The following is a 72,089-nucleotide window of genomic DNA, read 5'->3' as shown; positions in this document are numbered from 1 at the left end:
AACAAATGGCCAGTTTACACTTCCTTCTTTGAAATCCATGCTTAAATAACTTATCTTGAGTTTGCAGTTGATTTTAAATAACCTCTTTGAAAGTGTCACCCAACCTTGTTATGTCTCCTTTCTTTTTTTTTAATAGAGTTCTTTTTTTATTAAAGTTTATTTATTTATTTTGAGAGAGAGAGCAGGGGAAGGGCAGAGATAAAGGGAGAGGGAGAATCCCAAGCAGGCTCCACACTGCCAGCACTGAGTCCGATGCAAGGCTCGATCTCATGAACCATCAGATCATGACCTGAGGCGAAATCAAGAGTCTGACGTTTAACTGACTGAGCCATCAGGCGCCCTTGTTATGTGTCTTTTCTAAGACCTCATCCATTAGGCTATTTCTCTAAAGAATTACAGTAGTTCAAAAAGAAAGGAATTTCAAAATACTATCAATATTTGCTAGTGGATTTATCAAGTCTTTACCTAAGCTCACTGAATTTTATAAGCACCCAAAAGTCATAGGAAAATTAGAACCACAAATGTTGGAGAAAAATTCTGTTGGTAACAGAGCCTATATGACACTGATTTCAGAAGATAAAAGGTGTGTTTCATTCTTTGTTGTTGTTTGCTTCCAAAATTATTTTCTTATATGTTGTCTAGATACTTGAATGCTATCAAACTAACCCTTCCTGAAAATGAGTAATGTATAAGCTGCATTTATTTTATTTCATGTAATTAGTCTAGCTACAAACTGAAACCTGAAGTATATCTGTATGTGTATGTGTATATATTTCTACCTCTGAAAAGAGTAATAATCCTGTATTTTCAATTTATAAGCCACTAGTAATTCATTCTATCACATCATCTGTATAGTTATCTCTTAATTTCTCAGCATGCTGATATGCAGCACAGGGTTGCAAGTATTGTTAAAAGGTAGATAAATGTTATCTGCCCAGTTCCTTTTACCCATTTTCTGTTATCTCAAAAAAGCTATTGTATTAGTATAGCAAGATCTTTGCATTGCAAATACATTCTGACTATTATGCAGTCCTTTCCTTTGGGTATTTTTTATTTATGTTTGCAAATGTTGTAGTCTAGATAAAGTCGGGCTACTCACCAGCCCTGGTCCAGGGTAACTACTTTGCCTTGTACCCTTTAAACAGTGAGAGCCTGGAGAGCTCTTCATGGCCCTTGCACAGGTCTGTTGAGTTTCCACTTATCAGACATCACTAGTACATTGGTATGAATCCTCTTTCTTGAACCATTTACCCTTTAACTTTTCATTTGAGTTGAATTATATAAAGGTTACATTATTTAGCAAAACTCAACTGAATATTTAAGGTTTAGGTTTATAGTGTCCTTCTTTATTTTAAAAAAAATTTTTTTTAACGTTTATTTATTTTTGAGACAGAGAGAGACAGAGCATGAATGGGGGAGGGTCAGAGAGAGAGGGAGACACAGAATCCGAAACAGGCTCCAGGCTCTGAGCCGTCAGCACAGAGCCCCACGCAGGGCTCGAACTCACGGACTGCGAGATCATGACCTGAGCCGAAGTCGGCCGCTTAACCGACTGAGCCACCCAGGCGCCCCTATAGTGTCCTTCTTTAAAAATAAGTGCTTTTTTCCCTAATTCTAGATTGTGTTTTAGGAAAAATGAATAGTATTAAATCTTTCAGTTCTGTTTTCTTCCATATTCTTTCTTAGATACAATAAATGCTTGACTTCACCTCCTCTTTTTCTTTGTATGTGTTTGAAAATGTTCTGACTGTATGTAATTAAAAGTCATTTCAACTTTGTTCCTTTTGATTTTTTGGTATCATTGAATGCTTTAACAAAATTGCTTAGGTCTTCTATATTTTATTTTTATATTTAATATAGTATTTATTTAAGGGATTTAATTATGTTCTAAATCCATCTATAAGCATAATAGCCTTCTGTTGTATTATGATTTCTAATACAAATTTATTTGTGCCATATTAGCAGCTTTTGAATTCTTTTTCCCCTTGTGTTTATTCAAAACAGCTCTACCCATCTGTTAGTTTTCTACTTCAAATATTTTTTTTCAAAAATGTTGGGCAACCCAGTCTCAATTATTTATGGAAATGGTAGACAGTGATAATAATATGAACACAATATGAGGTAGTCAAGTGAAGATTTAGAGCAATCCTCAAGTCTTATTTAGTTGAAATTCATCAAACCTTTTGCCACATGTGAATGATAAGAAGTAAAATAAATTAGCCCTAATTTCATCTTTTTTGTTGCAGTCAGTCCTTTAGCAAAGCTGGGGATAAAAAATGCAAGTAAGTGAAAGGAAAAAGGAATGCCAGGCAATGTTCTAAATACTTTCCATATTTTAACTTTCTTAATCATGATGAACTCTGTGAGGTTCGTGCTGTTACTATCCCTGTACTATAGGGAGGATAGGAAACGAAGGCTTCATAATTTGCTCCATGGCTCGTAAATGGTAAAGCCAGTACACAGACCCAGGCAGTATGACTCCAGTGCACATTCCCCTTCTTTAAACATAAATCACAACCCTTATGATCAAATATAATACTATTTAATTCCTTCTTCCTCTATCCTTTGCCCTCCTCTCTCAATCTCACCCTTAAGCACTTCCTTACTGTATTTCTTTGTGTCCTCAGATAGATCTGTACTCATATTAAGTTTCATCACAGGGGTTTCTGGGACATCCATCAGGTGAGATACTCTAGTCAGAAGCACATTTTGTGGAGGTGTCCATGTCCTTTTCCTAATAATCTTGATGCTTTCCTCCCTAGTGAATGACTGGTCTATGTAACACACGCACTTGTCAACAAGTTCACAGCCGCCTTCAAAGTCTGGACTAGAGACAGACCTAGGCATCTAATTTCTCAGGTCCCTTTCTCAGAGGTACTGGCTGTCCCAGTGCTTTTAGGTCCCTAGCATAAAGCACACTTAACACCAAGTCTTACCACACTCAGGGAGAGAAGTGTTTACAATCCCTTCTTTCTTTCCACTGTGGTTCCTTGCCTAAGACCAGAGAAGAGGAGTGTTGGGAACTCTGAGGGATCCCTTATCCCTTCTAGAGATCCTTTATAAGAATGTCAGAGTGAAGTTAGGAGGGTAAAGTGCAGGTGCAGAAGTATCACTTAGGAGTCATTGTTTATTAGGTCCATATGTTGATGTAAATAGGTTAGATGGAAATAGGGATTGTCCTTTCTAGCCTTCATCCTAATTGGCTACCTACTATAATATGCAATATTATTTCCTTCTTAGATTTAAACATTTGAGACCTCCTCCCCTTTGTCTTACTTTATTAGATAGTTCCATTCCAAGATTTAAAATCTCCTTTTTAAGGAAATTTGTATTCCCATGTATCAGATTTAACATTTCTACATCTTTCATAAGGTAGTGCTTTGTAAAAATATCTGTATAGTCTTTTAACACATTAGCTCTAATGTTAGAAAGCTGTTTTCTTTAAAAAGAAAATTAATCTGAACGCATTGCTTTATTCTATATTTTCTCCTCAAGTTCTTTATTTAGTCAAAATCACTCAAGAACAAATACCCAGTTATTTAGCCTTGCCATCTTGTCCTATTTCCCTCAGCAGTGATTTCTCCTTTATAGTCCTCTTGATTCTGTGTCTACAAGATCTTGATTTTAAACATTTTTAACCTTTCTTTTGTATAGAGTTATCTGTCATATTACATAACATCAGCTATTTAATCCTCAGTTTTGATGCTTCCAGTAAATGTGTGCTAATTCATTTTTAACTAACTTTTTAACAAAGGAAACGATTCCTCCTTATTTTTCTAATAGCTCACTAATAATGTTTTTGCTTCATATGCATTCAGCTGTGCTCTGTATGGACTTAGAAGCCAGTTTAGATCACATTTTACTTATTTTCAGTAAGGTGTTCATGTACATGGAATGCAAATACTCTGATCTCTACTTAACCATTGTTAGGCCTCCAGTGACAACCATCATGTATTTCCTCACTAATTTAAATATTTTCTTTGCTCTACACACACAAATTTCAAGACCAACTAAAGGCTATAGCTTTCTTTTCAATCAGAATCTCCATTATAAATTAAACATTAGGAAGCTGACATACATTTTGAATGCCCACAGGTGTACAATCCTGTGAATAACCAAGGGAAGTCATTGCAATATAAGGAGTCAATGGTACCTAGTGGAAATAGCCCTAGCCTATTCTAGCTGAAGTAAGAGAATGAGATTCAGAGTGCCAGCTCTGCCATTTACTGGCTCTGTGACTGAATAAGTCCCTTAACTTCACTGTGAGTCTGAAGTGAGGAAGATTATAAAATCTACCTAGAATTATTATAAATAGGAATGGCTTGTAGAATTTAAAAATTACTGTAAACTACATAGTACTATATAAATGTAAAATTTTATTCCTCAGAATTGTAACACAAAAAAGTATAATGCTCACCCTATTATCCTTCATTCTTTTTGTAACTTTTATCAATTCAATAAATTAACTGACCATCCAGCACATGCTGGGTACTGTTCTAAGCCATATGAATAGACCAGTAAAAGAGGAAATCAAGGCCCCTGTACTGAAAGAACTTATATTCTAGAGGTTGAAGACAGAAAGTAAACATGAAGACAAATAATAAAATACAATTAAATTATATAGAGGTTAGGGTTTTCTCACCCTCTGTGTGACCATAAGAGGCCCTTTTAAGCCCAGTTTCCCCATCTGTTAGTAAATAAGGATGATAATAAGTCATCTACCATCTAAGAGTATGGTTGTGATATAGTAGATATGGAACTATTTTATAGACTTTACAAAATGTTGTTGCTATTTTATTGATTTAAAAAATGCTTTAGCACTCAGTGATGAGGTAAAAAGGGAAATCACTTATCAGTAGAAAAGGAAATCACAGTTGAAAATATAAAGATCACGTATCAAAACTTATGGGATGAAGATAATATGGTGGGATTAGCTTATTTGAACTCACCCACCTCTGAGAACAGATAGAAAAGCTGGTCAAAATATTAAGATATATTTTTGAAGGCATCAGAGAGTTACTCAGGCAATGGAGAAGAATGGGTCTCAGTTCCAAGAAGAAATGGTGAGTTCAACATTTGGAGCCAGTTTTCCCCTAGAAATGATTCCAGTAGTATTATCTGTCTGCCAATTCTTAAAAAGGTCACTGAAAGGCTAAGAATCTGGGCAGAGCTCTTGAGAGACTCATGGAGCTATTAGGATAAAATCTAGAATTTGGGGCCAGTCAAGGAAAGGAAGATTCTGATAAAACCAGCAGGCATTAGGTTGGGATCTTAACAGATTACTCCCTAAAAGTGAGGATGAACCAGAAATAGGCACCCCTAGGGACTGAAGCCCAGATTTGAATCATCTCAATTCCTGATTGAATTAAAATGATTTCAAGATTGCTAGTGCCTCTAGCCAATTACCAAAGCAGATATAAATCCTTTCTGGAAGGAGATAACATTATCCTAAGCCCCCAAATTATCTTTACAGCTCTTTCTATATGACATCCATTAAAAATAACCAAGCATATGAGAAAATAAGACAAGATGAAGAAACATGAGAAACAAGAGGACAAGAGAAACAACAGTCAGCAGGAACAGATTCACAAAGGATCAAGATAATGAAGTTGTTAGATGCAAATCTTAACATTACTCTGCTTAATTTGTTCATGAAAATAAAAGACAATACTGATCATTTCTGGTCGTAATTGGAAACTCTTAAAGAATTTAAAGAGTAAATTGAACTGAAAAGTACATTAACTGAAATCAAGAACTTAAGGCTTAAGTTCCAGCTCTGCAGAGCAGAAAAAAGAATTAGAGAACTGAAAGATTAGAAGAAAACATCTTGAATGAAGCAGTGAAAAACAACAGGATGTAAAATACAGGTAAAAGACATAAGGAATAGGATGAAAAGATTCACAGTGACTATACTTGCAGTCCCAGAAAAAGAAAGAGATTTAGGATAAGTAGTATGTGACAGGAAATGGCTGCGAAGTTTCCAAAACTATCAAAAGACTCCAAGCTACAAACTAATGAAATGCTACAAACTCCAAACCAGGTACATACAGTAGAACCTCACCTAGGCACATTACATTAAAAGTTATATAGCAGCACTGTCAACAATAGCCAAAGTATGGAAAGAGCCCAAATGTCCATCGATGGATGAAGGATGAATGGATAAAGAAGATGTGGTGTGTACACACACACACACACACACACACACACACACACACACAAAATGGAGTGTTACTCGGCAATCAAAAAGAATGAAATCTTACCATTTGCAACTACATGGATGGAACTGGAGGGTATTATGCTAAGTGAAATCAGTCAGAGAAAGACAAAAATCATATAACTTCACTCATATGAGGACTTCAAGAGACAAAACAGATGAACATAAGGGAAGGGAAACAAAAATTATATAAAAACAGGGAGGGGGACAAAACAGAAGAGACTCATAAATATGGAGAACAAACTGAGGGTTACTGGAGGGGTTGTGGGAGGGGGGATGGGCTAAACGGGTAAGGGGCACTAAGGAATCTACTTCTGGAATCATTGTTGCATTATATGCTAACTAATTTGGATGTAAATTTAAAAACATAAAAAATTAAATTATAAAAAAACACACACACAAAAAAAGTTATAAAAACCGGGGCTCCTGGATTGCTCAGTCAGTTAAGCATCTAACTCTTGATTTTCACTCAGGTCATGATCGCAGGGTCGTGGGAGCAAGCCTTGTGTTAGGCGTGCTGAGCATGGAGCCTGCTTAAGATTCTCTCTCTCCTTCTCTCTCTGCCCCTCCCCTGCTCGCACACGTGCATGTGCTCACTCTGTCTCAAAAAAATACAAATAAATAAAAATAAAGTTATAAAAATGAAAGACAAAAGCATCTTAAAACAGCTGAGAAAATAAATTATATTCAGAGTAGCAAATACTAGACCAGAGCTGATTTCTAAACAGAAACATTTAAGAAGGCATACTTAGACCAACACCTGGTAGAATGACACCTCTCAAATTTTTGAAAGAAAAATCTGCCAATTTACACTTCTAAACCTAGGAAAATATCCTTCGAGAATGAAGGTGCAAAGTTGAATCACTAGGTTGTATACTTGAAGTTAATGTAACATTGTGTGTCAGCTATACTTTAAGAAAAACAACTCATTAACTAAATAGATATTTTTGTTTTTATAAAAAAAAAAAAGAGTGAAGGTGCAGTAAAGACATAGGCAAAAACTGAGTGAAACTGTCACTAGTAGACCCTTCACTAAAGGAAATATTAATGAAAAAAAAATGAAAGCTAGCTGTCCTCCCACTTGCTAGAGATATAAACAATATAAACATTTTGTTAGATATTGTGGCTGTTTGACAGTAGAGACATGTGAAATAGTAAATGGTGTTAGGGGAATCTGATATAAAGTAAGCATTACACATTATTCATAGGTATGAAAGGAAGCGTATACTTCTATACCCTAAATATTTTGAATCACAGACTTTCTGGTAATAGAAAGATTTCCTTCTTTCTCGTGGCTGAATAACATTCCATTAATATTCCCGAACATTCCATTAATATTCCTGTGTGTGCGTGAGTGTGTGTGCGCGCGCTCGCACGCCCATCTTTAGCTATTCATCTGCTGATGGGTATTTTGTTGTTTCCCATATCTTGGTTATTGGAAATAATGCTGCAGTGAACAAGGGGGTGCAGATATTTTTTTGAATTAGTTTAGTTATTTTTTTTTCATATAAATGCCCAGAAGTAGAATTGCTGGATTATATGGTAGTTCTATTTTTAAGTTTTTGAGCCACTTTTATATACTGTTTTCCATAGTGGTTGTACCAATTTACATTCTGACCAACAGTACACAAGGGTTCCCTTTTCTCTATAGCTTCATCAACATTTGTTATCTCATCTTTTTGATGATAGCCATACTAACAGGTATGAAGTGAAAACTCATAGTGGTTTTGATTTGCATTTCCCTAATAATCAGTGACGTTGAGCCTGTTGACCATTTGGATGTCTTCTTTGGGAAAAAATGTCAGTTGAGTTCCTCTGCCCATTTTTAAATCAGATTGTTTTTCTCTTATTGAGTTGTAAGAGTTCTTTATTTATATGTTTTATGTATTAACCACTTATCCAGTATATGGTCTGCAAATATTTTCTCTCATTCTGTAGGTTGCCTTTTCATTTTGTTGATTATTTATTCTGGGCAGAAGCTTTTGAATTTGACACAGTCCCACTAACTGATTTTAGTTTTTGTTTATACTTTGGATGTCCTATCCAAAATTATTGCCAACACCATATATATATATATATGTCATATATTTATGATTATTATATCTTCTTGATGAATTGACCTATTTATCTTTATATAATGGCCTTCTTTTTTTCTTAATACCATTTTTGGCTTAAAGTCTATTTTTTTCTGATATAAGTATAGCTACTCCTGCTTTCTTTTGGTTTTCACTTGCGTGGAATATCATTTTCTGCCCCTTCACTTTGAGCCTGTATATGTCCTTGAATCTGAAGTGAGTCTCTTATAGGTACTATATAGTTGGATCTTTTCTTTTTTTTTTTAATCTGTCCACTCTGTGGTTTTTGATTGGTGAGTTCAGTACATTTGCATTTAGAGTAATTACAGATTTCCCCTGCTATCTGAAAGCAGAGCATTCCTATGAAATCTTTCATAAGCCAAAATGGTGTAAAGCAAATCAGTTACCTAATATATATGGGACATTTTTGGAGTATTCCCAGACCTCTTTTCTGATACTTTAGGACATCTTGCTAAGAGATACACAGAATCAATTGAGATAAAGCACAGATGCTCACAGACATAGTTCAAAGCTGTGGCTGCTTGATGCTTAAATGCTGAGTATAGTTCCTGGGGCAGGATCTTGGCAGTGCCGTTCTTGCTGCTTGGGGTATGTGCTGCCTCTACAGTAGCTCACTGTAAAACAAACATAGAGTGCTATTTTTGCTTTCTGCCTTTTTTCGTAAAAGTGAAAATCCTCTTAGGATTTCTTATGGTTACTGAAAATAGGTACTAACATAGGTCTTTTGTAAAAGTGAAGTGGCATAATACAAACTTCAACTTTTGAAAAGGAAGAGATATCTAGATTGCTATGTAAGGACTTACTAATGCCATTGTATTAGTTGCTTTCTGGCTGTTTTATAGTTACATTGTTTCTTTTTCCTCTGTGATTTTCCATGGTGGTTTGCTCTGTTGCTCCTTTCTTTATCTTTTGTGAATCTACCGTAGCTTTTTGCTTTGTGGTTACCACGAGGCTTACATAAAACATCTTATAGATAAAATAGTCCATTTTAAGATGATAGCAACTTAACTTTGATCACATACAAAAGCTCAACCCTTTTAATATTCCCTTTTGTATTTTTTATGTCACCCTGTTACTTCCCTAATTTGTATTTTTGATGTCCCAGTTTATCACTTTTCATATTGTGTATTTGTCAAAAAAATATAGTAGCTAGTTATTTTTAATACTCTCTTCCTTTAACGTTTATACTGTAGTTAAGTGGTTGATACACTATCCTTTCTCAGAATTATAGTTTCCTAAATCTGTGTATTTACCTTTAACAGTGTGCTGTATACTTTCATATGTTTCATGCCACTAACATCTTTTTTTCAACTTGAAGAAGTTTTTAGCATTACTTTCAAGGCAAGGCTAATGGTGATGAACTCTCTTAGCTTTTGTTTGTCTAGGCAAGTCTTTATTTCTCCTTCATAGCTGAAGTACAACTTGATGTATAGAGTATTCTTGGCTGACCATTTTTTTCTTTTAAGACTTTGAATACGTCATTCTACTCTCTCCTAGCCTATAGGGTTTCTGCTGAGAAATCCACTGATAGCCTGATGGGTGTTCCTTTGTAGGTTACAATTTTTTCTTTTCTGGTTGCTTTTAGGATTCTCTCTTTCTCTTTGGTTTTTGACAGTTTCATTGCAATGTGTCTTTGAGATAATAAGCTGATCTATTAGCTTCATGAACATGAATGTCTAAGTCTCTCCCCAGGTTTGGGAAGTTCTCAGCTATTGTCTCTTTAAATAAACTTTCTGTCTCCATCTCTTCTTCTTCTGAAATCCCACTCTTCTAATAGTTGTATGTTTGATGAGGTCTGATTGATCATGTGGACTTTCTTCACTCTCTTTATTTTTATTTTTTTGTTCTTCTATTTAAGTTATTTCAAAGTTCCTAACCTCTCACTCCTTCTGTCCTACCATTCTATTCTGATATAGATGCTCTCTATTGCATTTTCTTTTTCATGTCATTCATTGATTTCCTCAACTCCAGAGTTTGTTTGGTTCTTTTTTGTGATTTCTGTCTCTTTCGTAAATTTCTTATTTTCCTGTATTCATTGAATTGTCTTTCTGTTTTCTTGTAGCTTGTTGAATTCCTCAGAATAGCTATTTTGAATTGATCGGCTAGACCACAAAATTTCATGCCTTTGAATTCAGTTATTGGAGGATTATTGGTATCTTCTGGTGATAAGATGTTTCATTGGTTTTTCATCTCCCTTATTGTTTTGTGCTACTGCTTTTGCATTGAAGTAGTAGATACCTGCTGAAATCTTAACTATGTACCTTCAGGTGGAAAATACTGTTTGTTGGTCCTGATATATGTGGGATTTTCTCTTACCTTGCATGAATACACCAGCTCTACACTTCTTGCTGTCTCTTGTGGCCCCTTGATTTTCTTCTGTCCTGATTTCCTCCTATCCTCCCCCCTAGTCATAGAGTTCCTGCCTCAGTACTCTGGGTGCTGCTGAAATGAAACAAGTTTCTCCAGCAGCATCCCACACAGATGGAGAAGCTGAGCACTCACTCACTGTTCTCCTTTTCCCCCACATGAAAGTCCCCTGCCATCAGTTCAGCTCCATGCTGTGTCACCTTTGGGGACCCCACAATGGCAGAGTGATACCACAAAAAAATAAGTGATTTTATCCACCTATTCATTCTGACACTTATTATTCAACAAGTTCTACTTCTTCTTAAGGCCAGTTCTTGATCATGGTAGTGACATGCCATCTACACAAAAGATATTTGTCTATTTATGGAGCCAAGAAGACCTACATCCAGTAGATCTAAAAAGTGTGTTTTGTAGGTATTAGCATGAAAAAAAAAAAGCCAAGAATTCTGATTTTATGATATTTACACTTCAAAATCAGTCTTTCGAAGCTCCACACCTACATCTTCTAATTTTAGAAGTAGTACTACAAGAGTGACTTTAAAGGACACTGTGCTGCAAAAATGATTCCTATGGTGCATATATGATTTCTGTCTATGGAATCAGAAGCTGAAGATGAATCAGTTAATACCATGCAAAGTCTTACACTACACTTCACTATGTTCTCAGAGAAATAAAACGGTATGACAAAGATCAATAGAACAGTTATAGCTAAAGCCTGCTTTTACACTATGTTTAAAAGATCTATGCTTATTTATCGAGGAGAAAACTGATGTTGAGTTGTATAAGCTGGCAACATTATCTACCTGTCAAGTTATCTTACATTTAATTTTTAACAGAAATAAGGAGATACATCTATTTGCTAAAGATCAAACACAGGCCAGTGTTCACATCAGGAAGACAAATTAGCAAGTACATGAATCAAGTTCTATTTATATAAGATGATGATGGCTTAGCATGAGTAAAACATTCTGCCTTGATCATAGTATCAGTATCTGGAAATAGTAATTACCTGTTAACAGAAAACAGATGAAATTCAAATAATTTTTGCAAATCATAATCGTTAACGTTAGTAAGGCTCAAGTCTTATCAATAACTTTAATGATGTCAGAATATGTTCACTATAGCAAATTACTATCTCTGTAAAAGAAATGTGACCAAAATCCAATTAGAGTGTGTAAATGTTTATCTCCTACAGCACACCTTATATAATCTGCCTCTGGCCATAAGATGTATGCCTATTACATACTCAGAGATAAATATTTTAAGGATATTAAATTATGGATTATATGTTATTCAGTACATACCATAAATAATGAAGTCAGACCTAGTTTCTAAATACAATATTTTATCCCAAAAATATTTTATCCCAAAACATACTTTTAGGCTTACTGGCAGACTAACAAACTTTAATCTTGCTCGTAGAGGTTCAGAATGGACATCCAAGAAGAATTGTAATACTAAAAAGTTTTACAATGAGTCAGCCTTGTTTCTTTATGCTATTAGAAATATATTTATGTGGGGTGCCCGGGTGGGTCAGTCAGTTAAGCATTGGATTTCAGCTCAGGTCATGTTGTTACAGTTTGCAAGTTCAGGCCCCGTGTCGGGCTCTGTGCTGACAGCTCAGAACCTGGAGCCTGCTTCGGATTCTGTGTCTCCCTCTCTCTCTGCCACTCCCCTGCTCATGCTCTGTCTCTATCTCTCTCTCAAAAATAAATAAAACATTAAAAAAAAAAGAAATGTATTTATGTGACTATTTTTACTGTAATTGGCCTATCTTGATGTGTGTGTATTTATTTATTTATTTATTTATTTATTTATTTAATTTTATTTTGCTGGTATCATGTGGTATTCTTTATTTTATGTTATGAATTGATAGGGAAAATTAGAGGATTAATATAACAAATGATGAAAATATTTTCTAAATTACAGCTGTTTAAACTTAATTTACTTGGTTTAAAATTAAGAAATAGAATGGAAAATGTTAAAGTAGTTTATGTGGGGCCTGATTATTTGTGCAAATTTAGTTTGATTAGATAACTAACCACTGTTTTAGAATAGAAAAAGCTGAGTTTATCTAAAATTATAACCTCAATTCTGGACATTTACACCTTATTATAAACAATTATTAATCCAAGATGATCAGCAGGACTAAATTGAGCACATCTCTGATGTCAAGAAAAAAGAATTATTCCCTGTCAAACTGAATAATAGGCATTGCACGGAGCAAGTGGGATTGAGGTAGAACTAAAATTTAGATTGTACTTGAGGAGACCTGACGTTCAAGAAACTGATGTAATAATGATCGTAATTCTAGACTGGAAAACAAAGCAGAAGTTAAGGCAAAGGATATGGACAATGTCACACTAGAACCCAAGCTTAAAAGATATGAGGCCATGGGGTGCCTGGGTGGCTCATTCGGTTGGGTGACCGACTGACTTGGATCATGATCTCATGGTTTGTGGGTTCGAGCCCCACATCGGGCTCTGCGCTGGCTGCCCAGAACCTGGAGCCCATTTCAGATTCTGTGTCTCCCTTTCTCTCTGCCCCTCCCCCACTCACATTCTGTCTCTCTTTACTTCAAAAATAAATAAACATTAAAAAAATTATTTTAACAAATTAAAAAAATAAAGATATGAGGCCATGGAACAAGACTGTACCTCTGAGGGAAACATATGAAATGCTCCTGCTAGCCTGAAGAGGCAGTGTATTACCAAGTCTTTTGCTTTGTGAGTCAAAAGACCCTTTGTGTACCTTTTGCTTAAAACAGAACTAGTCTCAGGGTGTTGCCAGTGAAGGCAAGTCGGCAGTGTGCTCCATATTTGGGTAACAGACTTTCCGATACTGAAGAGACTGCTAAGAGACATTGGGAATGATAGAAATTGTTGGAATGAGGGGCACCTGGGTGGCTCAGTTGGTTGAGCCTCTGTCTTTAGCTCAGGATATGATCTTACGGTTCGTGGGTTCGAGCCCCACGTCAGGCTCTGTGCTGACAGCTCAGAGCCTGGAGCCTGCTTCAGTTTCTGTGTCTCCCTCTCTCCTGCCCCTCCCCTGCACATGCTCTGTCTTTATCTCTCTCTCAAAAATAAATAAACATTGAAAAAACAAATTGAAAAGAAAAGAAAATGTTGGAATGAGAGTAAAGAAGGTCAGTCATGTTGTTGAGTCCTGTCCAACTGTCACTGCTTGTGATTTGGACCAAGTCTTGCTGTAGTGCTGCTGACCAAGACAGAATAAAGCACCATAGTAATAATATGCTTATTAGTCTTCAGAGCCAAAACACACTAAACATTTTCAGGAAAATCCCACCTTAGGGTTGTTGATGTGAAAAGACAAAATACCCGTTTATGTAAACAAAGAATAAGAAATATACTCTGCAAACCACCATTAAGTAAGCATCAAAATATAGATCAATGAAAAGAAAAATTTGTGTGACAATGACATTCTAGATATCCCAACTAATTTTTATCGTATTTAGTTTTACCCAATCTTTGTTTCTACCCATCATATTCATAGATGATTTTTTCAATCAAGCGGATTTTTAAATCCAGATTGTTTTATAATTCCAGGGTGAAATTGCTTTATTAATTATCTTTTTGAGAACATTGAGGCAGAAATGCTACTGACCAGCATCTACTTTGAGGATTGAAAAGAACGAGTCTTCTCTTTCTAAAAAACCTTGAAATAGCCTCTTGAAAAATATCTCCCCTCTGCATCCTTTCAACTTCTCTTTAGACCATCATGTGTCTAGCTTTTATATATATAAAAATATATATATAATATATGTATTATATATATTATATATGTATATACACACACATACATTAAGAAATATATTATACTTTGCAACCCAGTGCATATTTGCATATGTACTGATCTCAGAAATGAAGATGCACATTTGGAACAAACAGACTTTTGAAAAGAAAGAAAAGTTAAAAAAAGATGGTGTTTTCTTCCTAGCCAGGTTGTTTAAAGTAGAAATGACATTCCAATTTTATGATAACAACAGTGATAATGTAAGTCACACAGCTATTACGTTGGTAGAGCCAGTATTTGAGTACAGTTCTAATGCCAGAGCCCACAATCTAATCACTATAGTATATGATCTACTGTGCTATCCTGTGATGGTACCTCTTTTGAAAGTGATTTTGTCCTCTCCATTGCTTCCCTTCACACTAGTTTACATTCATATATCTTTTTTAGAGATGGGAAGCATAAAGATAACAAGATTTAAATTGCCAGATTTTAATCTAAGTGTTTATTTTTTTATTGGAGAATTGATACACTGCTTAGAATGTATTTTTAAAATTTGTTTCTCAAGACTTTGTATATTGCATTTTGTTTTGCCTAGAGGGATTCTTTTAAATATAATTACATTTTTTATAAAAATAATATGAACCTATTTTGTAGAAAATGTGAATAACGTATAAAAAGTGTAAAGAAGGAAATAAATACACATAATCCTACCACCCAGAGAGAGAACTTCTGGTCACATTTTAGTGTATCCTCCTAATGTTTGTTTTACAATGTTGAGATAATACAGTATGTACAATGTTAGTTTAATTTATTAACTATGTATGATAAGAGATGAGGGAAGGCCAAATTCTCTAGGCCTCTACTTGTTTACAGAATAAAAATAAAATATAAACACACCTTACTCCGCCTCCCACTCTACAAATCCATCTCACTTTTTTTGATCTCCAGATACGTATAATTTTGTATTGTGCATTTTTCACTGGCTATATAATATACGTAGTTATTTTTTTCATGTTATCAAGAGCTTGGTTGTATAATATTCCAATATAATAGGTACAGTATGACTTAATTTATGCATTTCTGTGTTATTAAATGCTTAGAGTGGCAGCAGCATATATTTTCAGAGATCCATAGTTCTGGCATAGAAAGCAATCCAGGTGTTAGAGCTTAGTGCTTTCCCCATACAAGTACTTCCTCTAGTACTACATATGTGGGAAGTTCTTCTGCTTGTTCATAAAGAGGTTCCCTGTACAATTTTGTAGAATTTGTATTTCTAGTGCTATAAAGCAACCATGGTGAAAAAGGGGACAATTTAGGCCAGAGAGGGAATAATAATAATGATAGCTTTTTTATTTACATGGTGTTTTATGATTTTCAGTGAACTTTCACAAATGTATATTATTTAACTCACCCTTCTCAATTCTGCAAGGTAGGAAGTATTAATTCCATTTTATTATTTTTTGTAATGTTTATTTATTTGGAGAGAGGGGTGCAGGGCGAGAGAGAGAGATAATCCCAAGCAGTCTCCATGCTGTCAGCACAGAGTCCAATGCAGGGCTCGAACTCACAAACCATGAGATTATGGCCTGAGCCGAAATCAGGAGTCAGGTGCTTAACCGACTGAGCCACCCAAATACCCTTAATCTCATTTTATAATTGAAAAAATAATGTTTAGCTAACTCCAAAACAGAATTCTTTGTAATGGACAATAGTTGCTTCTGAACAAGGTTCAATAACTGACTCTCCTGTAGTGGAGGATTCTTCAGTTTTCGTCTGTTTGTTTTTGTTTGTTTAATTTATAGAACAGTGAAAATATTACCCTAAGGTTAGATCTACTCAGTGCTGATAAGTAATGTTCTTCAATATTTTAATAACCATCAAATTGCCCAGTCTTTTTTTTTATTAGCTTTTATGAATGTTTAGACCTACCCTTTTATTTTTTTCAATTTTTTAAAAAAATATATTTATTTTTGAGAGCGAGAGAGACAGAGCATGAGCAGGGGAGGGGCAGAGAGAGAGAGAGACACAGAATCCAAAGCAGGCTCCAGGCTCTGAGCTGTCAGCACAGAGCCCGATGCAGGGCTCGAACTCACAGACCGCAAGATCATGACCTGAGCCAAAGTCAGACGCTTAACTGACTGAGCCACCCAGGCGTCCCGACCTACCCTTTAGATATAGATATGTAAATTATAGAGAAAATAGGCTATTTTCCTCAAAGTAGTACTAACTCATTAATATAAACACAAAACCCACTGTGGTCACAGGTTTTTTTTAACTGGTTCATGTCTTTGTCAAGAAAACACTACATCTATAGCTTGAATAGCAATTTGTTTTCCAAATATAGACTTTATTTAGAAATTCTTCACTAGAATATGTATAATGTTCCTTGGCTTCCTTCACTTTTATTGATATGAACTGAAGTGTGGAAAAACTTTCTGATTTGCTGTTAGTTCTTCAAAGTCAATTTATATTCCCCAGGAGTGGTAAAACATTCAAAGTAGGTCTCACATATAATCAATGGCTTGGGCACAGCAAGCATCAAAATTGATGTTGTTCATCTGAAGATAGAACTGCCTGAAAACCAGTTGGACTGAAAAAACAGACCAAAAAGAAAAAAAAAAAAAAAAAAAAAAGTGTTTACATATACACATAATGCGGTTGTGGCAGTCAGTTCATTTAATCCTTAGTAAAAGAAAGCTCATCCAAGTAGTTATCCCCATTTTTATTTTTTCATATAAAGAGAAATTATTTAGTACTTTATTTTGTAGGATCAATTCAAATTTAAATTACAATGACATACCACTTTGCACCCACTAAGATGACTATTATAAATAAGACATAATAACAAGTATTGTTGATAACGTAGAAAAACTGGAGAGAATGTAAAACATTGCTTGTGAAAATGTAAAATGGACACTTTGGAAAACAGTTTGATCATTTTTTAAAAAGTTAAACATAAATTTACTATATGTCTCAGCACTTCCACTCATAGAGGTGGTTAACCCAAAAGGAATGTAAAGTATATATACAAAGAGTTGTACACAAATATTCATAGCAACTTTATTCACAATTGCCCGAAAGTAGAAGCAATTCAGATATCCATCAGGTAGTAAATGGATAAACAAGATGTGGTATAGCCATCTAATGGAATACTATTCAGCAGTAAAAAGGAATGCAATACTGATACATGTTATAACATGAATGAGACTGAAAAACATGCTAGGTTAAAGAAGCTAGACACAAAAGATTGTGTATTGTATGATTCCATTTGTATGAAATGCCTACATAGGCAGAATGTCCAGAAATCATGCTGGGGGTAGGAACAGGGAATATTTGCTAACTTATCTCAGCATCAGTTGGCTTTCTTCCCTTTCAAACGAAAAAAGGATGGGGAGAAATCTTTCCTCCTTTAGGGCCCTCACCTGAGGTATTCTCTATACCTGGTAAGCTAGAAAGTTCTAATAACTTCCCTTTGCCTGGCCAATATATACCAATACTTTAAATGTTGTATCCTCAGAGCAACTATATCCTAACTTCACAGTTTAATCAGGGCTCCTTGTGATACTTTATTTTTTGCAACGCATGCTGTCTTTTCAAAGTATTTATCACAATTGTTAGTCATCCATTTATTCAACAAGTATTTTTTGAACCACCTCCTGTATGCCAGGCACTGTTCTAGTCCTGGCCTCCAGGAGAAAATAAAACGTGGAGCACATCCTAGTGGGAAAAGACAGAATAATGAACATTAGTAAATACAGAATATATGAAGAGGTGGTAAGTGATAGGGAGAACAGTAGAACACGGCGAAAGATAGGTTGGGGGAGGGATGTTGTTTTTTATATAGTGTCTTCAAAAAAGGTCTATAGTAAGATGACATTTGAGTAGAGTTTTGAATGAAGAATATGTACATCTTTCAAAGTTATTATTTTCTTGATTTCCTCTTTTTCTTGATAAATCTCATTTTTATAAATCTGTATTCTTAAAATTTGTATTGATTGATATTACATCTGATAATTCTTCAAAATAAGAGATAAAGTAAATGTAAATAGTATAATTATAAGCTCTTGCCAACTAACGAATGTGAATTTGTATTACATAGCATTTTATCACTGCACTTTGGCAAGTTAAAATATATTAGCATTTTCTCCAGAATGTCAGTCATTTTACATTATTACCCAATTCTGTCCACATCTATGAATATTTTAAAAAAGCAACAATAATTTATTTTTTAAATTTTTTTTAATGTTTATAATTTTGAGAGAGACAGAGTACCAATGGGGAGAGAGAGGGAGACACAGAATCTGAAGCAGGCCCTAGGGTCCAAGCTGTCAGCACAGAGCCCGATGAGGAGCTTGAACCCACAAACTGTGAGATCATGACCTGAACTGAAGTCGGACACTTAACCGACTGAGCTACACCCACACACCCTAACAGTAGTAATTTCTTTTGTAGAGATGGCAAGAGAGTAAGAGCCTAATTTATTAAAACTAAAAAAACTAGGGGCGCCTGGGTGGCGCAGTCGGTTAAGCGTCCGACTTCAGCCAGGTCACGATCTCACGGTCCGTGAGTTTGAGCCCCGCGTCAGGCTCTGGGCTGATGGCTCGGAGCCTGGAGCCTGTTTCCGATTCTGTGTCTCCCTCTCTCTCTGCCCCTCCCCCGTTCATGCTCTGTCTCTCTCTGTCCCAAAAATAAATAAAAAACGTTGAAAAAAAAATTTTTTTTTAATTAAAAAAAAAAACCTAAAAAAACTAAACTTTCAGATATAATGAAATTGAGACTGTCTTAAACATCGTACAAAAGCACAATTCTGGGTCAAAACCTGGGTAAATTTCTGAAATAGACAAAAAGAAAAGACTAGTTAATAGAAATTATTGTGAATCAGAAATCTGGTTTGTTTTTTCCTAGAAATTCCTTTCTTTTCTTTTCAATTTTCATAATTGAAGTCCACAGTAATAGCTTATTAATCAGGTGTTTTCTGCAAGAAACATATGTAGGGAAAGGGGTTAAAAATGGAGAATGCTTTATTTTCATTATTTAATACATAGAAGGTTACTGACTAAAGATAAAAAGGAAAAATTAAGTAGAAGAAACTTACTAACAAAAAGAAAACAAATTCATGGAGGTATCAGCCTCAGATGGCATTTTACCATTGTGGATATATTTTTGAATAGGTATCTTTGGAATCTACTAATTACAATAGATTTTATAAATCCGTTGGATTAATGAGATCATTCTGGGCACAGCTGTCAGAATCTTTGAGAGCTTTTTAAATCATTTTTTTAATATGAAATTTATTGTCAAATTGGTTTCCATATAACACCCAGTGCTCATCCCAACAGGTGCTCTCCTCAATACCCATCACCCACCCTCCCATCCCTCCCACCCCCCCATCAACCCTCAGTTTATTCTCAGTTTTTAAGAGTCTCTTATGGTTTGGCTCCCTCCCTCTCTTTTTTTTTCCCCCTACCCCGCCCCCATGGTCTTCTGTTAAGTTTCTCAGGATCCACATAAGAGTGAAAACATAAGGTATCAGCAGGTGAGCATCCAACTCTTAATTTCAGCTCAGATTATTATCTCAGGGTTGTGAGATTGAGCCCTGTGTCAGGTTCCATGTTGGGCATGGAGCCTGCTTGAGATTCTCTCTCTCTCTCTCTCTCTCTCTCTCTCTCTCTCTCTCTCTCTCTCCCTCCCTCCCTCCCTCTGTCCCTCCCCTGCTTGTGCATATGCACACACTCTCTCTCAAAAAAATATTAATAACTAATTAATTAAAATAAATAAATAAATAAATAAATACAGTATATGCATTCCCAGGCCTCACCACAGGTCAGAAGAATCAGGACAAGCCCAGTTGTTATTTAATGAACCAATACCAAACTATAGATTGGCATTTTTGAACCATTGCTCTAAAATTATTCATTTTGTAGCTAATATGAGATGGCCTATTGTATTTTTTTACAAATGAAATTAGCTTTAATGCATCCAAATTATTGTCCCTTTCAAAGAAGGCAGTTTTCAAGACATACAATGGACTGAGCCTTGTGACCTTATAGCATCACCCGATTTTTTTTTGTCTTTGTCTTACTAAAAACAGTTTAACCGAGCTTGATACCCCACTTTGTTCACCAGATATGACTTTGGATATCTAACAATATTGGTGGAAGTATAATCCAGCATCCAAGGATTGAGTATTTGACATTTAGGTTATTCAAAAGATTGCTTGGTAGGCTATGAAAATCCAAATGTTAAAGCAATGTCTACATCATTTGAGTAAGTGATGTTTGAGGGAAAGCACTTATGTTTTCTGGATTGTTTTTTAAAATCAATCTCATTATTTTAAGCCTCATCTCCTCAACTGAGTTATAGCACCTTGAATGCAGAAACCATATGTTTCATACTTCTTTGTAATCTCAGTGCTTGTACACTACCTTACTCAGAATAGTCACTTCTAATATCTAATGATCATATTTTCCCACTAATGATGTCTCTACACTGAACTAATGAGCCTTTTACCTGTAATACTTTGTGATAAACAACACAGACTTGTTAGGGCAGTCATGTTTGTGATATTGCCAGTAACTGTAAAATGACTTATTTAACTGATCCATCACACCCTTAACATTGGCCTTATTACTAACAGATTTCTGAGCCAATGGGTATCAAATATAGTCTAAAAATTCTGATTACCCCTCATTTTCTCTTCATTTTAAAAATTATAGATCTTGTTTTCAAGCTTTCAGTGTTTTTATTCAACAGAATGTTTTCCTTAGCAAAAGTCAAGGTTAACTGTTTTAACAGCTTCAAGTTCATCTTTCACATGTATTTGCTCAGTGTTCACCTCTAGAACCAGGCAGAATTCCCATAGTATGCAAGAACACAAGGGGAAGAAAGGATTAAAATCATACCGCGAGGAAATGAGGTGTTTTTTTTTGCCCTAAGAGTTTAAGTTCTCCATCTGTTAGTACATCTGGATGTAGTAAAATCTTGCTATAATTTAAAGAAATCGAAAGGAAGGAAGGAAGGAAGGAAGGAAGGAAGGAAGGAAGGAAGGAAGGAAGGAAGGAAGGAAGGAAAAGAAAGAAAGGTAAAGAAAGAGAAAAAGAAATCTGTGTTACTTTAGTCCTCCCTTGTCTGTGGTTTCATTTACCCATGGTCAACCATGGTCCAAAAGTAGATGAACCTCCTTCTGACCTAGCATACCCTAACCCGACATCACAATGCCTACGTCATTCACCTCACTTTATCTCGTCATTGATCATCTTGCCTTATCACAAGAAGAGGGGTGAGTACAGTATAACAGGACGCTTTGAAAGAGACAGGGAGAGGGTCCATTCACGTAACTTTTATTACAGTGTATTGTTACAGTTGTTCTTTTTTATTATTAGTTACTATTGCTAATTTCTTACTGTGCCTGATTTATAAATTACCTTTATCATATATATGTGCATGTAGGGAAAAACATAGTATATATAGGATTTGGCACTATCTGTAGTTTCAGGCATCTACTGGAGATCTTAGAACACATCCCCTGCAGATAAGGGGTGGGGAACTACTGTTTTTAGAAGTTTTGTAACCAACTATTTTGGAAGAATAGAGGTAGATAATAAATTAATATAAATTATTTTGGATTTCTTTTTTTATAAATTTTTAAAATTTTTTTAGTCTTTATTTTTGAGAGAGAGAGAGAGAGAGAGACAGTGTGTGAGTGGGGGAGGGGCAGAGAGAGAGGTAGACACAGACTTCGAAGAAGGCTCCAGGCTCTGAGCTGTCAGCACAGAGCCCGATGTGGGGCTTGAACTCACAAACCGTGAGATCATGACCTGAGCCGAAGCCGGACGCTCAATCGACTGAGCCAACCAGGCACCCCATGGATTTATTTCAAAAAATAAAAAGCCCTAGAGTTGAGAGGTTAACCAATTATAAATTTCAAAAGTGTTTTATTCTTTCTCTAGATTTATACATTTAGCCTTTAATTAGCCTGGTCATTTAATTAATCTAGAATTTAATAGATTTAAAGTCAAAACATATTTTATACAACTTCTTTTTATATATTGAAATGTCTATGGAGATACTTAGAGAAAAAAAAAATGTATACATTGGACTTGAAAGTCCTAAATGAGAAAATTGGGTTTTTTTAATTTTTATATTACAGTCTCTTAGATAGAAATTAGGCAAATTATAAACATCATGGACTGCTTATCAGTAACTTACATTTGGGAGTAACTGCAGTGTACTAAAGCTAGATTGAATTTATGCATTTTACATGAATTTTTCTATGAACTATTTTACCTTGAAAGGTGGCTATCAGAAAAATATAAATGCAAATGTATTGGTTTTTTATTTTAGGTTTTTTTTTTCTTTTTAGAAGAATACCACCTTAATTCTACTTCCACTGTAAAATAACAATTTTTATGCACTTTTCTAAACTCCCTCAGTTATATTTGTGGCTGATTACAGAGCCTTACCATTATGCCTTTAAGCATAGTTTATTTAATTAATTATTTTGAAGTGCCTATACAGGGGTGTTGTAACCTACATAATCCAGAGCATATCATCACAAGTATATTTACATAGGAACTCTGTGAATCTCTAGAGAGACCAAAGACCCTTGAAACTGCTAATTTAAATCTAATTGAACAGAATTAAGGTTTTCAAACAAAATTTAGAAAGACAGCTCTGAGCTTTTAGAAATGGCCTGCAGAAACAAAAAACCACCTTGCTATTTGAAGAAGGTATTGAACTTTATTCTTATAGGCTGGTTTGTGGACTGCCAGAAAGCAGCATCATTTATGTGGTCCTCTGACTCAGTCCCAGAGAAAGTTTTCACAATTCCCTTGATCATCATAGATTGCTTTTTGTTTAACATATATCTGAGTCATGCTGGGTATCAGATAAACCCTCTTATTGGTTCCCTCCCCAATTCACTCCCTAATCCCCATCAAGCTAGAATCAATGATCCTCTTCTATGCATCCAGGTCACTCTGTACTGCTCTGTTCACATACCTAAATACTAAAGACAAATCATAATTTCATTAAAAACTTGCTCCTTGGATAAATGATTTTCAGTATTTCATTATTATATAACTGAATTTAATGATTTTCTAGTTCAGCCCTCCTATCTCACACTTTGGGGAATTGAGTTATAAATGGTTATTTATACAAAACACACAAGAGAACAAACTAAATCACATGATTGGAAAAGTTCTAGGAGTTTGGAATTTAGGTTGGTAACTTCACTGGAGTTTGTTTGTTTTTCTTAATTGTATCAACTGCATTAAAGTTGCCAGTCCCTAAAAGAGTCAGAGTAAAGCAGTCCACAGAACTACTTTGTCACAAACTAAAGACAAGAATCAAGTAAAAGTAATTTAAAAACTAATAGAGATTATTTTAAATGTGTATCTGTATACAAACAAATATTGGAAGCTTCTTGAAAGTATCAGTGGTGTCCTGTTTTTCCTTTCTTTTTTTTTTTTTTAATTTTTTTTTTTTAAACGTTTATTTATTTTTGAGGCAGAGAGAGACAGAGCATGAACGGGGGAGGGTCAGAGAGAGGGAGACACAGAATCTGAAACAGGCTCCAGGCTCTGAGCTCTCAACACAGAGCCTGACGCGGGGCTCGAACTCACAAACCGCGAGATCATGACCCGAGCCAAAGTCGGCCGCTTAACCGACTGAGCCACCCAGGCGCCCCCTGTTTTTCCTTTCTATATTCCTTTCCATTTTATAATTATTCCTCTGCTTTTTAAATTTAAATGATGATGATGATGATGATGATGATGATGATGATGATGATGATGATTGCTCCACTAGAATGTGAGCTACAAGAGACCATGTGTGTGTGCTGACTTTGGTATGCCCAGCACCTAGCACAGGGCAATTAATGTAGTAATTAAAAATGATGACTCCCCAAGGAATTCTAAAAAAAGTCAGAGAGTAGAGAGTTCATTTTTAAAATGTGACATTGAACCTTACCGATACAGAAAGTCGACTTAATAAAATCCTTTAGTGTTATATTTCTTCTATTGTTTGAATATGCTTGTCTATTTTTGTCCTTAGTTTTATTGAAATTAATAAATTCTTTTTCAATAGTGAATTAATAAGTTAGTGTGATAAAATTCACATTTATGAAGACAGAGCAATCACTCAGTAAAGAAAAAACAAATAGATCAGTATAGTTGCTGAGGATCTCAGCCAAAAAATAAATCAAAACAAAAGATTGAAAACTATAAATTCAAAGTGTATTTGCATGTCTGCATATTTTCATATGATTAGTAAGCCTACTAATCTTTTATGTTTTACCTATGTAACATAAATCTTAATCCAGCAAATATTATTCTTTAACTCAATTTTTTATGTAACATTTATAATCAAATCCATGATATAAAGAAATTGAGTTTTTTTAACTTCCAGTTTTCCATTTAGTTATTCTTCTCTTTTCTAACATTAAGAGGCAGCAGTTCTCCTAGAACAGCTCTTGGATTTTTCAACAGATGGAAGTTTATCTTAGATCAAAACAAAGCTTCTGTTTCAGTGTAGTTCTGCCTAAAGGCAGGGGAATACACTAAAAGACTTCTTAAAGTCCCCTCCATATCCTCCATATATTTTGTTGGCAAGTTTCACTAAATAGATGGGACTTACAATACCCATGAAAGAAGATAGAAATTACATACTTTTCTCCTCAACTGTCTTGCTTGTTAAAGTCATTTTCACCTTTATTATTGAAAAGTTGGGTCTCAGAAATATAGTAAACAAATGTAACACTTTAAATAAAATTATTTCTTCTCAAGCCATTGGAAAAAAGTTCTTATTTCTCCGCTTTACAGTTATAGTGTCCCTACATTATTTTTATTGTAATTGTATTGCCAAATCAGGTGTGAGATTAGATGTTGGATGTTACATGTAATCTGCACAGAAATCAAATTATTTAACCTCTAAGCCCACAGTACCCCCTCCTGCTGGTTTGCTGTTAAATATTCAGTATTTTCTTGTCATGAATACAAATGGAGGACAAATTAGAATCTACAGACAGCTGACCTGAGCTTCAGATTAGAGACTGGGGGGCCTGTGCTGTTTTAAAATGTTTTAATTATCATAGTCCCAGTAGCCAGTTGAAGGACACACATAAAATCATTTTTTAACAAAAGAAAAAGAAAAAGCTTCATCTTCCTTTTTCTTCTTAATGTGAATGTTTGAGTGTGATTACATTTGCACTTCCATTGGAGCTATGCTAATTTGCCGCATGAAATTAGGTCTATTAGTAGTAATAATTTTTTAAGCCACTAAACATTTACAGTAGTATTTTCTGTTGGTGTGTGTTTTCCTCATAGGAAAGATGATGTATGTTCCTCATTTTATATCATAGACCATAGATCTGTGTTTCCATGTAAAGCCTAATTTAGACGACGGGTCTGGTTGTCCACATTCAGTGTGAAAGTATATGGGAATAATGGACTAATTTAGATGTGATAGCGTGTATATGTATCAGCAAAACATAGAGAACCCAAGTCAAATGAGCTAGAAAGATCATTCTGGGAATTAAAAATATTTAATGCTTCACAGTTTGAGATTTATTTTTAAATGTTGCTACTCAATTGAAAACTTAAAATGTAGAGTTGAAAAGGTACAAGTAATGAACAATTAGAATGTTGTATTGGCTAATGAAATAAAAATTTTTATGAGCATTTACAAAGCAAGGAAATAAACCTTTAATCTTTAAAAAGACAAATTTAAGTTTTATTTTAAAAGGAACTTTCATTAGTATTCATTTTCAAGAATATATTATTCTAATGCCTACAGTCTAGAATTTGCATTTTTTGTTTCTTGTATATGTTTGTGTAATGTTGATTTGATTAGTTATGCCTGACTAGTAAGCAGTGAAACATTTTTATATACCCTTGGGAAATAAATTTGGCAGAAAATCAGCATGAGTAGATTTAATTATCACTCTGAGACCTTTTCCTTTTCTAGCTTAGTGATCCTGAAACTCCATGTGTCTCACTGAAATCTGTGTGGACGCTAAGCTTCGCTTCCCAATTTGTTCCTCCACGCAATGATAAGCCAAGCAATTACTGGTTTATTGATTTTTCATCATGGCAAATTTAAAGTTGATTTTTTCCTGAAAAGGCAGGGGTGATTAAGTGTTTCCCCTCGGTTTAGTACAAGAGAGCTATGTGGCAGAATCTAATATCCTGAGGTCAACCTCTGCAGGCAGATAATACGGTGTCTTGGCCACGTGTTAAAGAGAGAAATCAGGGCTACAAATGTGATAGGATATATGTGGAGACAGTTTAATTTGCTCCATTTATATGAACAAGTCATGTGGCACATGCTTGGAAAACATCATTTTGAATGGGCTTAGAAGTGAGGCCCACGTGGGCAGAAAGAATGAGTGAGTACAAACAAGAAAGATGTTATTGGTTATTAAGGGAATTTCACTATCATTTTTAAATGAAAATAAGTAAACCATTGGTGTCTAAGATCTTCAAAACATAGAGGGAAATCCACACATGCCATTATGAAGATTTGCTGCTCTGTAAAATGTAAAAATAAATAACCTGTCATGTAACAAAATTACGATTAAGCTGTGCATACTAGTTCACAAAATATATACATTCTAATCTCTGTAGGCAGTTCTCTAGCAGCAGTTTATTTCTGTGCTTTTCAAAGGTAGAAGTTTTTTAAACAAATACTCAATGCTTGATTCTAAAATAATTTATAAAATGCTTTGATCAGTATTTGGAAATAATATTATGGCATAGAAGTTACTAATTACTAGTTGTAAGTAGATAAATAGACATTATTGTGAAAAGCTTTAAATCCAGGAGTAAGAAGGCTCATCAAGAGTTTGATTGAATATTTACCATGATTCTCATATAAAATGGAAGTGTCCTGGTTTTAGCTTTTCCAGTTACAGCAAGCAGATACATTTGCTAGAATAGAAAACAGAAGATGCAGTTCTCTATGTGATTTTCTTAATTTATTATTTGAAAGCTAAATATTTTACTTAGGTGCTGAACAAATGTAACTCAGGCCTAAATCTGCAGAGCCCAATTTTCAACTGGTTTTATTATTTTTCAGTATTTCTCAATATTTCCTCATTAGCAATCCTCATTATTACAACTTTATCAATACGATTCAGAAAGATTCTGTTTTCCCCTGGTAACCTAAGAATGAAGATTGTAGGCTGCTTCATGGATCTCGTTTACTAAAAAGCCCACTTGGTTGCATCATCAGTCATTACCTGATGTTAATGGTAGGCTGTACTTTTGGCGGATAACTGAAATAATTCCATGTTTTAAATATTCACATGTTTTTATTTCTTAAAAGAGATAAACATTTAGGTCCCTTTGAAACGGTGGTGCTAAAAGCAAATGTTTTATTATGTGCATTAAGCCAAGCTTAGTTCTGATTCTAATACATATCTGCTTAAACCTTCCACATAGGATACAATATAAATATATGAAGATCACTAATAGCATCTGTTCTCTCACTAAGCACCAAAGCAATGTACAGCACCAGAATTCTGCCTCTGATCAAGTATTTCCCTATGAATTAAACCCATGTGGCTAGAATTAGATTTCAGTTTCCATTCATGAACCCCTTTTCTACTTCATCACTGGATGAACTCTGAAGTTTTGTGGTTTTTATTTTTTCTCACATCTAACAGTAACTATCTGGCTATTGTTTGAAATTGGTGAATCTGCCACCTCAAAGTTGTATTGTGAAAGATTTGTGAATTATATTTAGTCATGTGGCAGGTTTACATGAGCTTACTTTTCAATACAGGTTGGCTTATAAATGAGTATGATTTTCACTGACCTGAAGCAGTTCTTTAACGACATTTTCCTCTTGGGGCGCCTGGGTAGCTCAATCGGTTAAGTGTCTGACTTGATTTTGGCTCAGGCTATGATCTCACGTGGTTTGTGAGTTCCAGCCCTGAATCAAGCTTTGTACTAACAGAACAGAGCCTACCTAGGATTCTCTCTTTCTCTCTCTCTCCCTCCCTCCCTCCCTCTTCCCCACTCACGCTCTCTCTACCTCTCTCAAAATAAACTTTAAATAAATACATACATACATACATACATAAATTTTCCCCTAAAACAATAAAAATTGCAAAAAAAATTCTTTTTTAAAAAAAATTTTTAAATATTTATTTATTTTTGAGAGAGACAAAGAGTGCAAGCGGGGAGAGGCAGAGAGAGGGAGAGGGAGACACAGAATCTGAAACAGGCTCCAGGCTCTGAGCTGTCAGCAAGAGCCTGATACGGAGCTCAAACTCACAAACCAGGAGATCACCACCTGAGCTGAAGTCAGACGCTTAACTGACTGAGCCACCCAGGTGCCCCTCTGTCTTTAATTTTAAAAAGTTCTCTACCTGGGTTGATGTGACATTTCACTTATATGTGAAATACTTATACAGTACTTAAAATAATTTAGGACATGATTTTAAAGGCTGTTTTCAATTAATTTCCGTTTCATTGAGTATGTTTATTTGTTCAGCGGTCACACTAATTATCATTTCTTCAGGTATGAAACAGTACAGTATCACATCCTCATCCCTTGCCCAGAACCATTCCAGATATTTTCAGATTAAGAAAATGGAAATATATTACTCTTTCTTTAAATATTCTTCCTTCTACTGGCCTTCAGGTAAATGTTAGTTTATATAATGACTAATTGATAATTAGCCCTTTACCTGATTTCTGGTGTTGACTGAACAGCAGTGACCTCTTATAGTTAGTGGTTGTTTAAAAGGAGAGGTCAGTGTGGAAACTGGATCATTGCCTTGCTATTTCATTCATATCCTTCTGTTAGCAAAACCCCAAATCTGTTCCAAACACCATGTTAAATGCAAGGGCTCTGAAGATAAATAAGGCAAGATTCTTGCTCTAAAAAAGTTTGCAGCCTATTGGGGAAATATGTCATGATAAGTATAAAACAAAATAAATAAGTATAAAACAAAGTAGAAATAAGCTCCTGTAAAGAAATACAGGTAGACTGCCTGTGAGAAGGGGGAGATTACTTGCAGCGGAGAGAATTGGGGAATGCCATGAGGAAATTGCTTACATTTTTCAAATCTGTCAGTATGAACAAGCCTGAAATAAACATGTAGGTGGTGGGGGAGGTGAGAGAATGGCTTCTGGGTGCTTTTACCAGTTCTAGTACCTAAACACAGCTCACCTAATTTCAGCCCCATAGCAGCCCTGTGAATTATGTGTTCTCATTGTGTAAGGAAGGAAACAGCAATTTAAGTGATTTGCTCAAGGTCATACAACTAGTAAGTAGTAGAGCTGGAACTTGAAAATTCATGTTCTAACTTTATACTTGATCCTTGGAACTATGTTACAGTCAAGTAGCCTACACAGCAATTAGACCTTGATCTTGACTTTCACAGAAAGATACTCTGAACTATTCCAGTGCTTCCAAATCTGGCATACATCAGAATCACATGAGGGTGGTTTTTAAAGTATTTAGATTCCAAACACCTTCTACTTTTTAGAATTTGGAGGCAGCCAACCCAAGAACGTGTATATATTCTTAAAGTTTCTTAGGTTATTCTAATTTTTTAGCCAGCACTGCTACATTGACAATATCTATATACAGTTGAACTAACCAGTTACAATCATGATTTTACCACATACCACAAGAATGAATAGTCATGTATTCATATTTAATCATATTTCTTTTGTTAACCAGTCACTGATTATTTAAATATTTAATGGTATAATTTTGAAAGTGTCAAAACTTCCCATCAAAACTTGCAGGATGGTTGCCAATAACTTGGAAGAAAACCCCAGAGACAATAGTGGAGTACCCTTTTAAGAAAGGCTGCTTCACAGATACTCTTAATGGCAAAGAGAACATTATTGTAAGCAAAAACATAGACACCAACAACCCTAAGTTGAAAGGTTCAGGAAAGTTGTATTTTGAATGTGAATAAGTTTTAGGAATACCACAGCCAATTTGTTTGTCTTTCTCAGTCTTTTATATGTGTGCAAGAGTGATATATAATTTTTAAAAATCTGTTTTCAATCTAAAAGAGCTCTTTGAATAGTTATAAAAAGTTCTAAGTGATAAGAAAGCTGTGCCATGGTTTGACAGCTTTTTCTTACTGATGTGGAAAGAATTGTATATTACAATCAATGGCACCTTAGATTTGATGAAATATTATATTAGGACCTGTGTTCTTATTATTTTTGTTGTACTATTTTATCATTTAATTTCTGTGTCATGTTCAGCTCAGATAAGCAGTTCTTTGTGATGATGACTGATAGGACTCTGTTTCTCCCCCAATGCTGAGAATATTAGAAATTTTAGACATTAAAGAGGAGATACTTAGATATTACAGTATATCAAGATGTTATTAGAAACTTTAGAAATGCTAGCAAAATGTCCATTATAAAAATAAAATTCCCTGATAGTTTTTAAAATAAAATTTTCATTTGACAGATGAAAGAGGCCATTCCCACATTAACTTCTACTGTTAAATGAGTAGCTTGTTTCTAACTAAGTTAAGCCAGGAGATGAGTCTCTTTGTTTAACACTTCTTAAAGTAAAAGTTAACATTCTGCCTTTATCTAATTGCTATCAAAGACATTAGCCTATTTGGCTCTAGCATGATTCAATTGCATGAGGTCATGCAGCCTAGCTGTAATAACTTAAAGTGCTTCACTTGGTGATAAGAAAATATATTAAAATGCTCTCAGGTTCATTAGTTGTTGCCTAAGGTCATGTTTTATGGTCAGTCCATTTACTAAAGTTTGTTTTAATAGCACTGACCTGAACTCACATTTTTAAGTCTTTCGATATAAGAAACTTAATACGTTTTAAGAAATTATGTTTGTATTTTAATCCACTTAAAGTTGTTTATTTTCATTTTTCCCACTTGGTAGAGGAGTTGGAAATACATGTAATGATATCCTGTCACTAAAGTATACAAAAAAGATTTTTTTTCTTCAGAAGACAATTTTAATTTTGAAGACAAATTTTAAAACCTTTAACAAAAAAATTCTGCTATATAAATGGGAAGGCTTTGATTTAATCTCATTTTTTACTTTGATTTCAAATCCTCCTCTATACTTTCATAAATAACCAAATGAGAGCAGGTCCCTCCAAGTCCACCCTTTGTATCCCTTATGAGCATGTGTTGCTTCATTAGGCTGCCTCAACCACCTGGTGTGGAATCTTTGGTCTCAAGAGGCTCTATCAACATCTGGCATTAGCTATGATCTTTATATGTATGCTTAGTCTTTCTATTGACATTTTATAAAGAAAAAGAATGTGGGACAAATTAAGAAAGTATATGGAACAGTATAAAATAAAGATAGATATAGATATAGATGTAGATATATAAACTGATATGCCATAGTAGTTTGCAGTAGATAGAAGAAACAAACCAGTAAATGGAATATCAAGAAGTTTATCAAATTAATTTATTTTAGAGTTTAGTGTGATAATATATGATATAAAAAATACATTTATTTCATATGGAATACTGTTGGTTGAGTTATTAATCTAGGGTCAAACTCCAGTCATCTTTATAGAGAGATGATATATTTCAATCTGAATTTAACTGTTGTAGCTTTTTAGTATCATTTTTAATAGATTAAAAATATAGGATGATTTGATAGACAGGAAAAGGGAGTGCTGTCTTATTAACTTTCTGAAAGATAATGTAGTTGACTTTCTGAACTAGGGAATCTTGAGATAACGTATGTAAGTGAGTGTCTTCTTATCACAGAACAACCAAATAACATTGTCCATTATGTCCTGAAAAAAAGGGGAAAAAGGGTAGTGAGTAACTACAACTGAAGTAGTTACAATGGAAACAAAAATACTATGGCTTGTTTTCAATTGAAAATCTATTTCTTTTCTACCTTAAAAATTTTTAGTAAATATGACAAAAACGAACTGATTATTTTTAGTGTAATTCTTTAAATTATCCTGTGTATTTAAAATGAAGCAAATGAGGCACCTCATGTGGAAAATAATAGCAATGTTTTATATGTATATTTATAGATATAGTCATTCCATGTAGTAGTATATAATATTTTTATTAGAAGCAAATTATGAATGAATTAACAAATAAAGTATAGCTGTCATTTGTATCTGTTTAATTTAGATAAGGTAAACATTAGACTCCATAATATGTAGGTTTACTTACGGTATAGGACAAGGTTAAGATCACATGGACTAGATCTGTAGGTGAACAGAGAGAAATTTCTGCCGGAAGCCCAGGAGCTGGAGACTTACTCCGATCTTAATCTGCTGACCTGCTGAGTGATCTTGATTTGTGTTCATATTATACATGTACAGCTAAGATGGAGAAGATTGTGTAGCTATTAAATGCATTACTTTTATAACTTAATGGGACAAAGATTAACAGCAGCATTGAGCACTAATTTAATAAAACAGATTCACTAACTGTAATTTTAGCAGTTGAAGACAAACCTCTCTAATAACTTGGGAGGGGGAGTGGAGACATCATTTATTATTATGATACTTAAGTGAGGTCAGTAGATTAAATTGTATAAAACTTTTGTTTTCAAATATTATCTTTTCTTCCCTGTTTTAAGGTCAACGGAAACTGGTCATTTTATCATGGTTTTCCTGGTTAATGTGATTTATATAATAGATATCTCATTTCCTGTTGTCTACTAGGAAATAGGCCAGAAGCAAGAACTCTAGAGGAAGTAAAGTAATAGCTATAGCAGCACTTTCACTGAAAACATCTTTGCCCATGGAAGACTTTTTTAAAAATTTGACAGATACAGAAAATGGGAAGCATTCTTAATGTAGGTCCCTATAGTAAGTAGATATATAGTGTATAGATGCATAGTACCCTATTTGTGGAAAGATGCAAATTTAAACTGGCTTTCAGAGTCAGATAATCCAATCAACTTCAAAATTATTCAGGATTTTGGGAGTACTCGGCTTTTTGTTTTTTGGATTTGTTTTTAGTGCGATTGTTTATTTCCTGAGTGGGTATAAGCTCTTTAGATCCCAAATGAAGAATGTTAAGAGTATCTATGTAATTGACCTTGTTAAAATTGTATTGTTTTTAACTGATTGTCAATTCCTAAAAGTGGGCTTTAACTTAAAATTTTAGATAGAGTTGATCAACCATCTGAAGTGTATAGCAACATAATATTATTGAAGAAATACTGTCATCTTGAATTATCAAATTATGTGCAGAAATAATGAAAATGATGGTAACTCAGCGTAATATTCATGTAGGATCACAGAACATATCAACAGTGAAAACCTTTAGTACTTTTACTACTTTTGACACTGGTTTGCCTTCTGTATAGAATATGAAAATAAGGGTACTATTTTGATATATTGAAGGGAATTTTTCTTATCTCAGTAGCATTTGTTTATAAAGTTTTTTTTTTACTACTAACTTGTATTATTTAATACAAGCCTTTCCTAACAATGTTAAGTAATAAGACAGTTTTTAAAGTCATAATGTATTTTCAATCAAATAGTACTCCCATTCCAGTTGGATAGCTTTGAACAAATCTGCCAAAGCTACTGATAGGCAATTTTCATTACAGAATGCTCTCCAGATAGCTGCAGATGGTATAGAAAATTGATCCAAATGTGTTCTGCTCCAGGACAACTCCAGAAGTAGGCTGGACGTGGGGAGGTTCTCTTGTTATTTTCCCTTTCTTTTTTTCTTTTTTTTCCTATAAATAAGTTACCAGTAAGTTCTGGGTAAATGACTTCTGTTCTCAGATACCCTTCAAGTTAACATTTCCTTTCTCTTCTAAGTGCCATTTTGTTTTCTGTCTTTTCCATTAGAAATAAGTAAAGTCATAAAATGATAGAGCTGTGACGAATCTTGAAGATCCTATCTAGTTCAGCTGTCTCATTGTGTCTTACTTTATAACTAAGAATTCATTTTCCCCCATCTCCTCCTCCACTCCCCACCTCAAACAGCACCCCTACTACCCACAGCTTACCAGAAAAGTGCAGTGGTGAAGAGGAAAAAGCCAAACCAAGAAGAGGAAAGTGTTTCTAAGACTTTGAGTCAGAGAAAGAAGTTCTAAATGTCACCCAGCTTGAAAAAATGGCCATTTCTATCAGGAAAACTTGCTCTGGAAAGACAATCTTTATTACAGCAATAGGCAGAAAGAGGCAGTCTAGTATTTTGTGTTCATTAACCCTCCTCATTGGTTCCTGACCTGACTCTGGGGTTTTACAAAAGCATATACCTTCATTTATCTTCTTCGTCAAAGTCATGGAATTCTGGGAAGCAGATTGCAGTAGAGTAAGACTTGTTAAATCCCGAATAACAAATGTTACAAGAAGCCCTAATCGTCACCTACTGAGTGGAAGCAGTAGGTCACTGTTCACAACTAAGCAGTTGCTGAGTGAGAACCTTGCCTTGGAGGTGGCAATAAACTTTTATTCTCTCAACTCAGAAGTAGAGGCTTTTGAAGCAATTTTAGTCGGGTCCCATATTCATGTTTTGAGGTTTGGACTTCTTTGTTTTCTGTTGAGGGGGGAAAGTGGAAAGAGGAATTTGAGCGGAGAATAAGAAATGTTTTTTGGCCTATACTTTCCTTTTGGAGTTGCTTCAAAAACAACTTGTTCTTTTTTAAAAAGATGCTCCATCGATGAGCCAAACTAGAGAAAATAGATTTTTTGATCTATCCAAATAAGTTATATTAGGAATGATTTAAGAGTAGAATGAGAATTGGGGACGCCTGGCTGGCTGTCGGTTAAGCATCTGACTTCAGCTCAGGTCACGATCTCGCAGTCCACAGTCCGTGAGTTCGAGCCCCACATCAGGTTCTGTGCTGACAGCTCAGAGCCTGGAGCCTGCTTCAGATTCTGTGATTCCCTCTCTCTGCCCCTCCCCTACTCACACTCTGTCTCTCAAAAATGAATAAACGTTAAAAAAAATTTTTTTTTAAAGAGTAGAATGAGAATTACACCTGAGGTTGTAAAAAAGGGGGGGCGGGAGGGTTAAAAGGTTTAGCAATGGAATTCTCAATTTTCGTATCACTTCAATATTATGATATTCTCACTTTTATCTTGAATACAGTTAGGGAAAAATTGAAATATTATGTATTCTCAGGACTTACTTAGCAAACAGAGGAGCAGGATGGCCCAATCAGGGCAAAGAAACCTGTAATGTCCTGAGCATCTTGCCCTGTTGGTGCTGTCTCATTTAGTTTAATGCTCACAAGAATCTGCTAAGGTAGGTAACATTTTGCAAGTAAGGAAACTGAGTCTTGGAAAGGATGAGCAATTTTTTGTAGTCACATTATTAATATGAACAGAACCAGGATTCAGACTCAGTTTGTACATCCCAAACCCTTGATTTTTTTTACATGTTGCCTCAGTACCCATAAAAAAGAATAAACTTGTCTCTAAACAACAGTTCACAAAGTAGATATGTCTGTTGTCACAAAGACTACAAGTCATTAAATCCACAGATATTGGTGAACGATTATTAAATACATAGTACCTTATTAGGTACGAACAAGTGCTTCTAAGATGTTTTCCCCTCAAAAAGCTTCTGTTTTTGAAATTTAATTCATTGGATGCCTTTAAAGGTATATACGTAATCTTAACTTATCGCATTATGTACACTTTCTTCTTACAAAGAAGTATCTCCACTGTGAATTATTCATGCAACGTTTGGTCCATGATTATGCACACACTGCCCTCAGTCACTTAGGAAGCTCAGGTAATGGAAATGTGTTTTAATGACAGCTTAAATCGGGGGGTCACTACACTACAGCCAACCTGTGAAACCCAGCCCACCACCTGGTTTTGTAAATAAAGTACTATTGGAACAAAAACCACACTCACTGTTTGCATATTGTCTGTGGCTGCTTTTGTGCTATAACAGCAGAATCTATTAGTTAGGACAGAGACAGTATGGTCTGCAATGTCTAACATCATTACTGTCTGGCCCTTTATGGGAAAAGTTTGCTGATCCCTGGCTTAAATCAATATCATAAGAAAGTAATTCTAACATCAAAATATAATTTCAAATATAATACAAAATATAATTATACACCTATATGTTATATATAGTATATATATATATATATGTATATATATATATATGTATGTATGTATCTCCATACACATATGTATGTTATAGAGACACAGTATACAAAAAAGAAAAATTATCTAGAAATTATCTGTTCTTTTGTGGTATCTGTGCCCTATAGTCCTTCACCTGCTGCTTGGCCCTGGTTATTAAATATTAGTATTACATTCCTAGTAATATATATCTAGGAGATACAATTGAGACTTTAAATTTGTTTTATGAATACTTATTCTTCCAGTGAATAAGAACATAAGTTTGATTTTATGTATTTGCCACATTTTTGCATACTTGAGAATTCAGGTCTCTATTTGAAGATAGTCCTGTAGTCCTCAAACTCTAGTATGCCTCAAAATCACCTGGAAATTGATAGCACCATTCCCAGAGTGTCTGATTCAGTAGGTCTAAGATGGGGATTCTTAATTGCATTTCTAACAGATTTCCAGCTGATGGTGATGCTTTGGTCTGGGAACCGCACTTTGAGAACCACTGGAATAGACCTTGAAGATGGTAAAAGGGTAGCAAGAACCCCTGAAAGTATTCACTGAGATAGCCTGAGTCTTCTGAAAAATACCATACTTTCCCAAGAGAGGGTCTGTGGCATTAAAAGGATTTGTTAAGAAGGGATGAAAAAGCAAAGTACAAAATAGAATATGTACTATAGAAATTAGTTTTGGTGTAGTCAACAAATGTAAGGTAACATGCAGTGAAAAAAAAAAGTTGTGTTAAGAATGGAAGGACTGCAAGGCGCCTGGGTGGCTCAGTCGGTTGAGCGTCCGACTTCAGCTCAGGTCACGATCTCACGGACCGTGAGTTCGAGCCCCGCGTCAGGCTCTGGGCTGATGGCTCAGAGCCTGGAGCCTGCTTCCAGTTCTGTGTCTCCCTCTCTGTCTGCCCCTCCCCCGTTCATGCTCTGTCTCTCTCTGTCTCAAAAATAAATAAACGTTAAAAAAAAAAATTAAAAAAAAAAAAAGAATGGAAGGACTGCTTTATATTATTTTTCGATTGAAAGACCTACATGCACATACTGGCCTTTCTGCTTACTGTTTGAGTGACCTTGGCCATATCACTTAATCACACTGAACTTCAGTTCTTTGTGTGCACATGAAGAAAACAATGCCTATCTCACTGGAATTTTGTAAGGACTGACTATGTGAGAGCACTTCGTAAAGTTTATGCAAGTGTGAGCTGGAGGGTATATAACTTCAAAATCTTGATCATGGAAGAAATTAAAGAGCATATCTATTAGGAAATGATCCCATCATTAGAATAAAAGAAACCTTTAAAGTTTGTTAGAGGAAGACAGTGATCAACACTGACTTCACTGAGTTATTACGTTTATTAGATTCATTTGTTACGTATTTCATTTAAATTCTGAGGTTTGGCCTTCAAATTTCCATTAATTTGGGCTGTTTAGACTTTTGAGGTTTTCATTTGTCAAAATTGTTAGCTCATGGGTATTACTAACACAAATATTGATGTGTAGCTTTGGCCTGTTAGCTATCAATGGAAATCAGAAAATCAATATACTTAATAGCTGTTCATTACATAGTTGATGAATTTGCAGGACTATGTTGAGTACTGTCAGTGAGTAATCAATTCAGTCAAAATCTATTACCAGATCACTGCCAGAAATTTTTTATAATATACTGTTTTATTTATGACTTTATATAGCTACAGCAGCACTTTTTTATGAAGCAGTCTTTTGTCTTACAAGATTCACATTGCTTATAATCCGTGGTCTTTTCAACCAGTTGGAAGCACCTACCATCTAGGAGTTATCATTCCTAGATTAGCCCTCTGTTGGTAGAAGTAGTGCAGTAGCTCTCAGGTCAGCTTCTATCCTAGGATTAATTCCATCTAGTCCATTAACTCAGTGAGCTTGTACTTAATGAATTCCTCCTGTGTGCTAATTACTATGGGAGTATGTATCTCTGGGCTTTTTTGTAGTATATCAGCTAGCAGGGGAGGAATGTTTAAACGTATAATATAAGGAGAATAAAATAAATGCCATGCTGGGGGTTCAAGAAACAATTAACTCTAATCAGTAGGGATTTGGGAAGTCTTCATAGGGTGTGGCATTTGAACGGAATTTTGTAGAAGTATATAATTCACTTTGTGAAGACTAGATGATAGACATTCCAGCATGAGGAAAGAACTTGAAAAGTATTGTGTGCTATAGAAGTTCATAGAAGGGTCAGCATCAGACTTACAGGTCAAGGGAAGATTTCTGGAGAAGGTAAATTCTAAGAGGTTAAGGGTTACACGTTAAGGAACAAAAAAGAGTTCTCTAGATGAAAGTGGGAAAGGATAGGATTGTTCTAGGTAGAGAGCACCGCATTTGTGAAACCTTGAGAAAAGAACTGGGCTCCTCAAGTAATTGAGAACTGAATGAAGTTTAGTATGGCTGAAATCAAGTGACTGGTGTAAGAAAGAGGCTTTATCATGCAGATTTACAAACCCTTCCTTAACAAAGAAAAACCCTCCAGAAATTTGTTAGGGCTAGAGATTTACATACAGAGCAGATTTTTACAGGTAATACTAAGAATGTCTGTTCTAAATAAAGCATCTTGCTGTAGTAGCAGACCTTGAAAGTCCACAAAAGAGTAATGTTGCTTGATAAGACTAATGGCTTTTCTTGCATATGAAATAAAATGTGACAGTTCTTGCTTTGTAGCAGGATTAGGATTGTTCTCTATTCAGAAAGAAGAGGGAGCAGGGTAAGGATTTCAAGAATGCTAGTTTCCAAATTTTAAGCAAAACCTTTTTATAAGAATTCTTTTAATCAATTTTTAATCTGAGTCATTAGGATTTTTGTGTTGGTTTGTTTCTTGTTTTTTATTTTGTTTTCTTTGGTTTCTTCTTTTTTAAATATTCTTTGCTTCAAATAAAGTTTGCTGTTTGTTTCTGAGAGCTGTAGCCAACCTCAAGGCTATAACTAGGCTATCCCCATCTTCAACAAAGGAGAGTGCCAAAATAGGGATGAGAAGAGAGAAAGCAGGAGGGGGGTGGGGAGTGTTGGGTCCCCTGACACTACTGTCCCATGGGGACTCTCTGATACCCTGTCACAGAGCATAAGATCTTCCCTATCTCTCCCCATCTGATTTGTTTTTCTTGTCTTTCTCATCCTTTTCTTTTTGTTTCTCATGCCTTTTGTGTGAGTCTCTTTATGTCACATTTGTTCCCACTGTCTTTGTATCTATTTCTCCCCTAACTCCCATTTTTCTTCCTCAGCTGGCCACAATATATATATCTGAGGTCTGTTATGTTTGTTATAGTTAAATGTCATGTTGTTTCCCTCTTCTTTTAAAATACATATAAGTGGAATATTTTACATTTCTCTCCAGATATATTCACTTTTCCATATCTGTAAACATATGGTTTGCTCACTTATAATGTTTATCTTTTTTTTCCCCCACTATGGATCAGTGACATTTAACTGAAAAAAGATCAATCTTTCCTCATTGACTGTACACCACAGGCTAGGAAGAAGCTGGTCGGGGTCATCTTTAATTGCTGTCAGTGCCTGCGGATGCTTTTAGCAAAGGTTGGGTTAGACTCTTTTCCTAGAGTCCATGTAGCATAGAAGATATTATTACTAAAAGGATCTAGGAAGGCTTCTTGGAGTAAGTAACTGTGGTGACACCATTGTACCTGATTTTTAACTCTAACTTTTTCTAGGCACAAGCATCATGTGTGAGGTAACACTCACCTCATGTTCATTTGGTCACCCTGTTCTCACCTGTACACCACACTGACTTAATTTTCATAATAGGTTAAGAAGACTATATTTCTGGGGCGCCTGGGTGGCTCAGTCAGTTGAGTGTCCGACTTTGGCTCAGGTCATGAACTCACCGTCTGTGAGTTCGAGCCCAACATCAGGCTGTGTTCTGACAGCTCAGACCCTGGAACCTGCTTTGGATTCTGTGTCTCCCTCTCTCTCTCTATTCCTCCCCTGCTCACACTCTGTCTCTCACTGTCTGTCTCTCTCTCTCAAAAATAAATAAAGATTTTAAATAAAAAAGAAAGGTATAAAAATAGCAGTAATACAGACACCTGCACACATCTCCCAACTTGCGATATGGAACAGTGAAACCCTTTCTTGCAGTGTTCTCCAGTCTTATCTAACATATCCTGAATTTTGTGCCTGTTACTCTCGTGACGCTCTGTGTGTTTCACTGTATTTGTGTATATCCCCAATAATATAACACTTATGTTTCGATACTTTTTAACCTTTTATAAATGAAAAAAATAGTGTGTCATTTTTTTTTTTTATCACTTGCTTTCTTTTTCTGTTCAACATTATGGTATACTTATATCATAATCCTTATAGATGTAGTTAATTCATTTTAACTGTTAGGAACTATTCTGTTTTCTGAATATACCCAAATTTATTCATTCTCCTATTGACAGACATTTGGATTGTTTCAGATTTTTTGCAGTCATAAACATTGCTGAAATATACATAGTTTCTCTCTTCCGGTGCACATATACAAGAGTTTTTCTAGGGCCTATATGTCTAGTAGAATCGCTGAGATATAAGGGAGACACATCTTCAGTTCTACCAAATGGTGCCCAATTGTTTCCAAAGTGGTCAGTGCCAGTCTTTACTCACAAAAGTATTGTATGGCATTTCTGGTTGCTTTACATCCTTGCTATACTTGGCATTTCCACACTTCTTCACTTTTGCCAGTGTGTGGTGTTATTGCCACAATGTGCTGACTGTAAAATGATATCTGATCTTGGTTTGAATGGGCATTTCCAAGATTATTAATGAAGTTGAGTTTCTTCTAACGTATGTATTGGTCATTGGTATTTCTTCATCTGTGGCATTCCTATTCAAGTTTTTATTGTATTTTTCTACTGGTTTTAGCATTTTCAATTTTTTTTGTCATCTAATGTGTTATTATAGATACCTTCTCAGTAGGTCTTTAACGTTTTATGTATATGAATTTATCAATCCTTTTATGTCTTATACTTTTTTTGGTCCTGTTTTATAAATTCTTCCCTAATTCAAGATCATAAGCATATTCTCCTACATTGTCTTGTAAAAATTTTGCCTTTCACAGAGCTTTAATCCACCAGGAATTGATTTTTGTATATGGTGCACTGTAGGGGTCTAATTTTTTTTCGTTTGGGGAACTGTTTATTCCAACATCATTTATTGAAAACTGTCTCTTTTTATTGAGCTGCAATGCCAGCGCCTTCATCAACCAGGCTTCTCAATATGTGTAGAATATTTCTGGCCTCTCTGTCCTGCTGTATGTCCTGCTTAGTCAACTTAATTATCCCTACACTAATAGTGTATGTATTACTAGCCGTATAATAAGTCTTGATATCTGGTAAGATAAGTCACCCACCTCATTTTTCTCTATATGAACATTTTGGTTATGTTTAAGCTTTGCTTTTCCATATACATTTAAGAATGAATTTTTTGAGATTTACTAAATAGATAAGTGAATAGACTGATCCATTGTTATGCTGGGATTTTTACTGAAATTACGTTGAATCTATAGATTTGGTAAGAAATGGTATCTTTATGATATTGTATCTTCTTATCTTTTTTTTTTCAAGATCTAGACAAAAAATCTTTTATTCTGAATTAAACAAAATCAAAACTCCAAACAAGTGGTGCTTATAAGATCCACTGACATTATATTTTAAATTGTGTAAAAGTTTTCCTTAAACCTGAATTAGCTCGAATGTGTCAGTATATCTTTTTTTATCTTACTAAGACCAAGCAATTACAACCAAATAACACTTGATAGAGCTTTGATGTCTGAGAATCCCTGCACATTGGACACCATCCAATTAAAATATCAGTGTAACTTTCATTTATCAAAGAAGATATTAAAAGAAAAGAAAATATTTTATCAAGCTCCCAAAACAAATTTTAGGAGTTAAGTTGGGTTTGAATTGAAGAAAGAGGCCAAATTAATTCTGGAAACAAAGTTTTCATTTGGTGGAAGTTGAAATCCATGTATACATTGTAATCAAAGACCTGTCCCATGTAGGATTTTTCCAGGTTTTAAGAGTCTAACAGGCCAAACCCTTCATTGCCTTTGCTGCCTTTGTTTTGCACTTCCCCTTCCATTTTTCTCACTTTGCCTTCAGCCTTGTCCTTTTCCTTCGTCTCCGGTTCATCCATATGGGGCACTACTGTCCATGCTGGTCTAGAAGACTCTTTTGGTTTCTGTTAATATCAGTCTCCCTTTTCATGTTATCTTTTTCATCTGGCACCATGCATTGAGTTTTGACAATATTTGGGTACCACCACAGTTGATATCTCTGGAACATCTGTCATTAAAATACCACTATCTATTTTAAGAATACTTTTAAGTCTGATGAGTTCCTTTGGGTCATTCTTTTTTTTTTCCTCTTTTCAGCACACATCTTCCTTTTCCATTTACTCCGTAGGCTTTTAGCCATATTTTACCTGGAAAACGGGAAACTCAAAAACTCAGAGACCGCACACAGACCACGCTGTCCGGAAGCCTCCACGCTTCGGCCTTCCAGGCAGTGCCTTCCACACACTCCCAGGAGCCAGGCCAGGCGTGCGCTGTATCTTCTTATCTTACGCAGTTATGCAGTGTATAACTCTGCATGCTTACTTAGGTCTTCTAAACTTTCACGATATTCTCCCTAATGGACTAGCGTATCACTTGTTAGATTTATGCTGAGGTACTTTATATTTTTATGCCACTAAAATGGTATCTTGTTTTAAATTATATTTTCTGCTCATGGCTGATGTACACAAATGCAGCGGACTCTTAAATATTGGTTTTGTATATAACCAATAAATTATCTATAGATACTTTTGGGTTTTCTCTACATTTTATCTATTAATAGTCACCTTTATGTTTCTTCCTAATTGTTATGTCATTTGTTTCCTTTCTTTAATGTTATGGCACTGATTAGGACCACCAGTACCTAATAGAAATGATGATAGCTAGCTAGCATAATTACCCTGTTTGTGGGCATAAAGATTACTTTTTAACATTGTACCATTCAGTATGATATTTGCCTTACCATTTTCAATTTGGTTTAGTTTTGGGGAAGGAGGAGTACATCCCTTTTTCAGGTTAGAGATGTTTCCTTCCTTCCCTAAGTTTGTTTCTAATCTCAAATAAATGTTGAATTTTGTTGAAGACTTTAGTTTTTTAGTTTAGTTTTTCTCCTTTAATCAGACAATTTTATGAATTACACTAACATATCTCCTAATGCTGAACCAAACCTGTGGTCCTAGAGTTACTTCAACTTAATTATGATGTATTATCTTTTTTTACACTCCTGGATTTCATTTGTTTGTATATGAGTTATACGTGGGTATGTATATGTTTGTGTACTGTGTGTGTGTGTGTGTGTGTGTGTTTACTTTTTTACCCTTTTTGTATCTGCATTCATGATTTATTTCTATAATTCTTCCCTTTTAGTACTGTTCTTGACTAGTTTTGAAAGTAGATTTGTGCTAGCCTAATAAAATGAGTTAGGAAGTCAGTTTGAGTTGGGAAGTTAGGAAGAGAATGAATGAGTTAGAAAGTAAGGAAATGAGTTAGGAACACAATTATCTTGTTCTTGAAAGTTTGGTAGAATTTTGCTGTACAACTCTATGAACCTAGTGTTTATAGAAAAGTTTTTTGCAAATGATTCAATTTCCTTATGAGTTAGAGGACTGCTAGAACTGTTCACTTCATTTTTGGTCTTTGTGGATTCCATACCTCATATGATCTCAACAATATATGTAATTTGATTTTTTTTAATATTCTGTCCTGTATTATTTGTTGTGCTCAGCAGAAGTCTCATTTAAATAATCTTATCCTCCATTGTCTAGGAAATAGGAGTTTTTATTTAACCATCATCTTTTCCAATTGTGATTTACCACATTACTTTCTTATAACTCCTTTTTTTTCAAAATCACCAATACTTTCTAATTTGCCAAATCTAGTGGAGTTTTTCTCATCATATTTAACCTTGTAGCAGCATTCAGCACAACTCACCATACTAGCCTTCTTGAAATTCCTTTTCACTTTATATGACATAATACTAATTTTCCTGCCAGTCCTGGCTAGCCCTTTCTCTTCTTCCTACCCAATCTGCAAGTATTGGCATTCACTGGAATTCACTTCTTTTCTCTCTATAACTTCTTAGGTGAATTTGTCACTTTCGACTGGAGTAAATGCTTTGTGTATGCTTATTACTTCCAAATTTATATCCCAGACTTTCTCTTCTGAACTCCAGACTTGGAGATGACTTTTTTTTTTTAACATACAAGCATGTCAAAGTCATTGTGTTTAAAACTTGGCTCTCAGTTCCCACCTGATCAGGATAGTCATCATCTTGTGCCTAAATTCCCATAATAACCTCACAATTAACTCATTTCTCTAGTCTCTCTTGATGTGCTAGAGAGTGACTAGTGAGTGCTTTTGACTGAGTGCTCTGGAAAGGCCTCCCTGAGCAGCTGGCATTTAAATTAAATCTGAACAAAAAGGGACTTGGTACAAAAAGAGCATTCTAGGGGGAAGGAACAGCTTCCATAAATATCCTAAGGGGGAAGCAAGTTTTGAATGCTTAAGAACCACAAAGAAGGCCATGTGCAGCTAGGGCAAGGGTTAGAATTTGATTGAAAAACTTAGTAGGAGCCAGATTATGTAGGATTTTTAAGTAAGCGTATGGAGTTTGAATTTTATTTTAAATGTGATAGGAAGCCAATGAAAAGTGATAGTTTCAATTTAGGGGATAAGAGAGAAAAATCAAGGTTTGGAGTTTGGTAAAGATGTCAAGACTAGACCTAAAGATTTGAAGGTCATTAGCATGTAGATGGGTCATCTAGAGAAAAAATCAAGATAGAAAAAAGGAAGGGGTCCAATCTGAACATTGGGGCACCCTAACAGTTAGAGGGGCCAGTGTAGGAAAATGAAGAATTGTGCCCAACGAGGAGTATATGGTGTCATTAAAGCCAAATGAAGAAAGTTTCAGGATTGAGGAAGTGATCACTTTATTGAATGATGGGCAGGAGTAGAAATGGAAGTGTAATCCTGCTCCTACGAAGGAGCTTCAAGGATATGTCCTTTCATTTAGTATTTTCAAGGACAATGGGAAGTAGCTTTTAAGTACTACCTAGAAATTCTTGAGGGCAATAAACAAGTCTGTGACATTTTCCCAAATTTAAAAAGAGAGAAGAAAAAAATCTTTAAGGAGCTTCCTTCCCTAATACAGGAATACCACATTCTATAGCAACAGTGGCCTGAGCTCAGCAGACCATTCAACAGGTACCTACTAGATTCCTTGTGAATGCTTAGTGTGATCCAAATGCCGTATTTGTAGACCAAGCATAACATTTGGTTCCTTGACTCATGCATGTTTGTCCCATTGCTGTTTTGTAGAAAAACTTAAGGATGATTGATAATCTTTTGGACCAGATGAGATTTTCTTAGAGCTTACACCTTTGCAGTATGTCTGACTGGATAGACATAAAGAATGTAGGAACATGTAAACTTGGCTTGTGTAGAGGGACCTTTCTTCAGTCATCATTTTTGAACAAAGACTTTTAGCAGTGAGTAATTGTTGTTTGAAGTAGTAACTGGCTTTATAATATGTTTACTAAAGAAGAGTTTTAGAAAGGGGATAGCAGGGAGACACTGAAACTTCGCAATCCATATTCTGATTATTTTGGTCAAATGGCTTTCTGACGTGTTGAACAGTAATTGCTTCCAGGGATTTGTTTTACTGACTAATCACTGTCTCATTGTTTCTGGATTATTGACCTCCTACATCCATCTGGCTGCCAGGATCAAGCCCTGAGTCAGCCCGTAAAAACTCTTCTTGAAATGTTTTAAATTAATTGTGGATTTGTAATGGTTTCATTTTCAAGGTTCATTTTTAGCTCTAATATTGTTATTTAGTCTTAACACAGTATCAGTTTTGTGATTATTAAATGAGTTTCAGTAGGCCTGGAAGTGTTTATGCATATAAAGTTTATATTTTTACTCAATCTTAGTGTTCATGAGTTCGAATTTTATTCTTAAGCATTTTACTTAAAGTTTACTTATATCCAACATAAGAAATATGCCCTGGCTATTCCAGTTACAGATGCTACAGACTGGCAAATATACCTTAAGAGGTTTATAAATTTCCTTACTTGTATGGACCCGTTATAGATTTTTCTTCCTATATCTTGAGATACTACACAATGATTGTCACTAACACTGCCATCTCCCCTCTCCCAAAGATCAGAGATCTTTGGAACACTCATCACACATTGGTAGTTGGTATGGATCCATAAGAATTAAAATGTATAAGGAATAGATAACTCAAAAATCATATTCCTGTGGTTAGAGATCTGTCCTAGAGCCCCTGTCCTTCCATGCTGGGCTGTAATTGGAAGATTTGCATGTGAAGCTCAGAACTATTATAAATGTTCTGTCACCATCTCACTTTCTTGTCCTGCAACCTTTGCACCCATCTTCAGGACCTCCTGTCTTACCTTATTCCCAAGGTTTAGCTCCCAAACAATCATGATCTTCCCATCAATTCCTCATCTCCTGGATTTTTCCTTTCTCCAAATTTATCAGCCCTGCAGGGCACTGTTCTCTTCTATAGAACAATAAACTTGTCTCTCCTAAAGTGTTTCTTCCATCCAGAGATCATATTTGTATTTTAATAGGTATCATATCTTAATTTGGAAGAGAAGATAGAAATGTAATGGGAAGGCTTGACTAAGATAATATAGTTGTGAAGCTAGAACTTGGCGTGCTAATTTTAATAGTCACTTCACCTATAAATAGAGCTGGACTTGCCTATTATTTTGCAACTTTATAACTTAAAACATTGTGCTTGTCATGAAAAAACACTATTAAAAGCAAATGAATGGTTAATATTTTTTAAGTTTATTTATTTTGAGAGAGAGAGGCTATGAGCAGAGGAGGGCTAGAAAGAGAGAGGAAGAGAGAGAATCCCAAGCATGCTCCACACCATCAGCACAGATCTGGACGCAGGACTCAATCCCACAAACTGTGAGACATAACCTGAGCCGAGATCAAGAGTCAGATGACTGACTAACCAACTGAGCCACCCAGGCAGCCCTGAATGTTTAGCATTAATATTACTTTGTTCCTGTAGCGGATTTCTGTCAAAGTCACAGAGGAATGGGCTAAAATATATGTCACATTTCCCATTTGTTGATTTCTTTATTGCTTTGTCTATCCTCTGCTTTTCATCTTATTTTAATGGCTGCATTTATGCTCAATGTGGCGAATGTGGGAATTAGGTATGATATGCTTTATTGAAATCATAATGTACTGGAAACCAGTTAAAATGTGGAAACTTCTCTCCATTTTTATAAAGGTTACGATTGTTACTCATGTGAGATTTTCAACTTAAATATTTTTCTTACAATACAATTTAGAACACCAAATCATTAGGCTATCTCACCAGAATATTTTAATTGAAAAAAAAATACAAAGCTGTGCATATAATTCATAGCTCTGACTTACTATCATATAATTATCATAACATTGTGAAGATTTTAAACCTGTCCAAATTTAGCAATAATTTAAACCAAATAAGAATCATATGTATTTCATTATGTGCAGCTTGACCAACTGTATTGGAACATACAGAAACAGAGAGAGTTTAGTAATATAGATTTATTATTACCTATACTTTAATAATGTAATAATGTGCCATTTAGGGCTTTTCTTGATTAAAAGACAAGAATCTTATTTGCATTTATTTGAAGAGAAAGACTGTAATGAGAAGCAAGTGTTGACAAAATGGTGGAACAAACAGAAAGGAGATTATAATTACAGACATCAGAATTCAGTTTAGGATGTGTATATATATATTGCTTCTTAAATGATAGTTTGAGGAGTAAGAGATTATTCATTCATTTGATTTGGATGTAGATGCCCCAGTTCTTTTCCCTGAACAGGTAGAATTTCTCCAAATAGTTCAGATTCTTAAACATATGTACTCACCCTTGGTTCTTGTTTCTTTATAAGTCCCTGGAAATTTGCCCTTTCTATTAATCTGTCATCCCTTATTCTCCTTTCTGATTTTCTTTCATCAGTTATGCCTGAATACATTTTCCAGGCTACATTCTTAAACTAAAGAAAAAAAAAAACCTGCCATCAATATTTAGTCATTTAAACCATTATCTTCTTATGTGGCAACTCCTTTATAAAGTAATAGGAATGTGGCTCAATTTTTTACTCTAAAATCAGAAGAAATAAAAATTTAACATAACAGTATCTCTTGGTGATAAATAACATGTTTACAACTTGACCAGTTCCCCCAAACTCTTTTATTTATTTTTTTTATTTATTTTTTTTTATTTTAGAGGGAAAGAGTGTATGCAAGTAGGGTCAGGGGGGAGGGAGAGGGAGAGGGAGAACAGAGGGAGAGGGAGAGAGGGAATCCCAAGCAGGCTCCATGCTCAGCACAGAGCCCTACAGGGGCTCAGTCTCTCGAACTGTGAGATCATAACCTGAGCCAGTATCAACAGTCATCAAGAGTCAGATGCTTAACCAATTGAGCCACCCAGGTGCCTCCACAAAAACTATTTTTAAAGTTGATTTAAGTAATTGATCATTGTTTTTTTTTTTTTTTTTTAAGTGCTGTACCTAACAAGTTAATATTTGGAGAGGGTCTAATTTTATTAATCATTTGTATTTCAACTTATTCCTGAAAGTGAATTTCATTATATATTATGCTTTGCATCCTAATGCTAAAATTCAACTTAAAGTGTTAGGAACAAAGTTTCTACTAAGAATCAGTTTTAGGGGCGGGCACCTGGGTGGCTCAGCCAGTTAAGTGTCTGACTCTTGATTTCAGCTCAGGTCATGATCTCACAGTTTGTGGGTTTGAGCCCTACATCGGGCTCTGCTCTGACAGTGTGGAGCCTGCTTGGGATTCTCTCTTTCTCCCTCTTTCTCTGCCCCTCCAGTGCTCTCTCTCTGTCTCTCTCTTTCAAAATAAATAAATAAACTTTTAAAATATTAAAAGAACAAAGATGATTTACACTCCCTAATTTTGAGATTCACTATAAAATTACAGTAATTAAGACTGTGTAAAGATAAACCTATATAGATAAATGGAACAGACTAGAGAGACTAGAAATTAACTTTCACATATATGGCCAATTAATTTTCAACAAAACTACCAAACAATACAGTGGGAAAAGGAAAGTCTTTTTAATAAATAATGCTGAAAAAACTGAATATCCTTATGGGGAAAATAAGTAATGACACTTATTTCACACAATACATAAAAATTAGCTTGAAATGTATTACAGAGCTAGAAGAAAATGTTTGCAGCCTTGAGGTAGGCAAATATTTTTTTGATAGACACAAAAACACAAAATTTTAAAAATAATAAATTGGACTTTTTTTTAATTAAAAAGTTTTGCTCTTTGAAAGACACCATAAAGAACAAAAAGGCAGAGTGGGGCGCCTGGGTGACTCGGTTGGTTGATCGTCTGCCTCAGCTCAGGTCATGGTCTCACAGTTCATGAGTTCAAGCCCCAAACTGGGCTCCCTGCTATCAGCACTGAGCCCGCTTTGGATCTTCAGGCCCCCTCTATCATCCCCTCCCCCACTGGCTCGTTCTTTCTAAAAGTAAATAAACATCAAAAAAATGTGTTAAAGAAAAGGCAAGTCACAGAATGGGAGAAAATACTGGCAATACATATTGACAAAGGATATATCCAGAACAGATATAAAGTTTTTGAAACTCAGTGAGAAGAATACAGACAACCTAATTAAATAATGATCAAAAGACTTGAGACACAATTTAAAAAAGAAGTGAATGGTTAATAGAGCACTAAAAATGCTCAATATCATTAGTCATCAGAGAAATACAAACTTACCGTATAATCCAGCCATTCCAATATTACATATGTACCCAAGAGAAGGGAAATACACAAAGACGTTACATAAATGTTATAGTAACTTTATTCTCAAAAGCCAGAACCTGGAGGGGTGCCTGGGTGGCTGTCAGTTAAGTGTACGACTTCAGCTCAGGTCATGATCTTGTGGTTCGTGAGTTCCAGGCCTGCTTCCTGCTCTGTGCTGAGAGCTCAGAGCCTGGAGCCTCCTTCAGATTCTGTGTCTCCCTCTCTCTCCCTGCCTCCTCCCCTGCTCGCAATCTGTCTCTCTGTCTATCAAAAATAAGTAAACATTTAAAAAAACTTTTTTTTAAGTCAGAAATTAGAAACAACCCAAATGTCTATCAGCAGGTGAATGGATAAACAAATTGTGGATATTCATGTAACAGAATTCTACCAATAATAAAAGGAACAATAGATCTACCCAACAACAAGGAGCTATTACAAAAACATGTTGAGTGAAAGACATCAGACATGAAAGAGTATACCATTTGTATGAAATTCTAGAAAATGCAGACTAACCCATACTGGGTTTCTTTAAATGTTATAGTTTTATATGCTGCACTTCATTAATATAGCAAAATACTCTGCTTTTAAGAAAAAGAAATTAATATCTTCTAACATCCTCCCTACCCCATCTCTGTTTAAAAGATCAAAATTTTATATAAATTTGATAAGCATATGAAAAAGCTTAAACAGCCATGTAGTTATCAGATTCAAAAGCTTAGGAGACACCTGTTACAGTGAGAAATATACAGAATTTGACGTGCAATGACAAAGTTGCTTCATATTCCAACTCTGCCTCTTTTGGGTCCTCTTAAACTTTGAGAGTATCAGATACTGTATTTGAAAAATGGGGGTATTATTTATTACCAAAAATTATGTCTCTTTGAGAATCAAATAAAATAACAATTGCACTTTGTAAACAAAATAAATCCCTGTGCCTACCCACAGTCAGCTCATAGTTCCTTATAAATAAGAATTCTTGGGGCGCCGGGGTGGCTCAGTTGGTTAAGCGTCCGACCGGCTCAGGTCATGATCCCACAGTCCTTGGGTTCGAGCCCCGCGTCGGGCTCTGTGCTGACAGCTCAGAGCCTGGAGCCTGTTTCAGATTCTGTGTGTCCCTCTTTCTCTGACCCTCCCCTGTTCATGCTCTCTCTCTCTCTCTCTCTCTGTCTCAAAAATAAATAAATGTTAAAAAAATTTTTTTAGAAATGAAATCTAATAGAGAATGAACCATGAGAGGAAACAGAAGATATCTTATGTTAATGATTCAAAGCTTTTTTGTTGTTGTTGTTGGAAGATTCCTGAATATACCCTGTACTCCCTTCCCCAGTATCATGGTGTTAAGGGTAGGCAGCAGCTGTGCAACTGCCAGAGGTGACGGGCTGGCCCCAACACCAGTGTTACTGACATTTTCCCAATAAGTTTCCTTTTCCCCAGTTTTATTTCATATCTTAATGCCACATAGGTACCCTTTGTCTAGCTAGTGGGTGGCCAGAACATAACAACTTACAAACAAAGGCAAAGGCGTTACTGGGTTGATAGAGGAAGAGAGTTGCAGGGTTGTTTGTTTGTTTGTTTGTTTGTTTGTTTTTTATCTCCTCTGCACCTAGGAGTGAACATAACCAATGCTTATTGGGGGGACTATAAAGAGAGTACATCTTTTGACTTTCTCTGGGTTGGAGGAAGGAGTGGATTGCTGCCTTTGGGTTCAGTATTTATTTCTGGAAAATCTGTCTTTTTACTACAGTCATCTTCGTATAAACTGCTGCTTCCGCACAGTATAAGACTGTGGAGTCCTTATATGTACTTGTAAACACACTTTTGGATAAATGGTTCTTTTGATCTTCCTTTTCAGTACTCTTCATTTTCATTTTCACTTCATTTTCATCTCATTACTTTTCAGGTTTTGACACAATTTTTTTTAAATAAGGATTTAAATATAAAACATTAACCCGAAGTAAAGTACTAAGGGATTTTTATATGCCATAGTTATTCATTCTATTTCTTGTAGTTGTTGGACTCTTACATATGTGTATACTAACCAACCATTATTAATATTCCTATTTTCTTTCTCTAATTTGTTACCAAATTATAACTTTAGTACAATGATGCATTACATTTTAATCATGAGAAACCATAATAATATCATTATATTTGAACCTGAACTATAATATGAATTTGTGACATCTTATTTTTATATTAACATCTGTATTTTATAATGTATGTGGTGTGTGTGTACACATATCTATGTTTATTGTAGATACATTTGACTACATTTATATGTTCACAAAGGTTTATATAGAGACATTAAAAAAACAAACAGGCATAGGCAGCCATGGGTATTCGTTATATATAAAGGTTACTGGGGATGCAAAGATATAAAAGAAGAACCTAGTAATTGCCTTTAAGATCAGAGCACAAAGCATTAGTTTGGATTTTACAAGGCCAGCCAGCAACAAAAGAGCAGTAATTTATGAGCTCAGCGTAAAAGAATAGCATAATTGCATTAAAAATTAATGCTAATGAACACTAAAATGGGGAAGGTGGTTATGATGAAAGTTTGTATTCATCTTCTCTGGTTTGAATGATGGCTAGTGGCTTGATTAATGGCTTAATTTCTATCAATTAGCGGGGAAAAATCTCCTGCGAGACAAGGGTAAATTGAGCATTGAATTACATATCTTGCTTTTGTGTGCTAAGAAAAAAGAGCTGCGTATCTCTGATATTAGCCACAGTGACAAATGTGGTGTGCCCTGCGATGTCTGCATTAGCTCTCCTGACAGGCAAGTTGTGTGTGGTTATGGGGTGTTTGGAGATGGCTGGCAGACAGCATTCGCTGCAAGTTCCTTAGAAACATACAACTCTTCCATCTACAGAATTTTAATTAGAGTCAATAAGAATTCTAGAATTAAAACGGACAGCAAACAGTGACTTCAGAGTCTGTATTCCGCCCTATTAATCTGGTATACTTCGAATTATAGTCCTTTCTCAGTCCTGTTAAAATAAGAAAGCTTCCAGTAGCTTTAGCTTTGTTGGAGTTATTATTTCTTGCCACTTCTTAAAGTAGATTTGACTACCCATGTTTGTTACACTTGAGGCGAGCATAAGGCAATAGTCTATGTAGTAGATTACATAGTAGTCAGGGTTTAGCCAAATTTACAGAAACGATTTTAGTTCTTTGCAACAACAATTGCTACACAATTAATAAAGAACAGTTCTAAAATGGTAATTTACTACTCAGGTTGTTTTTAGGCTTAAATGAAAGAATAGCTAGGTTTTCTAAAAACTTTATATTTTTTAATTCATTAATAAAAGTTTTCAGGATATGACATTTATAATTCTTTAAAAACTTTTTCAAATGTGTAAGCTTCTGAAAATATCATTTGTAATCTAGCTCAAGATAATGCCAGAAGACCGAGATAATATTTATGGCATCTTCTCTACCAAAAAAAAAAAAAAAAGCCATATTGTATTGAATGAATAAGCATTAAAATGCAGAATAAGAACAATACCAAGAACATTTATTATTTCTAGTAAATGGATGGAAAGGAGGAAAAAAATAATCTGTTATTTGGCAGGTGTGGGTAAAGAATTTATTTGACTAGGAGGTAATGACTGGATCACAGTTCGTGAACTGCATCCCATTTCTACCACCAACTAGTTATGTGACCTTGATCAAGTTATTTAGCCTTAGTTTCTCAACTGTACAATGAGAATAATAGTACTGTTTCTTATAGTTATGATAGTTAAATGAGGTAACCCATATGAAGTGCTTAGCACAGAGTGCCATAAATGTAAGCTTCTGTTACTACTGTGATTACTACTTCTTCCACCAGAACAGCTCCTCTGGCCTTTTCAACAACCATTTAAATGAAAAATTAGCCTTTGTGACCGTCCTCACAAGGTCATTCCAGATATTGATGATCAAAACAAAGTGTCTGTAGATTTACAGACACTAAGCTAAAATGCGTTTGCTTTATAACATGATTTTTACCACACAACTACTATTTTGGGGAGTTTGCGTTACGAGGCACCGATTAGGAAGTGGCAGGACCTCCCATCTCTTGAGTCACTGGAGGATGGGAGGCCATGAAACACTACTTCCCCACTCAGCCTGCAGCATTCAGTGAGCCAGGGTGGAGTCCAGCGTCTTGGGGGGTGATAAAAGTCAGCTGGACCTTCGGTGCCTTCTCAAAGATGTGCGTAGTCCTGTCCCCTCTTCCAGTCATTCCCACAGCCCTGCCACACCACAGGTGATGCCCCAAAAGGTGTGAGCTAAAGCTAGTTACTGTGTGGCTGAACTCATAAAAGCCTTAAATGATATGGCCAGAAATTGAGGTTATATCCAAACGTTTTAGCCAACTTCCACGTCTCTACTACTACTACTACTACTACTACTACTACTAGATTAACACTCTAGTACTAAGTCTCTCATTTATGAAGCCTGTCATTTATTAAGTGCTTTTAGTGCTTCCTTACCCTGTTCTAGCACATGTATCATCTCCTAAATTTTCTTGGCTTGATCCTTCACATGATTCTTCTGTCTGCTGGATTCTGCATGTCAGAGAGTTTTTCCCTGATCATCCCATTTGAAATAGCTCCTGTTCTCCTTTCTAGCCTTCTACCCTGCTCTATTTTTCTTGATATTATATTGTTTATGTACATGTTTATTATCGGTCTCTCCCATGACAAATAGAAGCCTCATGAGGAAAGAAACTTACTTGTTTCTAAACCCTTGTATTTGGAACAATGCCTGGTACATTGAATGTGCTCAAATATTTGAAACGAGGAAAGGAGAGGAGGGAAAAAGAGTCCCCTCTCAGCCATTCTGTGATGTTTAGGTTGTTATTCCCATGACACAGAGGAGAAAACTGAGACCATTACAGCTTGAACTGCTTGCCCAAGGTCACGCAACTGGTTATTAGCAGAGATAAAGTGTAATCCAGATAGTCTGAACCCAGAGCTCTTAAACTAACTACTTAAAGACACCTAATTTTTTAAGTTACAAAAACTTCTTATAATTTGACATTCCCTCTCTCCCCGCAAGAAGGTGTTTTTTTTTTTTAATAGTTACCTTCATGCCTTTTAATTTTTAGTTTTTCAACAAAAGTTTATTGACGGCTTACTAAATAATAGAGCATACTACACTAAGTCCTGGGGTTGACAGAAAAAGTTATGTTCCCTCTAGCTGGGGAAATGAAGCTTTCACTAATGAAGAGATTAATATCAGTGCAAGGCAACATATGCTAAGAGCCAAATGAATTATGGAAAAGGCACTTTTCTCACAGGTGGCAAGTGAAGGTAATAGGGAAGATTAAGAAAAGGTGAAAGCATTCTAGGTGAGAGGAGCTAAATGAGGTATTCAGTGTGTATTTTGTTTTTTAATAAAACCTAGCCTGATACCCACTTATTAAAATGTTTATCAGAAACTCTTCACTGGTACAGTCACATTAAAGTTACTCCTATTACTTAATTTGATACAGAAAGCAGTTTAATATAAGATTAGTCTGTCTTGGACCTTATCCAAAGAGGGTTGTTACTAGAAGCCTTCAGGAGCCTCATTGACGTATATAACCTGGTACTGTATTATCAGCTTCCAGAAGACTAATAGACCAGCCACATTCTACTTAAGTTTTCTCATCTTTCAAGTTATTTGTGGATATCATTTCTGGGAATTTGTGCCCAGGGATCTGGGTCTTATGAACAGTCTTCAAATGTCGAGGTTGGATTTCTAATATATGCTTTATGAAAGAAACTTATTTAAAATATACTGTTTTGAAGGGAAAGCAATGCTGTGTCTCGTTAAAATTTGTGTTCATGAGAAACTGTTATAATCACCTTAGATTATATCACCTTACTTAGAATTTCAAGTAAGCTTTGTGGCTTTTTCCTGGTAAGCTTTATTTGTTTATAGTCTATTGAATAACTATCTTTGTTTACTGGCCAATTTGTTTGCTTTTTTTTTTTTTTTTTTAATTGTAATAGCAGTTGAAAATGCTTTACGTTTCAGACTGGTTTGTTTTCAGTATCTATATTTTACCATAAATAGGAATTTCATGAATATTTCCATTCTTGACTAAAATTTGAGTCCATTTAAACAGAAAATAAGATATTCTTTTGTATTATTCATGTATTTATAGCAATACTATTAGTATATAAATATTTTTTTCCTGGAAGAGTAGCATGAGTACCTCAATAACTATGAGGGCAATTGACCCAAACTCTTTGTAACATAAAATGCATTTTAACTTTGGGGAAATTCATAAAATATTAATATTCAAAGGGAGTCAATTGAAGATGAGATTTTCATGTGTAAGATACCTTTCATGAAACATTGGCAGTTATTCCATGATTACATCTTGGGTAATAGTGCCATCTGCTGTTTTCAGCCTTGTATTGCTGCCAGTTTAGAGAGATTGGTTCGTGTAATCCACAAATGGTATATAGATTAAAATTTTGTGTTTTCAAATAAAAGGTTTATATCAGACCTTATCATCTTTACTAACAAATCTTAATATTAACTTTGTGTTTCACTTGATAATGTTTTTAAAGAAAATTCTTCAAGTTATGTCATGTGAAATTATCAAATATACCTTGAAGTGGTAGGTGAGACTAATTTGTATAATGCAACATCAATAGTGACTAATAAAATGTTTGACTATAACTTTTTTTTTTTTTTAAATGTTTATTTATTTTTGAGGGAGAGAAACAGGCAGAGTGTGAGCAGGGGAGGGGCAGAGAGAGAGGGAGACACAGAAACTGAAGCAGGCTTCAGGCTCTGAGCTGTTAGCACAGAGCCCGACGGGGGGCTCGAACCCACGGACCATGAGATCATGACCTGAGCCAAAGTCGGACACTTTACCGACTGAACCACCCAGGTGCCCCTTGACTGTAACTTTTTATCACATAGGAAACAAAATGACTTTCCATGTGGTGAATTAGTATTGATTTTTTAAATCTTTGGTGACTTAGATTTCTGACTTCATTATTTTTTATTTTACTATAATATGTATCCCTTCCACTGAAATTTTACAAACTACCTATGGACGTCATTTTATTTACCAATAATGTGTTTATCAGATAGGATCAAGGGCTAATAGATACGTTTCCTTCGTGTTTGCCATGTTGATGTTTAAAAACATCCCATAACTTTGATTCTCCCAATCATGTGTCCCTTGGTCTTTATTTTTACCTCATGACTGATAAATACAAGATAACCTTGTATGCTAGGCATTCATGCCAATCATGTAAATGATAAGGAGTTTTAATTCACATTTTTCCCAGTCAAAATTGGTAAAGAATTTTTAAATGACAAATTGATATCTAAACCTTAAAGAACCTGAATTTAAAACAATTTACTGTATATTATTGATGTGTTTTATTCCATTTCCCAAAATGGCAGGATTATATTGAACACATACATTTGTATGACATTGATACTCGAATTTTGAGTATGAAGCCATTCAATGCTTGTTTTTAGACAGCATGAAGCTGAGCTATTTTAAAACGAAAAATGTAAATCTCCCATGAGTTTTTCAAATTTTGACTTAGATATCTCTCTCTTACTCTTTAAATATCATACTCTTTAAGTATGGTAAAATGGTTCCTGCATTGAAACATACAAGCTCTGTTGGTTTATTTTCATATTGTAAGTGAGGCAAACTAGCTTTCCCTTATCTGCTCTGTCACTTTGTTAGTCCTGAAGTGATCTTTAAAAAAACACAAAGACAACGTTCTGGTTTTCTCTAATCTTTTTCCTTCCTTCCTTTATTATTTCTCCAGTGGTGTTTTGTTAAACATACTGACCCTTTGGCCAGCTTCCATGATAACACTTTTATTTGTTTTAGGAGCTGGTTGTTTGTCCATATTTAAAGCTGTAAACACTATAAACTTTACACATCAAGTACTATTTGTGTGAGCTCACCTCTGACTTTTAGTACTAATGATGTGCTTTATAAATCCAAATAAGAGAATATGTTAGAGAAAAAAATCCAAGACTTCAAATAGTTGATATACATGAGACATCATCCTGAAGTCAGAAATATTCTCTTTTGGTCGGGAATTAATTATGGTGAAATAATAGTGAAACTAATTAAGACCTACCCAAACAGATGTATTTTCATATTGACAAATTAAAGTTGGATCACATGGAATGGTATCCATTGTGACTTTTCTCTGCCATATTAACACTGTTATACATGTAACTAATAAAAATACCATCCACAGGTATGAGATATGTTCACATTAATAAATAAGCCGGACAAAGAATTTTCTCTCATTTTTTATGCCTAATTAGTACATTGCATAATTAAAATCCACAGGAGCTTTTATTCTAAAGCATGTGGAACTGTTTGCTCATCCATGACACTCTAGCAGTGCTTGCTTTTATGTTGTAAAATATATTCTTTCAAAGATGGGAGTGTTGGCTCTGGTGGCTATTGCTTCCAGACATTCCATGCATTATTTTTCACATGAGAAAGGACTGGTTACATCTGTCAGGGACACATCCCCAGAAGCGTATCTTTCCCTTAAATAAACTGGAGCTTGCATAAGACTATGTAATTATAATTTGTGGGGGTGCCTGGGTGGCTCAGTTAAGCATATGACTTTGGGTCAGGTCGTGATCTTGTGGATCATGAGTTCGAGCCCTGCTTCAGGCTCTGTGCTGATGCCTTAGAGCCCAAGCCTGCTTCAGATTCTGTGTCTCCCTCTCTGTCTGCCCTTCCCCCACTCACACACTCTCTCTCCAAAATAAATAAACATTAAAAAAATTATAATTTGTGATTGGCCAAAAGTTGAAGCAAATATTTTTCATAAGTCGTTAATTTTTATTGAAATTATTAAACCAAATTTCTTTTCATACTCTCTATAACACTTAGCCTTTTAAGCTTAGATCTGCTGGGACGTGAAAAGTCCTTTGGTGCAAACAACTACCTTATTGCCACACCACTTATTACAGTTGTTTCTTAGCATGTAAATCCAGTTATTGTCCATAAAGTCTAAAACCCCAAAATTTTTTAGATGCCCTAGTTGAATATACAGTGACTCCTAATTCAGCCATGTATTCCTATCAGCCTAGAGCAAGAGTTTAAATCGTGAGTGTGTGAACCATAAGGTTGCATTTTTCCAGCCTAGGGAGAAAGAAAAAAAAAAAAAAAAAAAAAGAAAGAAAACCTTTTTTTAGGGAAAAAAAAAAAACACCTAAAATATGAAACAACACATGCACATGGCTATTTAGGAAAGCACTAATTATAAAAACAAAAGACTGAAAACAGCTCAAATGACCCCCAATAGGGCATTGGTGAGGAAAAAAACTATCATAAAACCATAAAATAGGTAACTGTATAGCTATAAAATAGAATGGGGAAGTCTTTATACTGGGGTGAAATGATATTGAAGACATATTGGGTAGTATGTTAATTTTGTGCAAGAAAGAAGAGAATGTGTATACTTAACATTTTCAGAAAGAAGCAAAGGAAGGATAAAAAACCAAAATCTCATAAAAATGGTTACCTATGGATTGGGGAAAGAACTGAGAGAATGGGATGGGAAAGGAAACCTAGACTTCTCTGAATGATGTTTTGTTTTGAGTTCAGAATCATGTGTTTTATGCAACTAAAAAATATTAAAGACAAGAAATAAAAAGTGTTTTTTGGTTCCTCAAAAAATTAAAAATAGACATACCATATGATTCTGTAATTCCACTAATGGATATTTACCCAAAGAAAATGAAAACAATTCAAAAAGGTATCTGCACCCCTATGTTTATTACAGCATTATTTACAACAACCAAGATATGGAAGCAACCCAAGTGTCCAACGATAAGTGAATGGATAAAGAAGATGTACACGTGCGTGTACACACACACACACACACACACACACACACACACACACAGAGGAATATTACACAGCCATAAAAAAGATGACACCTTGCCATTTGCAACAACATGGATGGACCTAGAGGCTATTATGCTAAGTGAAATAAGTCAGACAGACAAAAGAAAACACCCTATGATTTCACTTATATGTGGAATCTAAAAAACAAAACAAGTGAATAACAAAAAGCAGAATCATATGCAAATACAGAGAACAAACTGATGGTTGCCAGAAGAGGGGGGGTTGGGAGATGGACAAAATGGGTGAAGAGGAGTGGGAGATATAGGCTTCTAGTAATGGAATGAATACATCATTGGAACAAAAAGGTATAGTTTAGGGGAATATAGTCATTGGTATTATAATAGCATTTTATGGTGATAGTAGCTACACTTGTGAGTATAGCATAACATATAGAGTTGTTGAATTATTGTGTTGTACACCTGAAACTAATGTAACATCGTGTGTCAACTATATCAAATAAAAAATATTAATATTATTCACAAGGACAGCAAGACCTCAAAGACCAAAAAGCAAGACCTAAAAATCAAAAATGAATCCAAACAAACTAAACCTAGCCATATATCAAGTTGGTAGCATAATCACATGGAAAATTATTTTAAGTAACCTTAGAGTATAGTGTTTTGACAGTTGATCAGTGGAGTGATTCCTAAGATCTAAAAGAACCATAAAGAAATGTTAAACTGTGTTAATTTATCTTGTTGTTAATAGTGATATTTATCTTGTTATTATGAAACAAGTACATACTCAACTTTCATATTAGGAGAAACAGCTAAGTACTTTTGACCATATCATTAAGACTTAAAATTTTTAAAGTGAAAGAAAAGACATACAAATAAAAAATCAAAGACTTTAAAAGTCCTCTAATCTTTAATTTGATTGATAGTATCAGCAAGAACTCATATTAAGTTTTCTCTTCTTAAAATATGTATTTCCTATCCCACCCACTGAAAAAGCTGAGAAGCAGTGACAGACTAATAACAATAAAGACCCCGGTGTCCCAGTTACTGTTTCAGAATATCATTCCCCACTAACAGGAGTCTGAGCCCTTTGAAGAAACAGCTAATTTCAGGTCTTGGACAGGGACTGTACAAAATGAACCTGGAACATCTGAGTCACCCCTTAACTATATCAAAAGGATACAGGACCAACTTCAAGAGATTGCCACCACCCAAAGGTAGAATAATCTGAGCAACAATATATTAAAATGATTACATGGAGTAAAATATGTTAAGTATATAAATATTCAGGAACTCATTCATCTTTGGATCAAAATTGACAAGTAAAGGGAAAAAATTAAACATTTATTCTCCCTTTCCTGTACAGACTATATACTTCACAGCCAGTGAGGGAAGTTCTTCATTACATAGAAATCAGAGCTAATAAATGCAGGAAGAATAATAGAATTAGAAAATCACCATTTTACAACATCTCATGAAATAATGGGTTTAATCAACAAACATTAATGTCTGCTAAAAACATTAAGTGAAAAGTTGATGAAGAACTTTATAAGAGGGTCAGGCTGACATCAACTTAGACCCACTGATCAATCTTAACATCTTTAAAATTGGGAGAAGCACATCCTCGTATGGTGTGATAGGAATTACAAAGCATCACCTATGACGTGTTCTTGACTAAAAGAAATTGAACTTGAATCTTATCCAGTCACTAGATCTAACTGCTGGCTTACACAAAATACGAAGGATAGAGGAACATGTTAAATGACATCATGAGAATAAAATCAGCCAGATCTAGAATGTAGAAAAATTTTAAGTATAAATGATCCATTTTCTCCAACAAATAAATGGCAATGAAAGGGAGGGACTGAAGACTGTCAGTGATTAAAAGGGTTTAACATACTTATCAAACAAGTCTAATGTGTGGACCTTGTATGGATCCTGTTTTAAGCAAACTACCTGTAAAAAATACTTTTTTTTTTTTTTAGACAGTGAAAATTAAACATGGTCTGTATAAGATGATATTAAGGCATTATTGGTAATATTGTTGGATGTAAAGATGGTATTGTAGTTGCGTTACTGATGTTTGGGTTTTTTTTTTTTAAAGCCCTTACCTGAAATACCTACTAAATACTTAGGGGTAACATGGTACAGTGTCTGGGAGCTACTTTTGAGTACTCCATGTCTACCTAAAAAGATGAAGTGAGGCTAAAAAGATGAAGTGAGGATCAATAAAGTAAATAAGAAGTAACAAAGTTCATGACTATAGAAGCTGAGTGATGGGTGCAAATGGATTCATTGCTGTTATTCCTTTTATATGTATTTCCATAATATTTTTTTAATTTTCAAAGCCCTCCCACTAGATCAGCCCAAATTAGCTTAGATCATTATAGCAGTGACTTCTCAGCAATGTTTTAGGTTTTAGATGAGAGCCTTAGTGTGTAAGAATATTATATTTGTGGATCTCCGGGGCGAAATAGTTTTTTGTTACAGCTTAACTATAACATCTTTTCATCCAGGTAAATTCCAGAAGTCATAAAATTACTTAACAGAAAGAAAGAACCTTGCTTAGAATAGTGTTGTTAACAAGCTTACACACAAAATACACTGACATTATACCCCCCCCCCTTTTTTTAGACCAAGCCACCCTGGTAGAACAAGTAAAAAGAGTAAAAGAAATTGAAGCCATTGAAAGTGATTCTTTTGTTCAGCAGACATTCAGATCAAGTAAAGAAGTCAAAAAGGTAAGTTTTCATCCAGACATTATGAATAAGCCTTTAGATCCCCTCTGAGGAGGTGCTTTATTAATGGATTTTACTTAAATGTAAGTGCTTCTTCTAACAGATAGATGAAGTAGGGTGAGCGAGTGTCAGCATGTTATTGAGAGAGAGAGAACGAATCAGTGAGAATCAGTTGAAGTTTAACTTGTAAAAATATATCTGATGCCATTTTTATTTTAAAATTCACTGAGAAGACAAAGTAAAATGTCAACAGTTCTAAAGCAGTAATATGCATTTTATGAACATATAGTTTTCTTTTCAGATGCCTGCATCTACTTTTGAATTGACATTTCTGGACAAAAGTTAGAGGAGAGCTTTAACAATCAGAGTTTTACCCAAATAGTAACATATATCTATACCCTTTGCCCAGATGGGTATCACTTATTCAACTCTAGTAAAAGGAGTTCTGACTGGCATTTTATTTCTGTTGAATATTGCCTGTATTCTTTCAGTTCGTATCAAGGCTGTCTTTAGGAATCTGTTCCTTGAGTCAGAAAAGGCATTCTGTGAAATACATGTATTCTTTAATAACATACATGTAATAAAGTCATGAATATTATTCAAAAATATTCTACATCTGTAAATACATTAGTGACTATACAGTATCTTGCTGATGAATTTACCATAATTCATTGATTTTTTCCTTGATATTAGATATTTAAGTAGTTGTAAGTTTGAAAGTATTACATACATATTTGTAAATATCCATTATTATCCTTGTAAAATAAATTTTTCAAGTTGGAGATATTTGCTTAAGGTTAATATTGTTTATCTTCATATATGTTCCCAAAGTCATCCTCCAAAAGCATTGTACCAATTCAGATTCTGCCCACAAGTGCAAGATGTCTGCCCCTCACACCCTGGTTAACACCAAATCCTTATCAGATATTTTTACATTTACTGGCCTGATATGTGGTCAGGTATAAGTTGACCTTTTGTTTTTCTATTAGCATTTCCCCTGTTGCTGGTGATATGGACATCTTTTCAATTACCGTATACTTTTTAAAATAATTCATCCTGGAGAAGTGACTTGAGCACTGGCGCCTGGTGCATAGCAGTAGACAGCCCTGGTTAATCCATGGTCCTTGCCTTGTTGTTTCCTGAATTTCATTTGAACTTTTTATAATTTGCCACCATAACTCCTAAAAAATGGTGGAACTCTACAATGGACATCCATAAATACAGTTGCTCATTTTATTTACTATCTTACTCTCTTTAATATCTTACATATAAAGGTCATTCATATGTCCTCATAGAATTGTAATTTATTTTGTTTCCTAGTATTTGCTTTCTGAAGTTCATCCTGACTTCCCAGCTCTGACTGGACTCAAGATAACCTAGCATTTTCTTTCTGTGGAAATACTCATTCCTCTCTAGTTAATACACCAAGTTTTCCTCTAAACAACTTTTTCTCTTTGGTACTAATTATTAATATAATAAACTTATTTTTACTTCCATTTTTTTCCTCCAAGATACTAGTAGCTCTTCCAATAACAAGCAAAATCAACAATGAGCAAGGATATTGATCAGAAGTATACCTGATAGGGGCGTCTGGGTGGCTCAGTCAGTTGAGCATCAGACTTCAGCTCAGGTCATGAACTTGTGGTTCATGAGTTTGAGCCCCACGTCAGGCTTTGTGCAGACAGCTCAGAGCCTGGAGCCTGCTTCAGATTCTGTGTCTCCCTCCCCCTTTGTTCCTCCCCCACTTGCACTCTGTCTCTCTGCCTCTCAAAAAAATAAAGATTAAAAAAAGAAGAAAAAGAAGTATACCTGATGTAGTATAAAGAGGGTGAGCTTTGAACTCCAAGAGATATAAGTTTGAATCTTAACTTCCACACTTCTTGCCATGATCTTCAGTGAGCTTCTCAACCTCTTTGGGCCTCAATTTCCAAATTCATAAAATAGAACTAATAATACCTACCTGTTGGATTTGTTGAGGAGTAAATATGATGATTATCAAATACTTAGCATGGTTCTTGATCCAATAAGTGCTTATTTTTAAATAACATTTTGTAACATCTAAATTATTTGATATTTAAGTACATTCTATAAACTAAGCATAGTGCTTAAAAACTTCTACTGTAGTTGCTCAGTCTTTTTTAAGTATAAACATCTTACCCCAATTACATTTCTTAATATGCCCCTGATTTTCTCCAAGTATCCATGCTCACCAGTAAGGCAGACCTCTTGCTGAGAAACAGAAAATCTTTAGACATCTGGCTTTACCTTTAAAGTCTTTTGAAAGGTATAAATGTATTAATATCTGTATATTTCAATTCCAGAATCTGTAATGCTTTCACCTCACTGTATCCCCTAAGAAAGTTTTAAAACTTTTTTTTTTTTTTACATTTATTTATTTTTGAGAGACAGAGAAAGACAGAGCATGAGCAAGGGAGGGGCAGAGAAGGAGACACAGAATCTGAAGCAGGCTTCAGACTCTGAGCTGTCAGCACAGAGCCCTACACGGGGCTCAAACCCATGAACCACAAAGTCATGACCTGACCCGAAGTCGGACACTTAACCAACTGAGCCACCCAGGCGCCCCTCCCCTAGAAAAGTTTTAAAAGATTATTTCCCTTAACATCTTAAGGTTATTAATGTTAAGATAACTGGCTAAATCCAAGAGAAAAGCTCTTCTTCCTAAATCTCCAACAAAACCCTATATAGCTAAATGGCTTTCCATGGGACCAATAGAAAGGAATTTCACCTGCATCTCTGATCAAAGGGACCACCATTATTAATTATTTTAATAATTAATTTCTGTTGCTTTAGTTTTTAGTGATGAGCTGGAATTTTCTCTCACCTCTAATACAGCTTTTCTTGTACTTCTAATTCAGATGCCACTGTTAGAGAGGATTCAGATGAAATAGAGGCCTCTCATAAGGAACATAAGGACCATTCATGAATTTGTATGGAAGAAATCCATCTATGGTTCCAACTGGCTTTTAGAAGAGGTGGCCCTTAATAGTAATTCACACAAAGAAATAAAATCAATTCTGGAAAGCCTAGAACTGAATAGTTCTAGATTGGATAAGTATGACAGAGAAGCAAAAGCAGCCTAGAAATTATTATTGGTCCAGCACTGTGAGTTGTGCCACTTAAAAATATATTCAGTTAAAATATTTTTCTTTCTTTCCTCTAAAATTAAAACCAAATTATAATAAATCTTAGGTTTAGCAATTAGGAAGCAGTGGTCAAAACATGCGATATAAGGTCAGACGGATGTAGAGTCAGGTCTGATTCTGCCCTTTACTGGCTGTGTCCTTAAACCATATGATAAACTCATGACTCTCATATCTTTTTTTTTAATTTTTTTAAATTTATTTTGAGAGATAGAGAACAAGTGGGGGAGGGGCAGAGAGTGAGGGAGAAAGAAAGTCCCGAGCAGGCTCCATGCTGTCAGCGCAGATCCCAATGTGGGGCTCGATCCCACAAACCATGAGATCATGGACCTGAGCCAAGATCAAGAGCTGGATGTGTAATTGACTAAATAAAAAGATCTTGAAAGAAAGATAATACCCCTGCCAGAAGTTTTTATAAGGATAAGCAAGATACTTTACATAAAACAACCAAGCGCCTGGCACATAGGAAGCATTCCGGAAATGGAAGTGTTACTGCTCTTCTCCCTGCTCCTGCTTCCACCTCTTCCCCTTACTGAATGCTGAGGGCTGCATTTGTCTGTGGCTTCCTTAAAAGAAATTGGAGATGCAAGGGTTCTCATTTTGGTTCAGTCACAGATTGTTTTACATAATTTTTTTATGGTCTATAGATCCTAAAATTCTCATTTGAGGCTTGGTGACCTATTGTATTACTAAGCAACTGGTTAAAAAATTACTTTGCAGCTTTACAGTTTACTAAATTTACTGGTTTAGTATACACACATCAGCTTTGGGCCAATTTGTTTCAGCACAGCATTGGGAAACATTAAAGCACTAATAAGAAAATGATGGAAAACAATGGTGTATTGTAGCCCCACTTTGTTTTTTATATTTAAATAATTTAAAGTAACTAAAATAATAATGGCTATCTTTAATGCTAGACATTTACCATATGTGATTTGTCTAATATACCAGTAACCTTTATTTACAGCTGAGCAAGCTGAGGCTCAGCAAACTTTTTAACCCATAGTCAGAGTGCTAATAAATGACAAGAAGGAGCATCCAAACAATATTTATCCAGCTCCAGAGCCTGTGTTTGTTTTTACTAATCCAGTGTCTCTCATAATTATGAATTCAGTGCATTTTCTCTATTGAAGTATAAAGAAAGCGTGCATTCACTAACTGGAACATATGCTAAAAAAACAAGATGGCATTTACTTTGATGAATGTACAGTCTAAAGTATTAGACTGTATCCAACACCAGATTTTTATTAGTCACTGCATTTCAAAATGATCAGAAAAGAATGGATAGGCCAACAATGAATAAATTTACACTCAACTGTAATATAAAACAGAGAGCCAATTTATTAGTTTAGAAAATGATATCCCTTTCCAGTTTCTAAAATATCTGTGTCTGCAATATAAGGTAGGGATTCAGGATGCCCAAGAAGCTGAATTATTTATCAGGAGATTACTTAGCAAAGGGAGGTAAATTATCGGGAGGACTATTTTATCCAAATCATGGGGAGATACGGGCTATCCCTGATGCATAGCAACGACTAACTCTCCTGAGGACTAAATTACTCATGACCCAAGTTTCAACATCTTTCTCTCCTGGACAGTTCTACACATATTGGTATAAAGTTTGTATGTCTGAAAAAAAAGGTTTCTCTATACTAAAACCCCCTTCAGTTGATAGAGTCTCTTAGCTGTGTTAATTGTACTGATTAATCTAGGGAGCTGTTACTATAAAAGTGGCTATTACAATAACATGCTAGACATTGTGTCTCCGTCAACACATATCGATTTAACTAGTTTAACTCTCTGCAATCATGTATCTCTTGTGTGAGTAGATAATCTGATAGCTCCCACTATATAATCAACTTCTGGAACCAAGATGCAGTTTGTGTCCCAAATAAGCCTATTGCCAATTATTCAACCCTAAAATTTTTGTAGCTAACAGATATTCACCTATGTTCAGAAAGAGGGTAAATAACCCTAAGCAGCTGGGTCATTTATTCTTTTACTTGAGGTGCATTTTAAACCAAGTTTTCCAAACTGAACCACCAGGTGGCAGTGCTACTCAAAGCCGGATATTGATAGTGACCGTGTTGTGGATTTTTTTTTAAGTCGCATTTTTCTCAGTTTTCCTCAAATAAAGAAGCAATTAATGATCCTTGTCATACATTTTTAATTACTAATTATTAAATAATAATAACTTCCATGCTCTCATCCTAACCTCTGAAAACTGTACCTTAAATGTGTATAAGCACTTCTCAAAAGAAAACCTTAATGTTCTATAGGTAAATACAGAATGAGAAATTATTTCACTTTTATAAATAGGATGTTATCTCTGCCACCTGAATATGTGCAGTCCACATCTTTGACAACTAAAGTAACAGCACTTCACTATTTTCAAGGCAGTTCAACACTGCCAGCCTCCTAGCTAAATAGAAGCATGACTAAGATATACAGAATTGCATGCTCTTCTGTTCTCTTCATGGCAGCATAGACTACCAAAAAATGATATCTGGACCTCATTGGATTAGCATTCTTCCCACTTTGCCCTATACAGAATGTTGGGCTTTACTGTTATATGTCCTCAGTTTTATAAAGGGTGAGTATAATACCACAAGGCCTCATAGGCCCGGTATGTTGGAGACATAGAAATGTTTGACACCTGGGGGGGAGGGGGGGGAATATTGGCCTCATAGTATAAGAAGACAACTTCCAAGTCAAATTTAATAGTTATTTGTCTAAGTATCTCTATGTCCCTTGTTACAATTTGTGATTATGTATTGATTTTTATTTTGATTTGTTAGTAATCTGTTGGTCGGTCCCATTCACAAAATATAATCTCTAGTTGGGGCAGGGACCATATCTATTTTACTGTCCCTTGGTACCCAGCCAGTGCTTAACAATTATTAGCACTCAATAAGTACTAAATAGATGGATAACCAGTTCTAAGATAAATCATCCTAAGAAAGGATTAACTAATCCATGTAGATTTCATTTTCTAGATGTCTTTCCTGGTGACGTTTGTTTTACCCTTCATTTAAAAAAGTGGATGTTCAGGGGCGCCTGGGTGGCTCAGTCGGTTAAGCGTCCGACTTCGGCTCAGGTCACGATCTCGCGGTCCGTGAGTTCAAGCCCCACGTTGGGCTCTGGGCTGATGGCTCAGAGCCTGGAGCCTGCTTCCAGTTCTGTGTCTCCCTCTCTCTCTGCCCCTCCCCCGTTCATGCTCTGTCTCTCTCTGTCTCAAAAATAAATAAATGTTTAAAAAAAAATTTTTTTTTAGAAAAGTGGATGTTCAGTAGTAGCTAAAATAAAGAAAATGGAAGTTCAAAAACTACACATACGGAACCAGTACTTTAACTTCAATTCCAACTTCTCATCTAGTCTATTTCATGTTATCCCTTGCAGACTTGCTGCTAATCAGCCACTTCCCTGTCCTTCTTTCTCAGGGAGGGGTGTGCTGGAATTAACCTGAGAAAGCATAACACTGCTGTCTCCTTCTAGGCAGCAGCAACGATTTATTCGTCTTCACGTGCCCAGCATTGAGCACAATGCCTGGCACCTAATATTCCATAATAGAATATCATTCAGCAATAAAAAGGAATGACGTCCTGACATATACTGAACCTTACATGGATGAACCTTGAAAACATGCTGAGTAAAAGAAGCTGGGGTGTCTGGGTGGCTCAGTCGGTTAAGCGTCCAACTTTGGCTCGGGTCATAATCTCATGGTTTGTGAGTTCAAGCCCCGCATCAGACTCTGTGCTTAGAGCTCAGAGCCTGCTTCAGATTCTGTGTCTCCCTCTTTCTCTCTGCCTCCTCCCCTGCTTGTGCTTGCTCTCTCGCTCTCTCCCTCTCTCTCAAAAATAAATTTAAAATAATAATAAATGAAAGAAGCTGGTCACAGAAAACAAAACCACATATTTTATGACTTCTTTTATATGAGGTATCCAGAATAGGCAAATCCATAGTGACAGAAAGTAGATTAGTGTTTGCATAGGGATGGGAAGGCTGGGAGAAGTGGGGAGTAGTGACTGCTAATGGGTATGTGGTTTTTTGGGAGGATGATGAAAATATTCTGAAGTTGCTTATGGTGTTGGTTACAAAACCCTGTGCATATGCTAAGAGTTATATGAATAGTGATATGTGAAATTTATCTCACTGAGGCTGTTATTTAAAAAGCAAAAACAAAATAACCTTTGAATTTCCTTTTTATATCTGAAGAGGCCAACTAAATGCTGGAGATTTGTCACAAGCTTGTTTTAACTAATAGAATTTAGATTTATGAAATATATTTTTCCATAGTATGGACTCAAAGTACCAATTTCTTAAGAAAAGTATGCTGATCATAAAAAATGATAAACATTCTCTCAATGTTTTTGTATCTGCTTATTTTATGACTAATTGTTTCTTATTCAATAACCTAGGGTCTTTTTGTGCTTTATCTCAAAGGAGACTAAACGAACAATTACAATTCAAAATCTGAGATATTATTAAAGCAAAATTTTAATTGTGTGTTGTGATCTAATTAATAATATTTTATGTTTCAGTCGGTGGAACCTGGTGACGTGAAGCACACAACTGCAGCATCAGGACCAACATCGGTAGTTGCTGATCCACCCAGTACTGAAAAAGAAATAGACCCTAGCAGCATCCCCACTACCATCAAGTACCAAGATGACAATTCTCTGGCCCATCCAAATGTAAGAGCCTTAAATCGTAAGAATGTCAACTGAAGTCTAGTTGACTGAAATTAATTCAAACTGTTGTCCTTTTTTGCTGATGACAAGAAGACCATTGGAAGAAAAGAATTCATATGTTCCTATTCGTTACAAATAAACAGTTAACCCCCATCCCTTAGAGCAGTGACATTGAATCTGGTGTGGCCCAAATCATGTTGTCTGACTTTTAGAAGTATTCTATGCTTAACAAAAATAAGCAAAAAGAAAAAAAAAAAAAAGATTTTTGTTTTCTTTTTAATCTGGCACTAAAAGATCTAATTCTGGTTCAACTCCAGTTGGTTCATTGACTGTGAACATGTCACTGACACACACATATTTTTCTGTCTACTCTGAAGTGGTATCATTCCACTGTGTCTCTGATAAAGGGTATAGGAAATACACTTCACAAAATAAGGTGTAAAATTGTTAACACGTGATGCTGATATTGGTCCTTTTACTCCAAGACTTTCTGAATATTAAGTCCAGATAGAATATCTTCAGTTGAGAAGGCAATTGTTAAATTGAGAAGTAGCCAAAACTTGCGCTAAAAGATGTATTCTAGAAAGATGTTTTCTATGATGCATGTTATGTAAGGTCAAATCCAAGTTATTGGCAAACTATAACATTTTTCCTTTTTCTTTTCCTTTTTTAGCTATTTATTGAGAAAGCTGATGCTGAGGAAAAGTGGTTCAAGAGATTAATTGCTCTCCGACAAGAAAGGCTAATGGGCAGTCCTGTGGCCTAAGTAAAATACATATGGTTGAATTGACAGTAACATTGGAAATTTAGGTTTTAAAATCCCAGTATTAACGTTTTACTCTTAAAAAGCAGTTAGCTGATTATATTAAAAGGTAATACCATTTCATTCTTTTCTCACATAGGCTTGACTATTTGTTGATTTGAACTTAAACATTGTGAATATTAAAACTAGTGTGAAATTTAACAATGCATGAAAATGTCATACTGTTAATAAAGCTAATCTTAAAAATATCAGTGATAATAAAAATAAATGGTACATAGTAGTGTTTCTGAGTACAATTTGGAAGATACCAGTCGTCATGTAAGAACACAATTTTGCATATGTAAGAATCAAACTATATCCTATACATATGAGATTTCATCTTCCATGTATTATGAAACCATTTTTGAATCTTTTATTTCACCTTATTATAAAAATTTAGGCAGAATAAAAAGCACTCTAACCAATCTAAGCAGAATGAGCATTTTAATCTTAAAAG

General features: G+C 35.1%; 1 protein-coding gene and 1 pseudogene across 1 annotated transcript; one reads left to right on the top strand and one right to left on the bottom strand.

The window, feature by feature from the left end:
• Positions 1-42,381: 42,381 nt before the first annotated feature.
• Positions 42,382-43,079, bottom strand: LOC107180024 (annotated as a pseudogene).
• Positions 43,080-53,142: 10,063 nt separating this feature from the next.
• Positions 53,143-71,841, top strand: LOC102961215 (serine/Arginine-related protein 53). The gene is made up of 4 exons (XM_015539367.2): positions 53,143-53,167; positions 62,875-62,981; positions 70,681-70,833; positions 71,504-71,841. The coding sequence occupies exons 1-4, from the start codon at positions 53,143-53,145 to the stop codon at positions 71,594-71,596; spliced, it is 378 nt and encodes a 125-aa protein (XP_015394853.1). The 3' UTR covers positions 71,597-71,841.
• Positions 71,842-72,089: the final 248 nt, after the last annotated feature.

This window comes from Panthera tigris, chromosome C2 (genome assembly GCF_018350195.1).
Source record: "Panthera tigris isolate Pti1 chromosome C2, P.tigris_Pti1_mat1.1, whole genome shotgun sequence".
NCBI lineage: Eukaryota > Metazoa > Chordata > Mammalia > Carnivora > Felidae > Panthera > Panthera tigris.
Note: the sequence above shows the minus strand (reverse complement) of the source record. Positions and strands in the feature narration are given on the sequence as shown.

What these genes read in the sequence shown, in the direction of transcription:
- LOC102961215 (XM_015539367.2), top strand. Translation starts at nt 53,143, where the DNA reads ATGTCTGCATTAGCTCTCCTGACAG. An exon ending in CAAGTAAAGAAGTCAAAAAG is followed by an intron (nt 62,982 to 70,680) that starts GTAAGTTTTCAT and finishes TTTATGTTTCAG; the next exon opens with TCGGTGGAACCTGGTGACGT. An exon ending in ATTCTCTGGCCCATCCAAAT is followed by an intron (nt 70,834 to 71,503) that starts GTAAGAGCCTTA and finishes TTCCTTTTTTAG; the next exon opens with CTATTTATTGAGAAAGCTGA.